We start from the raw sequence: 72,089 nt of genomic DNA, 5'->3' as shown, positions 1-72,089 counted from the left end.
TAATATTTGGATGACTTATCTGATGAGTTTTTATTTTCATTTTTAGAATTTTTCAAATTTTTATCTTTTTGTTTCTGTTCTGCATTCTCCTTAACAGGTTTTTGCTTTGAGCATTCACCCATCTCAGTAGAATGTAAAACAGTATTTTTAAACATTTCATTTAATTTCAAAAATGTTTTTCTTTTTTCTTTTCATCATCAGATTTGTCATCACAATCTTCAATTTTGACTTTGTCAAAATTTGTGACATTGTCACTCATTGGAACAATGTTGATTGGTTTTGGACACACATATGATGCAGAAGTCACAAAACTTTTCAACTTATTTTCAAACTCAGAAATTTTAATTCTATAACATTCGGCTTCTTTTTCAAGTCGAATGATATTCTCAAGATGAGAATTTATTGAATTTTGCTTTTCCAAATTATATTTTTCAAAGATTGATTTTTCTTTTTCTAAAATTTTTATCTGATTTTTCAAATCATTTTCTGATTTTTTAAAATTTTCTTTTTGTAATGACAAACTCTCAACATTCTTCAAAAGTTTGTCATTTTCAGATTTTAGTTTTTCACAGTTTAAGCGCAACTCCAGAATCTGTTCACCATCAATTTTCTTTTCATCTTTCAAAGTTTGAATCTCTTCAGCCTGTTTCTTCTCCTTCTGAACAATCTCACAGACTGATGTGCCTTCTTCAATCTCTTTCTTAATCACTGTTTCAGATTTCACAGATACAGGCTTTACAGATTCTTCTTTCTCAGTTTTTGCTACTTCCAATCTGACTTCCTCTAAAACTTTCTTTTTCAAATCTTCAAACATCTTTTTCACATTTTCTTCTGTTCTCTTCTTCATTTCTACTACCTTTGGTAGACTTGCTATACAGACTTCTCTTATCTTTTTCTCCAAATCCGGCAAATATTCTTTTTCAGATAACCTTCTTGTGTTGAAAGTACCCTCACTTGGAAGCAAATTTATTACAGCTTCAAAATCCACCTTTGATGGGTCAACAACTGGATTATCCCATGGATCCATGTAACATTCCAAATCGTCATTCCATCTTTCGGCTCTCTGGGCTTCTTTGAATGGTTCACTTAATTTTCCAATTTCCCATCTTGCATAATCTGCTTTCCACCATCTATCAGGATCAACATTAGCCATGTTTTGAAATTCTTGAAATACCTGAGAACTCAAAATCAAACAAACTCAATCAGTTTAAACAATATCAAATATTCTGAAATAAACCGACACTCGATTGTCGTGAAATGATCTTGACACGAAAAAGTTCACTTTCGAGCGAAATATAACTCTTGAGCCAAATCAGATTTTAACCAAGTATTCCCTTTCGAGCGAAATCAAAGAATAACACTATGAGCGAAATCAGACTTTAAGTCTTTAGAGCGAAATCAGATTGAACTTTTGAGCGGAATCACAACTTTCTAGTCAACTGGAGCGAAATCAACTGATATCTTGGAGCGAAATCATGCTTCTTGAGCGAAATCAAACTTGTTCATACGAGCGAAATAGCAATCTGGAGCGAAATCAACACAGAGCTTGGAGCGAAATCACAATCTTTGTGTCTCAGGAGCGAAATCAGACTGACATTGGAGCGAAATTACACATTGTCCGTTCGAGCGAAATCAACTCGAAGTCCATTTTTGTCCATTTTTAGTCCGAATTTAAATGTGAAACTTTCAAGGGTTTATCTATGTCCAATTTTAAACAATATATGAAAATTTGTTCCGGTTTTGTCCGATAAAACTTCCTGAACAGATGAAAGAAGGTGTAGAAGTCAGAATATAATTGCAATTGAGCTAAACTCTTCCTCCTGTGCTCTGATACCACTTGTAGGATCGTTGTTGGACCCGAACGAGTCAATCAGAAGAGTCGTTTATCCCATTCAAAGGCGGAATCAATGAAACGGACGCTCAAACTAATTATAATGTCTCTTGTATTCATTTAACACTGACTACAACCTGAGAACAATTTGGCAGCACTTCGTTACACAATCCAGATTCCGTGCCAAATGAACAAACAAGTGCACCTTATATAGTGTGGCTAATTTCGCTTTTATGACCAAATGTCTTATGAGCGAAATCAGAAGTTTCTGATTTCGCTCCAAGTGACCTTGGTCCATATGAGCGAAATCACCACCTTAACTTCTAATCTTTGATTCTCGAACCTCGTGCACTGGTTATTCTAACCTATCCTATTACATGATACAAGACGAAGTCAATAGACGTAATGCACTAACAGTGAATCGCCGAAGTAGCATCGAAAATCGAATTTACTCTCTCCTCCATACATCTAACATCGTTAAAATCTCCCAGCGCAATCCACGCCCCTTTCAACTGGCTGCAAATATCGACCAAAGAATCCCACAGCTGCCTCCTTCTGATAGCATCATTCGGGGCATGGACATTAAGGACATTAATCCTCTTCTCCTCCCCCTTGATGAAGCCAGAAACCACAACAAAGCAATGCCCCTTTAAAACAGAAACCACTGAGAAAAAAGACGGATCCCAGAGTGAGACCAGTCCCCCTAAGCGACCAACAACATTGACCGAAGTAAACGCCATCGGGGACCTATCCCAGAATCTGCTCAGAAAAGCTTCCGTCAGATCAGACTGGTGTATTTCTTGAAGACATATAAAAGACGCCTTCTTCTCCTTCTTTAATCTTCTAACCCACGCCGGTTTTTCAAGCCCGACAAACCCCTGATATTTAAAGTGATAAAATTCATGATAACCGGCTAGTCTCCATCTCCCCCAAGACTAGCTTTCTAATTTTCCTGTCAAAACCTTCCAAATCAACCCCCAAACACGAACCATACTCCGTCATCGCCTTCACCTCAGCATCAATAATTTTGTTCACCTCGTCCTGTCGATCGGCTGAGTCAACCGACTCCCGTTTACACTCGGAAGGCGGCCTGCGGTTCCTCTGGCCCCGAATCGCTTTCTCTCTCTTGTGCTCAACAGTGTCTAACTCTATTACCTCATCGAGAAGAAAAGGTTCATCCTCTTTTGGGAGGTCAATTTCCGCCGCATCATTGAGGTCAGGGGTTTTAAACAGATGGGCCTTTACGGCCGATTTTTTACGTTTATCCTTGGCCCTCAACGTGATATACCTGAGCCCAGTCCCATCTTCTTTAATATGGGCTTTTGGGGTGGGGCCAAAATTATTATCCAAAAAATTGTTCTTGCAGTCAGTAACCGGCGAAGGTGGGTCCCCTCCATTTGTAGCCCCACAATTTTTCGAGACATGAGTCCCCTTACTGACAGGCGTGACAATAATCTCATGCATATTACCCATGCATGACCTTTCTGCTTCCACCTTCTCATCTTCCTGATCACCTTTTTCAATGACGACTTCCGACTTAATGACCGGCGGCTCCGGCGGCACCACTTACCAATAATTGGAAAAGATGGCGACCAATCACCTTCCACCTCCTGGACCCAAACGGTGATCAACTGAGTTTTCCAAAGGATATCCACCTCCATGTTCACTTGTTTCACCGAATTGACCAGGATCACCATCATGTTCGAAGACAAACCATCGTCGTTTAGGGAGGCCTCCGACCCAACTAAGAGTCTCCCGCTTCTCTCGCCGATTCTGTTGAAAACACGTCTATCCCAAAGGCTGATAGGCACCCCATAGACCTTAAGCCATGCGATCCTATCGAACACCGGAGGGTTTCCATCCCAGAAATACAACCTTGAAAACCAAACAGACCAATCTTCCGCTTGGTTTCTAAGGAAATCATCTGCCTCATTCCTTGATTGAAACGTGATTAACACTTTTAAGCCTCCGACATATCTGACCACTGTTCCGGTAATCACAGCTTCCACCATGAAATCCTCCAGTTGCTTCAAAGTCTCCAGGTCTTTCACTTCTCATATCAAAGAATTTCCTTCCCATCTTTTTAGCCTCAACATTCAAAGGGGGAAGCTCAACTCTGATATTATTGACCCGATCCACCTCCTTCTTTGCAACAACATCACTGTAGGATCTCCCTTGAGGGAATCTCGCTGGGAAACCTGTCTCCTCTCTGCCTTTGTTTTTGTCTGCAGGAAAGACCAGTCGTGAGAACACTGAATTATTACCCCTGACACCCTATCGATGAGATTTGGACCCATCCCTGCTGAACTTAGCAATATTGACTCCTGCTATAGCACCATTGATCACCACTCCTTTGAGATTATCAAGCCACTCCTCCGCATTCTCCACTTTGGAGAATCTAATAAAGCCAAACCTGTTTCCAGCACTATCCGTCTTTCTCGGGACAAAAACATCCTCCAAATTGTCGAAGTGATCAAAAGCTTGCCAAAGCATTGCTCTAGTGAAACCAGCTGGCGGGTTGGACACGAAAAAGGAGGTGGTGTTACGCAATCTTTCTTCCCTGGTCATGAACTTCTTTTCCTTTCTTGCTTCCTTCTTGCTGAGAACCTGGTGCCACTCTTTCCCACTCATAGCTTAATGAAACTAAGGAAACCCAACAGGCGAATGGAATAGACTAGAACTAATTAGATCGAAAGGTTAGATCTAGACTTGCTACTTATAAGCCAGTCGATTAAACCTCGCAATCTAATCGGATTTAGTGTTCTTCGTCGAGCACTCTTGGCGTCAACCTCAGCCTACGAGAGAGAGAACATCTTCTTAGATCGAAAAATTGACCATCCTTGTGTCAGATCCTAGATCTGGATTCCAGATCCGTTACTTCCAGTTTGAACCACTAACTTTCTTCAATTCTAAATGGGTCTCAATTTGACCAATTGTATTATAAAGGGTTGTCGTGATCTTCTCTTGTTATACAAAATATTAGTATTATTTTTCTTAACTTTAAGTATAGCTGTCCAAATAGCTCCTGGTTCGAAGCTTATTCGATATGGATCCGTTTGAAACTGAGCTGGACGGCGCGACTCGTTTAGAAAGCGAGCCTAGCTCGGCTCAGTTTATAATGAGCCGGATTGACTCGCTCGTTAGCTCGGCTCAGAATATTTTGCTTTTTCTATGGTGTGCAAATAGATATCTATGGCATCATATTTGGGGGTTGATTAGGATGCAAATGTACTTATTTTGTATTCCGTTGAAACTTATTTTGTATTTGGTTTAACTCGACTTTGTCTTGTAATAAATGTACTAAGTTGAACTTATTTTAGATATGTTCATTTGAACTATTGAAGAATATTTTAGACTGTTGAATGTTGAAAGCTATTTGTTAAATTTCATTTTAAATTCGAACGTAACCAAGCCGAGCTCGAGCTAAGACTTTCAGTTCGGTTTATAATCGAGCTCGGCTCATGAATAACCCTATCATTAAACATGAGAGACCATGATGAAACACAAAATAACACTGAGGTTAATATATGGGGGTGTTTCTTCTGTGGGTTCAATCTCCTTTCTTACTCGTGAAAATGACCTAGATCCTGCAAAACAGCAACACTGTTAGTCTCGTTAAGAGGGGAATATGGGGGTTTCCCTCTAAACCAGGCTCCAGCGTGAGAATAAGTACTGTTCTGAGTGAGAATAAACAGTCTGTGTTGAGTGTGTGAGTGTGGAGAGTAAGATGATTCAACCTAAATGATGAAGTGTCCTATTTATAGCCGGAGGGTGAAGGAGGGAGGAGCAGCTGTGCCAGCTGTGGTTGCGCGCCAACTGTCTGACCAAGGGGAATATCCTCTTGGTCTCCTCTGCCATGGCCAGTGTAGTGGTACACGTGGCACGCTTACATTTGCTCATTTTGGAGACGTCGTACTAGAGTTGTCGGTCTGCTCCTTGATTTGTTGCAGGCCTACATGGCGCTCGATAACTGGTGACACGTGTTGTCTTTCTTGTCGGACGGAGCATCTTTGGTGCCACGTTGATGTCTTCCATAAGCTTCTAGAAGCTTCTAGATTACCTTGCTGATGTAGGCGCCATGTAGGATGAAAAAGTGGTGTGGTCCTTGCCATGTGGGCAAGGAATTGGGACCATACCTCTTCAAGTCCCCCCAGTCCAGTGTGCCTTCTAGTTGAGTTGATCGTCTAGGAGGGATTCTGGACTTATAAGGGTAGTGGTTTTTATGGCGTATGTTTGCTATTCGAGTTTTTGTGATAATGGTTTGTACGGCGCGCGGCTTGTTGGTAGTATGCGAAGTTGAGCCAACAGGACGCGTGGCGCATGGTTTATGGGTGATTTGAAAAGGTTGTGTCAAATGGACGCATGGCGCATGGGTTTTGGTTACTTGTAAAAGTTGAGCCAACTGGACGCATGGCGCATGGCGTATTGGTAACTTGTAAAGTTGAGCCAAATGGACGCATGACACATGGGTTTTGGTAACTTCTAAAAGTTGAGCCAAATGGACGCATGGCGCATGGGTTTTGGTAACTTGTAAAGTTGAGCCAACTGGACGCATGGCGCACGGCGTATTGGTAACTTGGAAAAGTTGAGCCAACTGGACGCGTGGCGCATGGCGCATGGAATTTTTGTTTTCTTCTGAAGGAAGTTTTGTTGTCTTGGGGGGAAACAACTGATGTGACTGTCTGGTGTCCCTGTCTTATCGGAGGTGAACAGGCGCCTTTTCAGTTATGTTCTGTCACGGTGTCAAGCGCTTGTTACCCACGCTCCCGAAAAAAGAGGTGACGGTTTCTCTCTCTTCTGACGTGTCTCCTCCCCGTTGGATGCCTTTCTGGCTTCCTGACGGCCCACTACCCATCACATTAAATGCGATGGGTATAAATACATGGCGGTTTCTTCCTCTTTCTTCACTTTTCAAAATTTGAAGTTTGGTTTTCTCTCCCACTCCTTCATCTTTTCCTCTTCTTTTTCTCGAGTATTTTCGTCTTATACTTCTGATTTTCTTTCGATCATGTCTGGAACGAATCCTTCACAGAAGAGGAGAAGGAATAAAGGGAAGACTCCTCCCGGTCCTGACTAGGCGGTAATAGGGTGGAAGGAGGAAGAGTTCCACAATTTGGTGAGGGAGATGGGTTTTCTACTCAAATGGGGAGCCCAGTTTCCGACTCCTGGCTCTACTGCCATGGATGCACCTCCCGGTTACATGACTTTATACGCTGCTTTTTTCCGGGAGGGCAACTTTAGGCTTCCGATAACTAGGTTTACTGCTAGTGTGTTGAGGAATTATGGCCTCTATATTTCTCAGATTAATGCTATTGGGCTTCCCCGTATTACTCACTTTGAGTTCATCTGTAGGGCTAACCGTGTTGAGCCGACGTTCGAAATGTTCAACGTTTTCTACTCTGTTTCTTACACCAGTGGTTTCTATTCTTTTAACTCCTGGACGGGTGTTACTCCTATTTGTTCTGTTCCTTTGAAGAGTTTGCATGACTGGAAGCAAAGGTTCTTCTATATTCGTCGAGGTGTTATCCCTGTGGATATGCATTACCGGTCGATGGATGAAGGGATCTCAAAGATAAACGTTTTGGTGGGTTTTGCTGAACAGGAGTGGTACAAGAAGATAACACATAAAGCTACTGCCATATCTCAGTTGGAGGAAATGGCTTTGGTTGGCGCTGGAATGAGTCTGCGGTGGTTTCCGAAGAACCCTCTTGGTGTTCCTGTTTATGGTTACCAAGGAAAACGTATGTAGTGCTTTGATAATACTTTATTGTTTTGTTTTGTGTGTGTTCTTCCTTATTCGCTTGTTTTTTCACAGTTGGGTACAACCTGTTGAATGTTTTGGATCCGAAGGCGGCGGGTGCCATGGTTGAAGCGATCCAAGAAGATGGAAAACCGACTGGTTGGATCAGATTCGTCCCCGTTTTTTGCATCCTACAAACAATAGTTTTGCTGCCTATGCCAATGTTGTGTTAGGTGAAGCTGATGAGGATGACTCTATTGATCCCGCTCGGGAGGAAGTTGTTCTCTCGAGTGGAAGTTCTGGCGGATCCCTTGAAGATCTAACTTCTCGTTCCGCGCGTGCAGGTCCTGCGTAGGGGGTTGTTAATGAACCTGCCAATGAACCTGTTGATGATGACGTGGAAGTTCCTACTGAGACTGCTGATCAGTTAGAGACAAGAAGGAAAACGAAGGCTGATAAGCCTGAGAAAAAGGAGAAGAGTGTTGAGGGAAAAGCTGTTGGTACTCCTCGTAAGCGACCCTCTACTCTTCCTGTCCCAGATTACGTAGTCGTTTCTGATACATTGTCTGGTTTAGGGACTGGAGAGAAACCTCGTGGGTCTGATCCGGATGACCGTGCTACCCTGACGGAAATGATGAGGAAGAAGGCCCTTGAAGACAAAAAACGAAAACTTGATGAGCAAGCTGCTGCTCTTCTTGCTTCAAAAAAGGCTAAACTCCAGAAGGAAGCTCCCCCTGCGCCCTCAGAATCCGACATTGATATGGGCGTATTTAGTGGGGATCGTGGCAATCTCTTGGAGGAAATATATGCTGCTTCTGCGCCTACAGGTAAAGACTTTACAGTTGTATGCTTTGTTATATGTTTTTCGGGTTGTTTTTTATTGTTATGGTTGTTTTATGGCAGGAGTCAAGTCAGGCAGAGTGCCGCGCATGGTTGATATTTCAAAGATCACTCCTCCTGCCTCTCCTTCGTCTAGGACGATTGATCTATCTCCTCCTCGTGATGATCCTGGTAAAAAGAAGAAAGAAGATGATGTGACTGCTGAGGATGTAGGTGAAGGTGGTGGTAATGTTGCAGGTGGTGATGGTGCGGGTGATGATGGTGCGGGTGGTGATGTTAAAGGTAAGGGTGCTGATACCGCGGTGGAGTCTATTGAAACCGCTCCGCGCCAAACCATTTATACCAAGCGCCCTCTGGGTGATGGCGGAGGTGCTTCTTCAGGTGTTTCCCGTAGCCCCCAGTTTGAGAACATTCGTGCTGATTCTTGGGATACGCATAACCCGGCTTGTGATGATCTGTCACATGCCCCTCACTGGAATCTAACTCAGGGTTCCAGGATGAATGATCTGGATAACTGTCATGATTTCTTCTCTTTGTCTCTCCCCCCAGCTGAGAGGATGTTCCAGAAAAAACGCAATCGGTTTGAGTTGTTGGATGATCATGTTTGTGCTGGAGTTAATTATTTCACCACTTCTCAAGAGATTGTCCACGAGTGGAGATTAATGGGGGAGGAGACAGTTGAGTTTGAAGATGAAAAGAGGGCTTTTGCTGAAGAGAAAGAAAAATTCAATGCGGGGAAGAAGGGTTTGCAATGGAGGGTTTCAGATGCTGAGCGGAAGTTGGAGCAAGAGAAACAGGTCAACGTTCAGAAGCAAAAGGACTGGGAGTTTGCTTGTGAACGTACTAATGCTGAAATGCAATCCCAGCGTGAAGCTATTTTCCGGTTATCCGGTGACAAGAAAGAACTTGCTGAGGAAGCCCATCAAACGCGCGTTGCGTTTGAAAAGAAGGAGAAGGAGTACGTTGATCGTATTGCCAAGTTGGAAAACCTTGCTAAGCAGAAGGTTTCTGAATGTGAGGCTGCTGAACGCCTTCTTGAAGAGAAGGCGTCTGAATGCAAAGCTTCTGAGCTCCTGGTTGAGGAGGTTTCTGCTGACTGCAAGTGGCTGCTATCGCACGCAGTGCCCTTAGTAACTTCCTTTTTCTTGTATGTGCTTTCTTTTTGTTTTAACCTCTTTTCTTGTGTTGTTATGTGTGTCTTTTCAGATCGCTGATCGTATAGTTAAATCCCGTGAGCTTGCTAGCTATATGTTTGAGTTGGGTCAATCGGGATATAATAGTGGTCGAAAAGATGGTTACAGAGAAGGTAAGGCTGCCGTTGTCAACAATGAGAAAGAATATCACTTCGAATTGTTCAAAGAAGATTGTGGCGGTAAATATGCTGCAAAGCGCAAGGAGTTCGCGTCTCTGGAGTTTGCTGTTGTTAAAGCTGCTCAGAAGTTATCCAGGAAGCCCGATGGTGTCGCCTTATTGAAGAAAGCGCTTGGTGATGAAGATTACGCAGCTGGAGGTGCTGGGACCAGTCATCCAGAATGAGGGATTCCGGCCTGCGTGCCACATATGGCCTTAGATGGCCCTGTAATCATCTGACAACCTTATGAACAATTTCAACTTTCTTTTATGTACTCGTTACTTTCACTTGCTCGTGAACATTTAACTATGCATGGCGTGTGTTATGTTAATATTCATTTTTGGCTTTTTGCATGCGAATTTTGTTATCATCATAATATGTGCATGTATAATTACTTTGATTAGGTGTCACGAATGAATGATGGCGCTGACAGGTTGTGTTGTGTTAGCTACAACGTTTATTCTGTCGTCTATGTGCGCAGGTTGGTTCGTGAATACGAAGTGAACGAGTTGCAGGTTATTGTGAGAACCCAGCTGTGTTCAGCTTGGGGGCCTTACAATGTTTATTTACCATGCTATCGATATTTTCGTGTTTATGTGGGCACGAAGTTTTGTTTTGGCGTTTTGTAAGCTTTGGTTGTGTTTCTGACCCGGCTGTGCACTTGGTTGTGACGAGCCTTGGAGGTCTACAAACGTTTCCTACAGTCAAGCCATTGATGTTTTCGTGTATGCCCAAAGTAATATATGCAGTTGTGAGAAGAAATTTGCATGAGATAGAGATAGCCAAACACTTCTTGTATTACTATAAATGTGTTGGCAATTCAGCCGTTGCAGTTACATAACCTTGTGATTGTTTACATATAGCATTTTCTCAAATGTTGAGCGTTCCAAGTTCGTGGAACCTCCTTGTTGTAGGCTCCCTTTGAGCGTTCCAAGTTCGTGGAACCTCCTTATAGGCTCCCTTTCCGAGTACTGCATCCACAACATACGGACCTTCCCACTTGGGCGCTAGTTTTCCAGGTTTTTCGGCATTGGAAGCCTCGTTGTCTCTCAGGACGTAATCTCCTGGGTTGAAGGTGCAGATTCGGACTTTGGAGTTGTAGTACTTCTCTAGCTTTATTTTGTATTTTGCTTCATTGATTGCCGCCATCTCTCTCCTTTCTTCTAGGAGGTCCAGGTCGATTCTCCTTTCTTCTTCGTTATTGATCAGATTCATGGAGAGCATTCGTGGTGACGGCAACCCTATCTCCGCCGGTATTACTGCTTTGGACCCATAAACTAAGCTAAATGGTGTCTCTCCGTTGCTTGTTTTCGGCATTGTCCTGTGGGCCCATAATATGCTGGGCAGTTCGTCGACCCAGCCTCTTCTTTTTTCTCCCAACCTTGCCTTGATTCCGTCAACGATGCTCTTATTAACGGCTTCCACTTGACCGTTCCCCTGCGGGTGCGCAACCGAGGAGAAGGTATGCTCAATGTGTAATTCTTTGAACCACCGTTGAAGATCGTCTGCGGCAAAGTTCGTCCCGTTGTCGGTGATGATTCTGAGGGGTAGTCTGAAACGGCATATGATCTGTTCCCATATGAATCTTTTAACGACAGTGGATGTGGTTGATGCAAGTGCCTTTGCATCTACCCATTTTGTAAAATAGTTGACTGCGACTATTATAAATTTGACAGCGCCTGGGGCTTCTGGGAATGGGCCATCCATATCTATTCCCCACTGCTGAAAAGGCCACGCCGTTGTAACTGGTACCAATTCATTCTTGGGGCGCATCGTCTTGGGAGCATGTCTTTGGCACCCACTTTACTTCCTCAAAGCTTTTACTGCGTCTAAGTGCATTCCGGGCCAGTAGTACCCGACATTCATCACCTTTGCTACCACCATTCTCGGTCTGGCATGTATGCCACAGATTCCTTCATGTATTTCTCTGATCAAATAGTTTGCGTCTTCTGGGTCCACGCATCTTAACAATGGCCCAAGGTATGACTTTCGGTATAAGATTCCATCAACCATCTGATAATGTTCGGCCTTGTATTGGATTTTTCTTGCTTCAGCTTTGTTCTCCGGGAGTATCCCAGATTGAAGGTACGCGACTATTGGAGTCATCCATGACGTTGTTCCTACTTGGATGACGCTTACTTCCCTAAGTGGCACTGATGGGTTGCTCAAAACTTCTATGCGTACATCCTTTGCCAGGTGTTGAAAACTTGTAGATGCGAGCTTGCTTAGCGCGTCTGCTGGCTTATTCCCGCTCCTGTTGATGTGGTGCACCTTGTAGGAATAGAAAGTTTGCAGCAATGTCTTTGCTTGATTCAGGTAGAGCGCCATTACGTTTCCTTTGGCCTCATATTGCCCATTGATTTGTCCAGCCACTAACATGGAGTCTTCAATGTGTCTAACTCCCATCTTGATTTCCAATCTTAAACCATCAAGGAAAGCTTCATATTCGGCCTCGTTATTCGTGCTTTTGAAATCCAACCATATGGCGTACGTAAATTCATGTTTGTCCGGGCTCACCAACCGAAGCCCTGCGCCTGCGTCGTCTTCGTTAGACGCGCCGTCTGTGTATAATAACCACGGTTCTTCTACTTGCTGTTTTTCGGCTTTCTCCACTGCTTTAGATTCCCGATCCTTGTCATCAGGTACTTATGTCATGAAGTCTGCTAGCACTTGGCCCTTGATTGCGGGTCTTGGCCTGAAAACCACATTATGGCCCCCGAGTTCTATTGCCCACTTTGCTAGTCTTCCCGAAATCTCTGGCCTTGCGAGGATGTTGCCAATATTGTAGTTTGTTAATACGTGAATGACGTGGTTGGCAAAGTACCTGCGTAGTCGTCTTGAAGCATGGATTAGCGCGAGCACTAGTTTCTCCATTATGGCGTATCGGGTTTCTAGATCGGTCAAGGTTCGCGACACATAGTAAACTGGTGTTTGGACACCTTGTCGATCAACGAGTAAAACTGCTCCGACTGCTCTGTCGGAGGCTGACAAATACAATACCAAAGGTTCTCCCTTGACTGGTGCAGTTAATGTTGGCAATCTGATAAGGCAATCTTTCATCTCGCGGAATGCGCTCTCGGCTTCTGGAGTCCACTGGAATTGGCTTTTTTTTCATGCAGTTGCGGAGTGTCTTGATGAACGGGAAAGATTTGGCTGCGTGATTGGCTAGGAATCGGTTGAGTGCTGCCAATCGTCCTGCCAATTTTTGCATCTATTTGATGGTTGATGGAGAGGGCATTCTTTCGATTGCTTAAACTTTCTGAGGATTCACTTTGAAACCATCTTTCGTAACAATGAAACCCAGGAACTTTCCTTCTTCCATGCTAAAAGAACACTTCGCTGGGTTTAGCTTGATACTTACACCGCGCAGGGTGTCAAATGTCTTTTGAATTTTCACCAGCATCATACTTTCCTCTTTACTCATAATCACCAAGTCGTCCATATACACTTCGATGTACTTGCCGATGGCATCTTTGAACATTTCATTCATCAATCTCTGGTAGGTCGCCCCTGCATTCTTTAGGCCGAAAGGCATTTTGGTGTAGCAGTATAGCCCTGTGGGGGTGCGGAATGCTGTTTTGTCTTCATCTTGGACGGCCATTTGGACTTGGTGGTACCCCTTGTAGCAGTCACGGAAGCACTTCCATCTGAATGTTGCTAGCGAGTCAATCTTTTCATCGATATCTGGTAAGGCGTAACAGTCGCGCGGACATGCCTTGTTTAGATCCTTGTAGTCTACACACATTCTCCAACTACCGTTTGGTTTCTGTACCAATACTGGGCTCGCCACCCACTTTTGGTATCTGACTTCCCTGATGATTCCCGCATTCAACAGCTCCATCACCTGCTCTTTCATAGCATCGTGTTTTGTGTCTCCTAAGTGGCGCTTGGCATGTACCACCGGTTTTGCTTCATCTGAGACGTTTAGTCGATGTTCTGCTATGTGCCGTGGAACACCCACCATGTCAGCTGGTGTCCAGGCGAACACATCCATGTTTTCGAACAACAGCTTTTTTAGCGCCGCGCGCGTTAGATCGGACATTGCAGGTCCTAAGGTAACTGTCTGTTCTGGGTACGCGCTGTTCAATACCCATTTTTCTGCTTCCACGCGTGGTGCTGGTTTGCTTGCCTTTGCAGGTCTGAATTCATCTGTTGCTAAGACCTCCTTGCTAGCGTATATTATTGCTATTCCCGTTTCTGTTGGGAATCCCACAGCTGAATGCGGACCGGAGCAAATCATACTGAAATCTCCTTGAGACTCTCTTCCCAGGAGGATATCGTGTCTTGAATGCGCGGGCAATACCATAAACATGACTTCTTCTTTTCTTGAATTTCTTCCATCCGAGAGTAACACCGGGAACGATATCTGCACGAGAGGAAAGACGGCTTCATTGCAGAAACTAGTGAGTGGGTAATCAACTGGCTCTAAGCGCGCCTTGTCCTCTTGATCGAATTGATTAAAACATTGTTCATATATGATGTCCGCGGTGCTCCCTGGATCAATGAAAATGTAGTCGGTTTGGTAGTGACCGATTACGCCCGAGATGACTATGGGTCTTCTTTCTCTTGGGCCTCCTCTTACAATAGGGAAAACAACTTGCCTTTCGCGCCACGAGTCGTCTTGTGTGCGCTTGTTATAATTTTTCCTTGGCCTTCGCGGACCCCCTTGAACTATGTGGGTTTCTAATTTCCGGAGTTTTTTGTTATCTGGCCCTTCTTCTCTTCTTTGAATTTGGCGGTAGTCGCGCTTTCCACCCTTTACCAAATGAGTGAGCTTTCCATCTCTCAAGGCCCTTTCTATTTCTTGCTTTAAGCTGAAGCAGTCGTCAGTTAAGTGGCCTGTGTCTTTGTGAAATTCACAGAAAAGATTGGGATCTTGACCCCTCTTGTTTCGCATTTGTAGGGGTGGTTTGAACTGGTGATTCTCGGTGGCCAAAACCTCGGAAGGGGTCTTTGTTAGTGGTGTCCACTGTTTCTCCCTGTTTTCTCTTTTTACCTCTTTCCAGTGGGCTATCTGATTGATTGTGTGGCGCGCATCCTCCCTTGCTAGGCTTCTTTCTCTATGACCGGACGCTTTCCATGGTTGGCTTCTGCCCTTTTTGTTGTGCCGGTCATTGTGGTTATATCCGCGCTAACTGTGATCATCACCGGTCAACTGTTTGTCTGTTTGCGCAATGGTCTTGGCTGCTTCAATGAAGGTTTCCCAATCTTTGGGTCCTCCGTCTCTTCCTTTTACTCGCTTGATTAGATCGTCACATTTGACTGCCCTCATGAAGTGTGCGCGCATCATCTTCTCGCCTACATCCCCAATTTCCAGACATTCTTTGTTGTATCTGGTGATGAAATCTTCCACGCTTTCGTGGTCTTTGCGCCATATGTTCAAACAATCAGCTGGATCTCTGGTGTGTCGACGTTGCTGGGAGAAGTGCGCCAGGAACTTTTCCCTAAAATCGATCCATGATTTGATCCTTCCTGCTGGTAAGCTGTCGAACCAAACGCGAGCTGCACCGACGAATGTTTGCGCGAAGAGATGACACCAAGTTGGCAGATTCCATCCACCTGTTGCTCCTGCGCCATTAAAAACCTGGAGGTGATCGTCGGGGTCTGTCAAGCCATTGTATTTGCCCACGTTGTGTGGCAATTTTGTTTTGTCTATGGCGGCTGTGGCAATTTCCTTGATAAACTTTGAATTTTCAGCCATGTCGTCTGGACGATAGCTCAAGGTGTTGTCATGTTCTGCTTTTGGGTTGTACCCTGCGCGCTTGGGCGGTTTGTATGCTTCATGATCTGGGTGCAATCTGCTCAATACTGTGCTTTCTCCCTTGTACGTCGGGTCTTCTTCTTCATCGTCCCATTCAGCGTTCATGTTGCGCGCGCCCAAACGGCTTTGAATTGGCCTTCTTTGAGAGTGTTGTACGTAATTGCTTTCTGTTTCGCCGTAAGTGTCGCGCGTGTCGTGCGCACTTGGTTTTCTGATGTTTGGCACAGGTCCCTTCTCTGGGCGCAAGTTCCATGCATTGATCTGCTGAGTTGTGTGCGTACTCAGAGATCTTTGTGGTGGAGTAACAAATGCGGACTGGTTGGCTTGCGCTTGGAGCAAAGCTTGCTGTGCGCTAAGTTGTGTGTAAACGAGATTTATAGACGCCATCTGTTTGGCATACCAGGAAGCCAGAGTTTTTCCTTCGAGTAGCCCTAGTAGTGTAGAGAAGTTCAGTTGTGCTTATTCCGATGGAGCTGAGAGGCCAGGTCCATGGTTAGGTGTTTGGACTGGTGGGGGTGTTTGTTGGAGTACCCCAGATGAAGGTTGGATAGTGGCTCCATTTGTAGTTTGGGTGATGATCCTAGTCGGAGGTTGAAAAGTGGGTCCAGTTGTTGTTTGGCTAACAACCCTGGATGCACTTCCAAAGATACTAGGAAAATCGTTGTTCATCTGCCCTTCTTGGATGATTTATTTCCTTTGGCCCCTTTGGACGTGTGCTGTGTCCGGAATGAGCTCAAAGGAAGAAACTTCTCCGTCTACCTGGTGTGAAGGGTTTGTTTCAGCCATTTTGACGGGGGTTTTTCGAAGAGAAAAGAGATGAGCGTGGTTTTTACAAAAAGCGGATGGCGCCAATGATGAAACACAGAATAACACTGAGGTTAATCTGTGGGGGTGTTTCTTCTGTGGGTTCAATCTCCTTTCTTACTCGTGAAAACGATCTAGATCCTGCAAACCAGCAACACCGTTAGTCTCGTTAAGAGGGGAATATGGGGGGTTTCCCTCTTAACCAGGCTCCGGCGTGAGAATAAGTACTGTTCTGAGGGAGAATAAACAGTGTGTGTTGAGTGTCTGAGTGTGGAGAGTAAGATGATTCAACCTGAATGATGAAGGGTCCTATTTATAGTCAGAGGGTGAAGGAGGGAGGAGCAGCTGTGCCAGCTGTGGTTGCGTCAGCTGTCCGACCAAGGGGAATATCCTCTTGGTCTCCTCTGCCATGGCCAGTGTAGTGATACACATTGCGCGCTTACATTTTCTCATTTTGGAGACGTCGTACTGGCGTTGTCGGTCTGCTCCTTGATTTGTTGTAGGCCTACATGGCGCTCGATGACTGGTGACACATGTTGTCTTTCTTGTCGGACGGAGCATCTTTGGTGCCACCTTAATGTCTTCCAGAAGCTTCTAGAAGCTTCTGGATTACCTTGTTGATGTAGGCGCCATGTAGGATGAAAAAGTGGTGTAATCCTTGCCATGTGGGCAAGGAATTGAGACCATACCTCTTCAGACCACAAGGTATTACGATGATAATGTAGATGATGGTGCCATGGGTATGAGTCATTAGAAAAGTTATTTTAATATCACTACATGTGTAGAATGAATAATGAGTTATCTAACTTATAATAAAAGACTCCAAATAATGACACATGATATTCTCTCCTTCAACCTCATAAATTCTATTTATATTTGTTTAATAAATTTCTTTTAATATTAATTAATAACCAATATATAGATATCACTTATTTTTATCCTTATCTATATCTAAAATTAATAAATAACTTCAATTTTGCAATTTAGACCCTTTGTTTTTTACTTTTAACCCAAAGTTTTTCATCTTTTGCAATTTAATTCAACTCTTTTTTATCTTCAATTTTGGTCCACCATACTTTTCATCTTTTCCAAGTTTTCCGTTTCGTTATAAATTTTGTGAGTCAACGCACCGCAACGTGCGTGTGGGGTTCAACATTGTTTCGTATATTTTTTCCCGTTTGTCTGGCCCATTGCGTCACATCTATTTTTCTGCGTTTAACAAGTTCATCCAACACGCGGGTCCTGGATGGACTTAGTTATTTTTCTCTATGCTTTACGTTTCGGTTAAATTTCTCAGCAACGAGCGTGCGTTATTCAAAGATTTTACGTCTGCTTTTCGCTCGGTGTTATTTTTTCCCGTTTTTATTTATTTTATTTTTACGAGCTTTTCCGGTGTTGATAGTCACTGAGAATGGTATAGCATTGCTACTACTTAACACAGTTTTATGACAACCGCTGCAACGCAAGGGCTTAATACTAGTAGGTATATATAAAAATCGACTTGACATGGATAATCTTTTTTTTTTTTTATTAGGACCGATGCGCATTTCGATAGAGGAGACTCACTCCTATCAATGAGGCTACTATTGTGGATAATTAAGGATGACTATTTTCATATTCTCGTCTTGTATTCCAACTAGTTGATGCACCGTTCGTGTTGCGGGGCGATTGCCGAATAATTGTTAATCAATTAAAAAAATACTTTTATAGTTTTGTTAGGAAAAAAAAAACTAAAACGATGACAAGACCGTAGTTCCGAGCTCAGGGCAAAACTGTAGTTTGTCAGGATTAATGAGCGAGTATTAAGCAGCTTCTTGACATGGAAAAAATTAAATCCAGTCAACCAATTAAAAAACACTTTTATAGTTTTGCTAAAAAAACTAAAACGATAGCAATACTGTAATCTGAAGTGAGGGTAAAGTTGTATTTGTTGACTTGGGTAAAATCGTAATTTGCCAAAAGTTAAAGTGATGGCAATACTATAAATTTGAACAAGAGACAAAATTGTAGTATAACTTTGCACTAAGGACAAAATCGTAATTTTAAGCTGTGGACAAAACTATATTTTTAATTTGAACTGGGGCAAAATCAAAATTTTGAACTGAGTGCAAAATCGTAATTTTGAATTGGGGGCCAAAAGCATACTTTTATTTTGAACCAGGCAAAAACATAATTTTAAACTGAAGGCAAAATCATAATTTTTGAAACGGGGCGCAAATGCAAAATCGTCATTTTTAGTTTGGGGTAAAAGGAAAAATTTATTTTGAACTCGGGTAAAAATTGTAATTGTAATCTGGGGATAAAATCATAATTTTGAACCGAGGGCAAAATCGTAATTTTGAGCGAGGGATAAAAACATAATTTCATTTTGAAGTGGGGGTAAAAACGTGATTTTATTTTAAATTAAGGACGAACCGTAATTTTAAAACGAATATAAAATAATAAAAGGGTTGGTCTAATAGGGAAGTGCCACGCAGCTGCGTGACACTATTCCCCTAGCTTGGTTTTGTATATGTAGGAAACTAGTTGATGCCCCGCCCGCGTTGCGGTGCGATAGACGAATAATTCTCAATCAATTAAAAAAAGACTATTTTAATTTTGCTAGAAAAAAAATAAAAAACGATGATAAGACCGTAATTTTGGGCTTAGGGCAAAACTGTAATTTTTCAGGACTAATGAGCCAGTGTTAGGCAGCTCATTGACACGAAAAAAAATTAAATCGAGTAAACCAATTAAAACAAAAAACCTTTATAGTTTTGCTAAAAAACTAAAACGATGGGAAAAACGTAATTTTTAATTGAGGGCGAAATCATAATTTTAATTCAGGGTTAAATCGTAAATTAAATGGACCAATGGGGGAGTGCCAAGAAGCAGCCGGCATGACTGTAATTTTACACTGGGGGTAAAATTGTAATTTCACCAGGAAAACAAACAAAAATGATGGCCAAAATGTAAATTTAAGTTGAGCGTAAAATCGTAACTTGGCTGTGAGAAAAAAAAACTAATGGCAAAATTATAAATTTATACGGGGCAAAATCGTAATTTTGAACTGAGGGCAACATTGGAATTTTAGCTGGGAGCAAAAGCGTAAATTTATTTTTAAGTGGGGGTAAAAACATAATTTTGAACTGATGACAAAATTGTAATTTTAAGGGAAAAAAACTAATGGCAAAATTGTAAATTGAAACGAGGCAAAATAGTAATTTTTTAACGGGGGCAAAATTGAAATATTTAGATGGGAGTAAAAGCGTAAATTTATTTTTTAACTGGGGGCAAAAACATAATTTTGAACTGATAGGAAAATTGTAATTTTAAACCGGGATAAAATCGTAAATTTATTGGGCCAATAGGGGAGTGTTCCCTCTACCGCCCATTTAGCCCAATAGACGGCAAGCACTATTGCCCCTCAGCTTTGTAGATATTGAATATTATTAAAAAAAGGTTGGCCGCTAATTTTGACCAACCAAATAGATGAACTATTCCCGCCTTTCTTTTGGTTTTGTATCTATGGAAATTCCGTACCACGATGGTAAGAATGTGAAACTTTGCAGAGGATGAAAAATGCATAAAACAAAAAGATGATAGATACGAAAGTGTTTATGCTAGATACGCAAAGCTTCATAGTCATGAGTACGAATCGTGTTGTGTTGTCTAGTACGATAAAACATAATCACGACACGAGTATAAATTTTCTATAACACGGCAACATTTCAAGTAATATATGTTTTTTATATCATTAAATATCATATAGGACTAATTGACTAAATTTTGATACGTCTTAAAGGTGTCACTTATTTTACAAACTAACCGAAATGTAGTTATTTGTTTCGAGGCAAAAGAATAAGTATTTAGATATTATAAGATGATATAATAAAATATTAGGTTAGAACCTCGTGTATTATACGGGTTGAATAAATATGATTTTATATACTAAGTAATAAAATAGTTATATCTTTTAAAAACTCGTGTATTGCACATCTTTTACTTTATTTTTTTATTTATTATTAGGTAAGAAACTTACGTGTTACCTAATGTTGGATAATCAACAGGAAAAAAAGAAAAGAAATATTTTAGTAAAAAATATTAAATATACAAGAGATAAGCTGGATATTATGATTTAATATTATTATTTCATTGGAGTGTAAAACAGGATAATGGGATGTCACACCCCAACTGAGCGAAATAGATTGTCCAGAAGTTTCCATAACAATTATCATTATTATTCAATTTAAATAATACGTCCCATACCGTATCTCAAACAGTAAACAAATTATTACAGACAAAATCCAGGCAAATGTTTCTGTTCCGACAACTCAGGTTTTAAATACAGCAATTGTTTATCTGCTTCTAGAGATCCATAATTTGACCACTACAGACAACTATATGTTGGGCTCTAGAGCTTTATTCTAGCCTCGCTTTCCTAGCAGATAAGCATCTTAAACACCTGTCACATACGTTAAAATAAAGTCAATACATAAAATGTAAAGGTGAGCATACAAGTTTGATAATAGCATATAGAGTTCGAAATAGTTTACGCATAACCAGCACGTACACAGAGGAAAACGATGCATGTTAATTATCGACACGGATCTATCGATACCAATGACTGCGGGTTGACTGCCCGAGGCAGTTCGTGATACATGATCACCACTGTAATCCAGGCAAATAATTGTCCTTAACAACCCCCGCATGAGCGGGTGCTGAGTCCAAACTATAGTACTATCGTCGTTAAGGCAGGTAGATAGCACTCCATGTGTAAACATAACAAACAAGCATTCATTAAGTCACGTAATACATGTGGTAACGGTTAGCGTTTTAAAATATTGCGTAGTGTGTTCGATGTGATTTCGTATATGTAACATACGTAACACCCAAAAGTGCATAAAGCAAAAAGGGATCGAGTATACTCACAGCGGTTGATGGATTGAAGGGAGCGCTTGAGAGTAAGATTACCCTGAATAGTTCGATAGCATAATGATAAGCAACGCGTAACACGGAAACAAGTGTTGGAGGATCGGACAACTGTTCGATCGGACGGTAGTCCGATCGGACGGCTGACCGTTCGGTTGACAGTCCGTGCGGACAGTTGTCCGGTCGGACGGGAGTCCGATCGGATGGCTGTTCGAGTGGATTGTTTCTTCCTTTGAGTAGGATGTGTTTGTGTATGATGGTTGACTTTTGAAGTTTTCGTTGTAGCATTTGAAAACCTTGAAGTATCTTTACCTTTCAGGTCGGTCGATCGGACGGTTATTCGATCGGCCGGCAACCCGATCGACTAGGTACTTCATCAAAACAAGTTCTCAGCAGGGTGTCACCTGGTCGGACAGCTGTTCGATCGTGTGGCACTCCTAGTGCGTCGAACATGTGAACAATCGATTAAGTGTTGAAGTCAAGTATCTCATGATCCGAAGAGTAATCCAATCGGACGGTAGTCCGATCGGTTAGCCGTTCGTTCAATACCCAACTTCAAACAAGCTGATTAAGTGTGGGACCATGTGCTAGCCGATCGGCTGGCTGTCCGTTCGGACAACAGTCCGATCAGTCAGCACCCTGACCTGGCCGGCATGTTCGTCTAACACTTGGTTGTTTTGATTGTTTGTCGTTTTATCGAGGTATTTTGACAACGAGTCAAATAACAGAAGTCGCGTCGTTACTTACTTCCCCTAATCGGACAGGAATCACCCAAATCTGATTAGTGAACGGTTCGGGACGGTGTTTCATGTTTAACCCGAAATCGGTGAACCTCGTGGATAAATTCCGGATCTTGAGTCACACAACCACCGAAATGGTTAGTAAGTCGGCACAAGCTCCGTTTTTATCGGTTTTGGAGGTATTGAGTGTAAAAGAGTTGAAAGAAAGTTGGAAAACCATCTTTCAATCCCTTTTTACCGTGAAATGTTTAGATCCGTGAAGGATCTTTGTTTGTTTATGTGGAAATCGGTAAGATCCAAGTTATTCTTGGTGGATTGAGGCCAAAACATGAAGTTCTTCAAGAACCGATGATGACATCATCCTAGAACACTTGAATCTTGATGATCTCACGGTTAAAAGTTAAGATTTGAAAGATAGAAATGTGTAGGAGTGTGTGTAGATCAAGAAAGTACAAGATTTAGGATGAAATCTTACCGAAATCGAGAGAAATCTGAGAAAAAGTGAGCTGAGCGTGCTGGTCGGTCAGAGGTTTCCAAAAGTAGAAAGTTTGACAATGACAGGGGTATTTATAGGATGCCAAAAGGGGTAAAGGCTGGCCGATCGGTTGGTCAGCATGATCGGACAGCCTCTCCGATCGGCTGGCTGTTCGATCGGCTGGTAGCCTGATCGATCAGCGGCCTGAATCGAGTGTTCGGTGCGATGATTTTTGACATTTCGATTTCGATTGCGACTGATGAGAATACGATAGAATTTCCTAACTAAATTACTTTTAATCCCAACTACTATATTACCATACAATCATCCTTCGTTTGTATTCGGTTTGCGATTGTGATTTGATTGCGATTCGATTGATTACCACACATAGCATAAATAAACACGCACAAGTAACACATAAGGCACACACACACGTATAACAGTAACCCAAAATGCGTATATTCGAGTTTGCGAGCGCGATGATGATTAGATTAGTTCGATTTGCGTTTAATTAACTTTATCGCATTGTTACTTCCTATTATTCACAGTCGTAAAGCGGTTCGCATCGAGAAATATACTTCGATTACTTCGATTGTAATTAATTACTCCACATAATACAACTAACGTAAAAACATAAAATAGACTGATTACAGTCAAAGAAGTCAACCAGGGATTGAGCAAGGAGAGACAGATTGCTATCAGCGATCTTTTACTCATTTGACTTTAATCTTGACTTTGACTTTGACTTTCGAGACACTGGGGTGTTACATGGGATCCTTTATTAGAAATAGGATTCTAAATATACCATGTATAAAAAAATATATATGTTCTACATGTATTGAATAAATCCTTTTAACAAAACAGTTGATTAAAATAAATATTTTTATTTTAATAGTTGATCATGGATTCAAGTCAACTGTTTTTTCTGTCTTTGTGAAATTTATTAATTAAGTCAATTTTCAAACATACCCGTCATAAATATACTGTTAATGTATATGAAATGATAATACAATTAGAATTATACTATACATATTAATATAAACTTGCCATGAATAGTGTTTTAAAATTATTTTAATATTGTTTGTTTTTAATAATTAATTATTTATTAATATATTATATATTATATTTTATATATTATTATTATTTTATTATATTAATAGAAAGTCACCATTTTAAAATTATTTTAGTATTGTTTGTTTTTAATATTTAATTATTTTATTAATATATTTTTAGTTTTATCGATTTTGCATGTTTTTTCCTTTTATAACTATTAAGATACGATATTTTATATAATTTTGAGTATATTGTTTCAACGTGTCTAAAATTTTCTCTGTATTGATACATTTTTTTCCCCGAAACTGAGTTGTGAGTGTTAAAACTTAAGTAATCGAAGCACAAATGTACATGTTATCAAATCTAACTCACATTTAGTTTTTTTATATAAATTAACATTACTTTTTTCGTTATTCTAATAATAAAGTGTAATACTTTATAAAGTTATGAACATATGCGACATGTTTATTTTTGTCTTCGTTCCACTAAAAGTTTTGTTCAAAATCAAACGGATCAATCTAATTGATCTTTATTTGTTCTTTACCATGATTAATCGAACAGATGCCATGCGAAACTTGGATAGCGGTATACAATATCTTTTAATATTATAAACTATAGGGAGTATGAATACCATACTGGTATCTTGACGAACCAAACTTATACCATCTGTTCTTTACCATGACGAATTGAACTGATACCGTGCGAAGAACTTCGATAGTAGTATAGAGTTTTTTTAATTATCATAAACTATAGCGAGTATTGGTACCACGTCAATTCCAACCCAACAATATCAGTACTGGTATCAGTACCATCGGAATGGAATGAATACTGATATTCATTTCGGAAGACATTAATGATATTCATTTTTATGCTTTTCGATTTATGTAAATTATGTGTCGATATCCTTTTGGGCATATAATGACTTTATTTTTGGGTGTTGCCTTTCGATTGATATAATGAGTGCCAGTATCGTACCTATATGTTGTTCAGTCGGTTTCAATTCAGTTTAGTACGATAGTAGCACCCGCCGCGAAGCGCGGGGGAACCTCCCTAGTTAGAATTAGAATAAAGAGTAAATTACAAGTTTTGTCCTTTATGTTTGTCCCAAATTTCAGGCGTTGTCCTTTACCTTTAAAATTGATGAGTTTTGTCCTTAATGTTTCCAAATCCTGCACGTTATGTCCTTTAGGCCAAACCCAGTTAGATTTTTTGGATAAATTTGGTCATGTGCAAGGCACATGAGGGTAGTATTGTCATTTCAACTTCCCAAGGACTATCCTGTAAAACAACTTATATTAAGGGACCATTAGGTAAATAATAAAACACTAACTTTATCATCATCACCAGATCTCTGCAACACACTCATTCTCTCTAACAACATCACCAGAAGAAACCCCAACTATATCATCATCAGATCGATTTTCAAGAATTTCATCACCACTAGGGTTTCTTTCTTCCACCTCTCCCCATTTCAACCACTGTAATTAGGGTTTCAGTCACAAACCTCCAATGGCACCATCAATGGCAGCAGCACAACCACTACCCTCTTCCAAAACCGAAAGCTACGTCGACAATAAACGCAAAGACGACATCCGAACCGCCAACATCAAAGCCGCCCGCTCCGTCGCAGACGCCGTCCGCACATCTGTGGTAAACTGTGGTTGGAGTCAAAAGAGGGGAAGAATGCGGTGGCGCTGGGGTTGGGGTTAGGGTTCCGGTGGTTGGAGTCAAACCGCACATCTGATTTTGGTTGTTGCAGGTTGGGGTTGGGGTTAGGGTTCCGGTGGGGTGTGTTGATGGAGGAGGTGGGTGAAGGAAAGAGACAAAGAATCGATGGTGGCATATTGGAGGGGGAATTTAGGGAGAGAGAAGGCAGAGGATTGGAGGGGGTTTTGTGACAATGGCGATGGAGGGTGGTGGTGACGGTGAAGGTTTAGAGTGGTGGAGATGGCGGTGACGGGTTGATTCACCTAACCAGATTCACACCAATTTGAGCACTGGGGTTTATAAATCGATTTGAGGTTAGTTAGTTCGTCTGGATGTGTTTGTTTTTGTTGGGATTTTTGGATAGTGTGGTTGATGGTGGTAGAGATCGAGAGAGAAACAGAGAGCTAGAGAGAGAAGCAATTGTAGAGAGAGAGAGGAGAATCAGATGATGATATATATAAATAAATAATAGTAATAATAATAATAGTATTTTTTTTAATAATAATAATATTAAATATATAGGTAAAAAGACAAAAATACCCTTAGGTGTTCAGATTTAACCAAAAAATTTAACTGAGTTTTCCATAAAGGACGTAACGTACAACATTTGCAAACATTAAGGATAAAACTTATCAATTTTAAAGGTAAATGACAACGCCTGAAATTTTGGACAAACATAAAGGACAAAACTTGTAATTTACTCTAGAATAAAAGAGCTAAATAAAACGTATGGTGTTATAATATACATACACACACAAAATCTAGTAAATAATTTAAAAATATAATAGTTAAGTAAATAATAATCTGAGAAAAATGCTCGGATAGTCCCTGTGGTTTCGCCTATTTTTACCTTTAGTCCCTAACTTTCTAAAATTACTTGAATAGTCCCCAACTTTTCGCTTTTTTGTTCCCGGGTAGTCCCTGGGTCTAAGTTCAGTTTGTTTTTTCTGTTAAAAGGGTGTGAAATGACAAAAATACCCTTTCCTTAAAAAGGCCAAACCACAGGGACTATCCGGGCATCTTCTTTATTTTTATTTATAAAACCCCACCACCACACTTCATTTTCAACCTCCTCCACCCTCGACCATCACCACCCTCAGTTAAGAGAGATGATGCAGAATCCAGAAGTACTTCGTCAGTTAACTTCACCTCAGATGATGCACGTATATATATAACCTTTTGTGTGAGCGGGTGACATTTTACATGGTATAGTTCGATTGATGAAAACTCCGAGTTGACCATGACCTTTACCTAACTATTTGCAATTCATTTCTACAGCAAATGATGTCTTTACAGCAGCTTCTACCTCAGCTTAACCAACAGCAATCTGCTTTGTAAGTGGAAATCATTTTATTGCGTATTTAACTACCTTGTGAAAATGCAGTTTAGAGATACGAATGATTTAAATATTCGACCTTTAATTGTTTCTGTCTTTTCTGTTTCAGGGACCCTACCCAGACAGGGCTTCTACACCTTGTAATCAGAGATTGCCCATCTCGAATCGGGCCGACTATCCCTTTGTTCGTGTTTTAATCTAATTGAAGTTTTTAGTTCCTAAGAATCATATATTTTATTAATATATGATTTGCAGACAACATTAAATAGATGAACTATGCAGTTAAAATAGTTGTCAAGAAGTTTAAGAGACTTTAAGGGGAAATAAGATAGCTTTAAAATATATGATTTGCATAAACAGGCTCTGTTCTGATTTTTGATTATTAAGGAATTAGATAATCAATATCAGATAATCAGTTGATATCTGATCGGTTCCATACCCTCTTATAACCTAATTTGGTATTCTCTTGCTCTCATTTAATAAAAAAGTTTTTTATTTTTCCCCATGAAAAATGTATCTTTTTGGTTATCTTGTCTATTAAATTCTTCTTGAATAATCAAAATTTGCCACATCTGATTATAAATTTAAATAGTGGATAAAAAAGCCAATTAAAATTTGATTAGTCGATTCATATGAATGAATATAAAAGCCCTATTGGTCTCCACCAATTGAATCATGTACATATGATTTGAAGCAGGTCTGCAAAATGAACAGAAACAAGGGTTTATAATGGTTGGATGGGTTTTTTACTTTTTTCAGAGAACAGAGTGACTGTGGCTGTGATGGTGGAGGGTGGAGGAGGGTGATGGTGGGTGGAGGTTGAAGATGAAGTGTGGTGGTGGGGTTTTATAAATAAAAATGAAGAAGATGCCTAGATAGTCCCCGTGGTTTGGCCTTTTTAAGTGATGACGGGGGTAGCCCAAGACAATATAAAAGGACTAAAATACCTGAGTGCTCAAAGGGTTAAAGGGTTCGAAGGTCAAACAGTCGTAGAGGTGAAGTAAAGTAGTGTGAAAACAGTAGCCAGTCACATCCAGGGATTGCTTCACCAACCACAGCCGCAAAAGCAACGCAGGTCTGCAGAGCACATGCTATTATCCAGGGGTCAAAAGGCTTCAACCCCCGAAAGGGCAAGCCCCTCGCTGCAAGCTAGGTCACTAGTCAAATGAATGCCTCTTTGGGAGATGTCTTCTCCTATATAATTGACACTTCATTTACTGAGTTGGGACATTCCGGACCAGACCTGTTTCCTTAAAACTCTGGTCATTCACATCGTGTACTTGCTTCATGCAAGTTACTCCCTTTCACATCCAACTCACACATATTCTATTTGCTTCTTCATCCGAATCTGAACACACTTCAGAGAAGGATCCTCAGCAAACAACAAAATAAACTAGTGAACCTCCTTCCACGTCTTGCAAACGTGGGGGGAACCCACGACCTGTGTTAGGCAAGGTTAAACCCTTTAACCCTTTTGCCTAACCATCCTCGCCACTACGTTTGGTCTATTATTTGTTGCTTCAACAAGTTGGCGCCCACCGTGGGGCTACGCCGCTATTTCTCCTCAAAAAGACCTGGTAGTGTAGCTCTTTTCTCTTGAAATCACCATGTCTGAACGTGGATCCCCGGGTGAAGTAAGTCAGGTTCCAAACACTTCAACCCCGGGTAGCCAAGATCATGTGGCTATACCAACCTCTTTCTCAACTCCTGGGAGCACACCCGAGTTTCTTACCTTTAACACTCCAACTCCTTCCAGATCCGGAGTTCCTTCCCCTAATATTGGCGTCACTGACACTCCAACGCGTATTGAACTTACCCCCGAGGGAGTTGCCAACAATTTCCTTGAGTTGAGGTCTCTCCTCAACCAGTATGTGAACAAAGAGAAGGATAAGGGAATAAGGATTCGTCTAGACTACGATGAGCCTGAACCAACGCTGTCTCCCGGACCTCCCATTCCACCTTTTACAACCAGGAATGAGGCTGCCCCAGTAATCCTCCAAATCCTATTCCATATTTGTCTACAATGGCAAACCCCTCAACACATCCTCTCTTTTCATCTCAGCCAGTTATGAGTGGTGCTCCTCTGGGCCACGAGCTAACCCTAGATCAGCTCCTGCAGTCCCCAGTAACAAGCTTTCCAGCTTCTACAACAACTTCATGGGAACAAGCCCTGTCCGTGCTTCCATTGGCACGAAGTGCAGTTATGAGCACCCCCTTGGAGTTAGCTGCCCAGTTGCACCTGGAAGCCTCCAAGGCTTCAACCCTATGTCCCAGATGATGACCCAGATGATGGCCAGCTTCCCGTGGCAACACTTCATCAATCAAGTGCTAGCCACTCAGGGGAACAACAATGGTAATAACAACGTGGGTACAAGGGTTGAAGAAGATTTGGCCAAGCCTTATAAACCAAGCAACCTTTCATGCTTTTCACAACAGATAGCCGATTATGACTTCCAAACGAAAATCAAGATGCCGGCCCACATTAGAACATATGATGGGACAGAAGACCCTGAAGACCATCTTCAGATCTTTATCGGTGCAGCGAGAATCGAGAAATGGTCGAACGCTGAATGTTGCTTAATGTTCATGCAAACCCTTGCGGGGTCAGCAAGAATCTGGTTCAATGACTTACCTGCTCGAAGCGTTCGAAGCTTCGATGATCTTAGCAAGGGGTTCTTAGCCAATTTCTCCCAACAAAGGCGATATATCAAAGATACTATAGTGATCTTCCAGATCAAGCAAATAGATGACGAAAGCCTTCGAGAATTCATAGAGAGATACAAGAAGGAAGGTCTAACTTACGTGGGGGCAGATGAGAAAATGAGGGTGGCCGGTTTTATGAACGCTATCACCTCGAAATATCTCACAAGAGATTTCAACAAATCCCTGCCCAAAACCTTGGAAGAAGCTCTCGAAAGGGCAGAAGCCCATATTCGGGGAGAGGAGGCAGTTGATATTAAAGAACAAAGGAAAAGAGGGTCTAGTTGGCGAAGTAATAGCCCAGCCAGAAAAAGAGGGAACTATAACTCCTATGACAGACGACAGAAGGGTTCAGACCATCGAAGGTCTGAAGGTCGGAACCCTCCAACCAGGGAGAAAGGCATGAGCTTCACACCCCTCACAAAGACTCCTCAAGAAATCCTTGCAACAGAAGAAGTCAAGCAGAACTTTAGGCCTCTCCCCAAAAGCAGGAAAAATGAGAACTCCACACAGTATTGTGAGTTCCATGAAGAATAGGGTCACCACACCAATGATTGCTTCCAGCTCAAGAAAAGAATTGAAGAGGCTGTTAAGTCCGGGGAACTCGCTCATTTGGTAAAAGGGGTTCGGGACAAAATGGCTGAAGGAAAGGGCAAGGAAGTCAATATGGTGGACTCTGATGAAAGGGTTCCTCATAAAAGACAACGGTTGGAAGCTTGGGAGCTTCAGTGTGTTTGCTTTCCCCCGACAGAAAAAGACCCTCTTTCAAGCCCACTTGTTGTAGAAGCTACTGTGGGAACATTGAAAACATATAGGGCATATATAGACACTGGAGCGGCCACTGAAATCATGTTCGAGAAGTTCTTCAACCGTTTGAGTAATGAAGAACGTTCCAGGCTTCAACCCTCTGGAACCTCCATAAAAGGTATTACTGATATCCCCCTCAAGCCTTTAGGGCAACTGACACTAAATGTTCGTTTTAACGAAGGTCAGAAGGAAAGAATCCAACCACTCACCTTTGTGGTTATCAACATACCTTCAAACTATGATGTGATCATAGGAAGACTAGGACAGTGTGCCTTCTACATGGCCGTGTCTGTTGGACATGGCACAGTAAAATTTCCAACTGAGAGGGGGATAGCAACCCTTCAACCCTCTCAAGAGGCCTAGCTGGTTGAAGGTGAAAGTCCCAGAAGTGAAGAAGACAAGCAAAGGCTAATCATAAATCATAAGTACCCTGAACAAAGAATAAGGGTCAATCCAAGCCTTTCACAGGAAACTCTCTCTTATCTGGAAAAGTTGTTAACACATTACAGCGATGTCTTCGCTTGGTATCCCGAAAATATGACAGGGATCCCTTGAAACATTGCTGAACATGAGTTAAGAATACCACCCGATGTTAAGCCCGTGGTCCAAAAGAAAAGAAGCTTAGCACCTGAGAGAAGCCTAGCTGCTTGTCAAGAGGTTGAAAAGCTCGTATCGACCAACATTCTACGAGAAGTCAAGTACCAATCATGGGTTGCAAACCCGGTTATGGTCAAGAAACCAGACAACTCTTGTAGGATGTGCATAGACTTCAAGGATCTCAACAAGGCTTGTCCTAAGGACTGCTATCCACTACCGGAAATCGATCTCAAGGTTGACTCGCTCACTGGTTACCCTTTCAAATGCTTTCTTGATGCTTACAAAGGGTATCACCAAATACTCATGAAAGAAGAAGACGAAGAGAAAATGGTGTTCCACACCAATAAAGGGATCTTCTGCTACAAGAAGATGCCCTTTGGACTCAAGAACGCAAGAGCAACCTACCAACGTCTAGTAGACAAAGCCTTTGCAAGCCAAATTGGTAAAAACATGGAGGCATACGTTGATGACTTGGTGATCAAAAGCAAGACGGAGTATCAAATGCTTGATGACATCCAAGAAACTTTCAAGAATCTCAGAAAGGTTAACATGAAACTTAACCCAGAAAAATGCTCATTTGGATTTGAAGAAGGAAAATTCCTGGGTCACATTGTCGGGAAGCAAAGCATCAAGGCTAACCCAAACAAAGTAAAAGCTGTCCTCGAAGCCAAACCACCAAAAACCAAAAAGGAGGTGGAAAGATTAAACGGGAAGCTTGCAGCCTTGAAGCGTTTCACCTCAAAGTTGGCTGAAAGGTCTCTACCCGTCTACAAAACACTCAAAAATTGTTCTGATAAGAAGGATTTCAAGTGGACTGATGAGGCTGAAGAAGCCTTCAACCAGATGAAACAACATCTCGCTTCCTTGCCAGACATTGCAGCTCCTAAAACGGGGGAATTAATTTCAGTCTATCTATCAATTGCTGAAGAGGCCATAAGTGCAGTTCTCACCATTGAACGAGACACGGCTCAGGTACCCGTTTATTTCTTCAGCAAAACTTTAAAATTGGCTGAGACCAAATATACTCCCCTTGAAAAGCTTGCCCTAGCCCTAGTTCAAACAGCTAGAAGGCTTCAGAGGTATTTCCAGGCACATCCTATACAAGTGGTCACTGACCAACCTATTAAGAATGTGCTTGAAAAACTAGAGAATTCGGGAAGGTTGGCAAAATGGGCAGTGGAACTAGGTGAACACAACATCACTTACATCCCACGAAAAGCTATCAAAGCCCAAGTCTTAGCTGATTTCATCGTGGAAGTCCCGAACCAAATAATTTATGAAGTAAACACTACCACCACTGAACCCTCCAACCCTGAAGCCTGGAAGCTTTTTATCGACGGAGCTTCAAGCATTGAAGGGTCAGGGGCTGGGCTAATTTTGATCAACCCAGAAGAGTTGGAATTCACATATGCTCTTCGTTTTGACTTTCAGACCACCAATAACGAGGCACTGATCGCCGGTTTAAGGCTGGCCAAAGAGATGAAAGTCCAAAAGCTTGAAGTGTTCACAGATTCATTACTAGTCTCAAGCCAGGTAAACGATAGCTATGTTGCCAAAGAACCCAACATGAGAAGATATAAGGAAAAATCCAAGGAGTTGATGAATACCTTCCAAGCATGCTGCATCAAAAAAATCCCCAGATCCCAAAACAAAAAGGCTGATGCCTTAAGTAAGCTAGCATCTCTCACCTTTGCCCACCTCACTAAGAAGGTGTTGGTAGAAGTGCTGAAGGCTCCATCGATTGATGAATTGGAAGTCCAAGACGTAGTCACCGAAGAAGATCTAAACTGGATGACTCCTATCAAAAAGTTCCTTAAAAATGGTGAACTACCCGATGATCAAGTAGAAGCTGAAAGGGTTAAAATCAAAGCAAGGCAATACGTGCTGCAAGGAGAAAACCTTTACAAAAAGGGTTACCTTGCCAGATTGCTAAGATGTGTCGGTCCTGAGCAAAGTAAGTATTTGATTAAAGAGGTTCACGAAGGCATATGTGGAGCTCATTTTGGAGCTAGGTCGGTGGTTGCAAAACTCATGAACCTTGGATATTTCTGGCCCTCAATGCACCGTGACACCACTGAGCAATTGAAAAAAATGTGATGCTTGCCAGATTCATGCACCAATCCCAAAAAATCCCAAGCATGATCTTGTCCCAATAACCTCGGCATGGCCATTCCATAAATGGGGAATGGACATTGTTGGACCATTCCCTCCAAGCAAAGGAGGAGTAAAATTCTTGCTAGTGGCAATAGATTATTTCACCAAGTGGCCCGAGGTTAAACCACTCGCAAAGATCACAGGCAAACAGGTCATTGACTTCGTTTGGGAAAACATCATCTGCCGTTACGGATTGCCGGGAGTAATTGTCACCGACAACGGGAAGCAATTTGTTAAGAAGCCTTTCATCGTTTGGTGTAAAGAGTACAGGATCAATCAGATCTTCAGCTCAGTGGCTTACCCGCAATCAAATGGCCAGGTTGAAAGGGCAAATCGAAGCATAGTGGAAGGTATCAAGACAAGATTGGGAAGATACGAAAGCAACTGGCTTGAAGAATTGCCTAGTGTTCTATGGGCAATTAGGACAACCGAAAAAACAAGCCATAAGAAAACACCTTATAGCTTGGTATTTGGATCCGAGGCTGTAATCCCCGCTGAAATAGGAGTTGTAACCCAACGAATTGTCAACATGGATCCTGAAACAAACCAAAAAGAGACCATGTTGAATTTACAACTCCTAGAGGAAGCCCGAGATTAAGCCGCAATTCAAGAAGCCAAATATAAGCAACAAATGGAAGCCTACTACAACAAGAAAGTCAAGAATGAACGATTCAAGCCAGGGGACCTAGTCCTTAGAAACAATGAAGCTAGCAAAAAAGAAAATCAAGGAAAGCTTGGCCCAAAATGGGAAGGTCCATATACCATCCTTGAAGCACACAAGGGTGGATCCTACAAGCTAGCAGATTCAGAAGGCAAAAGGCTTCCAAGGCATTGGAATGGCAAAACCCTGAAAATGTTCCATGTTTAGACAGGAAAGTTTGGTTTGTATCACAATGTATTTCGAACAACACTATGAATACCTTTTGTAAAAAGCAAGTATTGCTTGAACGAATGAAGTTGTTTTATCAAACTTGTCTTTCTATCCTAAAATCAGGTTGAGAACCTAGCAAAAAACTCCATGGTAAGGGCCATGAAAAGGGATGAGCTCCCAGGCCACATCGCTCAATAGGTTCAAGGGTTGAATGAACCTATATAAGGGGTGAGTTCCTAAATCAATACAACTCCATGAGACTTATTAAGCCAAAGCAAAATTGTCTCATAGACAGGTCTGAACAACCTACACCAAATGTTCCTTAAGCCTTAGAAATATAACCAACAAACAGGCTTACGAAGTTAAATAAATCACAAAGAAATAATAAAAAGGATAGGTGCTATGTCTTCTTGTTAAAAAAACACCAAGGCTAAGTGTCTGCAGCACTGAACCCTTTAAGGTGTAAAAAACATAAAGGCAACACAAACTCGACAAAGACAAAGTTATAAGAAAGCAAAAGTAATCCAAAGGATGACAACTTGAACAAAAAAGTTAAAGATACAAGCCAAATCAAATAACAAAACTAAGAAGCCTTCAAGGCTTCAAGCCACCTTCATGACAACTCGAAACCCCAAAGGCTCCAACCTACCTACGAATAGCCAAAAAGCTTGAAAGGTTAAAGCCAACCAAGCTGCCTAAAACAAAACAAGCACAAGTATAAAAACACAAAAATAGTTAAACATAATATTATAGCAAAAGAAAGCCCCAAAAGACTTTCAGCAAATCACAAAGCAAGTCCTACTAACTTGCAAGGTCAAATATTGTTCAAAAGGCCATACAGGCCTAAAAGCACAAACACATATCAGGAACCTTAAGGGTTCCTGCAAAACCTAATATTGTTCAAAGTTAATATTACAAACCACAAATTGTTTTGCTAAGAAAGCTACGAATAACCATTAAACAATGGCAGATGGCTTTGAGACCCCAGAACCTTCAGCTTTGGCCTTCTTTGTGTAGGATCGTGTCGCGACCTGAATGAGTCGTTCGGAAGAGCTCTCGTACGTTTCAGAGGCGGAAACTAAGAAACGCACTACAAAAACAGCCTGAACTACACTTTAATCCTCTTGTATATTGATTTTACAGCGTTTACAGTTACAAGGAACACCGGCAATACCTCGGTATCAAATCTGGAATCATTACAAATCATGACAGTTTGAAAACTATATATAGTACAAGCCTTCCTATCGTTTGAAATGATTCAAACGGACAACTATCTTCAAACGATATGGGCTTCAAGCGGACTGGGCCTTCAAACGGGCTTCATTTCAAACGGTCTCCAAATATCCAAACGGTCACCTTTCATGTGATAGGCTCTTCAAACGGTAGCCAACTATTGGGCCATCATTTGGTGACATTCTATTGGACCAATGACATTTTTGTCTTCATGTGACCATACATCTTGTACGTGAATGAGCTTTTTAAGATCATGACTAACTTGTTTAACTTGTGACATCATATATATGATGTCACTCGTGATGTCATGTATATGATGTCACGCTTGTTCAGAACCGCACCAAAACCGAGACTTGACATTTAGACGAAGACGACAGATGGCTGCACCAACAGACTCCCCCTCAGATGTTGACGAGTCTTAAGTGTCGAGTCTTCATCATCTTCATTCTTGATCCGTCTCTGGGCTTCACTCTTAGTCTTTTCTTGCAGATCTTCAGACTCCCCCTTGCGATATGCTGGCATTTCTTCAGATCATCAGCATCATCAGCTTTAGGATCGTTGTCTGTCTTTCCATCTCACAGCTTTTCATCTTATCCTGCAAAAACTCTACCTCAAAGTAAAATTTCTCTCACATACATATTTTAATCATAAACACATGTACTAACTCCAACTCACTTCTCAAAAACACAATGATTTTCCAATCTGATGAACCACTTTAGGGTTAGATTATGAAAACATTTAATTTCAAACATACACTCCCTCTCAAACATTGCTCATCATGTTTAGCACTTGGAATTTTTGAAAATCAGCTCTTCAATACCAGTTGTCGAAAATCTTTTTGAGTTTTTCAAAAGTTTATGCTAAAACACACTAAAAATCTTTTTGGATTTTTGAATGAAAGAAAACTGAAATGCATATAAAAAAATATTTACAAACATATTTTTGTGAGCTCGTGTAAGAGGATCATATCAGTTTATGAGACATGTCACCAACACCGTTAAGCTTCAATTCATTTTAAGTTCTAAACAATTCACCTAGATTGTCAGTATACTGGTCCACTTAAATTTTCACACAAATTTCAACTGTTTCGAGATACGATATTAGTGTCTTAGAAACTGAATTATTCGTGTGTCCCACTACTTGAATATACTCCCGTATCCAGATCCCAATATTCAGTCTTACAGGTGAATATACCACAGATGATATCTGTAAGGGGTTAGGTGCGAAACCGTGAGAGCTCAGGTCAGAACTTCCGTTCAGCAGAGAGATGACGGCTCGACTTTTGGTGGGTCCCCTTTAGAGGATCTTTTTTACAACAACAATGACTATCAATTTTATTGTTTCATCAATTTGCTGAGGGCGGCGCTTTTTCAAGCATTTGCAGAAAGTATTATCCGGGGACTAGGTCAGTACTTCCATACAGCAGAAGTCCCGGGATAATACCCCAGATATCACTGAGCATAAAGACCTAGTATCTCAGAATAAGGGACCTTTCAAACAAGATTTCAGGGGTTACCTATATATCCAAGCAGTTTTGTTAACCCACAGAATAAGCAAGTTTGAAATTTAGGTTTATATCTCATCACAATCTACTAAATGTGTAAAAATCTACTGACACATCCGCAGTAAGATTGTTTATCACTTTTAAACTTTCCAATTCTTTAGCATGTTGTGATAGTCCACTGATGTACTATCATTTCCTCTTTTTCACAACAAAACTCATTTTAGAATTTATCATATTTTTGTATTTTTCATATTTTCTAATGTTTTTGGATTTTCTGAAATTTCTACTCCCCCTAAAATGCAAACACATTAAAGAAAATTGAAAACAAACTGTATAGAAATATGACAACCGATATCAAATCGCATCAATTCGCCATTCACTAGGCATAAACAATCTGAACTCCCCCTTTCACAAACCATTTTCTCATTAAGATTTCAAAACACTTAAGTTTGTTTTAATCAAAATGATTTTTCCGGAAAATGTGTTTGTTTTTACCACTTGTAAGTTTACCACTTGTTTAAGTACGGGGATATGGTTCATCATCTTGTCAGTTTTATCAAATTGTAGTAATTAAGCAACCTGTACCACTTGTAAAAATCACCAAACAAACCACTTGTAGGAATGTCACCTCTACACAAACCGTTTTACCAATCAGAATGCCGATTCCTGCTTCGCACTTACCAACCTGGAAGCTCCGGCGTATTCCTTTAACCTGTAAATTTTGAACAATTTTAAGAATTTTTCATACAAACTCATAATACATGAATGATGCCGATTCCTGATCCACGATTACAAACTTGGGATCTCCGGCAAGTCAGGTTTTTCAATCGAAGAAAATGTCCACCCAAGCCTGACTAGCCTTGGGTGATTTCAATTCGGATTTAGTTGGGGTGTAAGTTGCTTTCTTTGTAGCGTAGAAGTCTTTTACCCCTTTCACCTTCCCATCAACCATTTTTCCGAAAATCTTCTTAACTTTCCCGTTAAATGCTTTCTCAACATCAAAATTATCCTTTTCAGAATAATCCTGATTTGAGACTTCAGTCTTTTCAACTTTTCTTTTAAAATTCTCAGTCCTCAATGGTGGAAAATTCTCATCATCCATTGAAGGAACTGAGTTTTGATCACTCTCATCAAACTGTGGCTCCTCTGATTTTGTGGAATCAGACTCATCGCCAGATTTTACCTCAGATTTCTTAACAACCCATTTTTGGTTGTCAAGTTTCACACTACGCCTATAAAATCTCTTCGAACACTCACCAACTTCAAATGTTGAATTTTTGAAAACTTTAAATTGTTCAGTTGGTGGTTCGGTTTTATCAACAACAACTTGTTTCAGTTTTCCAGAAACTTCCTGTTTTGTGTTTGTCGCTTTCGGACAGTTCCATGCAATGTGACCGGCTTCATTGCATCGGAAACAGGTTCTGGTTTCTTTCTTTACATAAGCTCCATTCTTTCTCTTCTCGGCAAGAAATTCTTGGTTAGATTGTTTCCAGAATGTGCTTTTTGCTTCCTCTTCCGAGCTTGTACCTGAAACAAATTTTGTATTTGTTTTAGAAAATTTTTCATTTTTATAGTTTTCTTGTGGAGTGAAACCAAGTCCTTTCTTTTTGTAGCTACGATTTTGGTTTGGTTTCTCTTGAAAACCCGAACCAGAATTGTAACCTTTTTTCTTGTTTAGTCGTTGTTGAACTCTTGAGGTGTAAAATTTAGGTTTACCATTAAGATTTAAATCTTTTATTTCAGAAATATTGATTTCTGTTAGTTTGAAAACCTTTTTAATCATTTCTGGTTTAACACCTCTTATTGGAAACTCTTTATCAAAATATAATTTGTCAGAACCATTCAAAGTATATGCAACTTCAAACGTTTCATCATTCAAATTAGATTTTGATAGCAAAAATTCTTTACTATAAACCCGTTTTCCCGATGATTTCGAACTCTTTTCAGACGAACTCGAACTCCTGACTGACTGACACGAACTTTCGGACTCGGACTTTGACTCTGACTCCTCATCCTTATCCAACACCTGATCGACCACTCGTTTTATCAGTTCAGACTCATGATCTGTGTCGAACGCTGTGAACGTGACGTCAATATTGTCTGGTAAAACATCGGTTATCTCGGATTCTAACTTAATATTGACCGCCTGTTTTAGTTCTTCCTCGTTAGGTTTTCTAGGCGAGTACCCTTCCCAAATCGGAGGCGGACACTTATTATAACAGACACCCTGTTTCTTACCAGTATCCGTTTTCTTCTTTGGCTGTTCATCTTTAAACGCCTCGAAACCTTCAACTGTTGGATAAATTCTATCCATTACGTAGTCACAACCTTTGTAACTTTGCAGCAATCTTCTGATTCTTTCATTCTCAGCTGCTTCATTCTCCAACTCTTTCTTCAACTTTGCACATTCTTCTATGTAAATGTTGATCTCTTTTTGCTTTGTCATCATGGTAGCGTTCAACATCTTCAAAGCTTTCTCTCTTTCTGAGTTAGTCTTTTCCAGACCATTCACATGCCTGTTCAATACATCATATGACTTTTTCAAATTTTTTACATCAAACAACAACTGTTCTTTCAACTTTTCTAACTCACTAAACCTCTCGTCTTTCTCTATACATTGTTTACAAGACTCTAAACATGTAAGACAAGGTTTTGTGACTTCAACGATTTTCTAGACTTCAACTATCTTTTCAACTTCCACAATCTTCTCAGCTTCAGTCACCTTTTCTGCTTCAATAATCTTCTCATTAACACTACTATTATCAGTTGGTGATTGGTCAAACTCTACTGATTTGTCAGAACTATCATCCGAAGAACCAGAGTTAGAGTTAGATGATGTTTGATCAAAAACGAATGCTCTTTCGGAACTTTCATCTGAAGAACCAGAATCAGTTGATGTTTGATCAACAACAATTGATTCTTCTGAACTTTCATTGGATGAAACGGATTTTTCTTCTTGATTCTTCTTATTCACATCATTGTTCTCCATTTGTTCTTCAAGCTTCTTAATGAATTGACAAATTGACAATCTAGAGTATTCTCCATTTCTTTTTAACTCCAACAGATATGTACCCCATTCTTGTTGAGGTATGGAATTGGCTAATCTCTTAACCCATTCATTTGGTTTTTTCTGAATACCCTTCTCAGACATTAAGCGAACAAGATGAATATACCTCTCAATGATACTCTTTGTACTTTCTCCTGGATAACCTGAAAACAAATCAAATTCTTTCTTTAATACATTTATTCTATTAACTGTTTCACTAGTCATATTAAAGAATTTTAAGTCCATGATTCGGAAACACGTTTATCGAGACAGTCACTTAAAATGAAATATCAAATTCAAACTAGATCCCCTTTCAAATGAAATGATTCACCTCGTGAAACACCTGAAACAAACAAACAAAACACAATCAGTTTAAAACACTTATCAAAGCAACTGAATCAAACTGATACTCTGTGCGAATTGATATGACTTGAACTGATGAATATTCCGTGCGGACTGAAGATTGACACACTGTGCAGACTGAATTTTATGTGAATTGAGTTTGTTGTCAAAACATGCGAACTACTGAGACCTGGATTAAATATTCGAACAATCCTGACAAAAACCACACTATCCGACAAACATCAAAAAAATCACATGCACATCAAATGATTATGATCACCTTTAGCAAATGGAACAAGATAAGATGCACTTTGTCAGAAGCACCCTAGTTACATTTAAACAAATCACATGGGCTGCTAATGCTGATTGGGCCGATTGGTCTTATAAAATGATTGGCCTGTTGACTTTATAGTGGGCGTCAACTATTAATTGGGCCTTTCAACCTATCTTTTCTTGTGAATTGAGTTGAAAAGTCAGTGAGTTGCAAAATATAATTGTGCCGACAATTTAGATGAATCTGATAGGACCGATTTTATCACTAAACTCAATTATTAGTGGGCCGCTACTTATGATGGTGGGCTTGTCATTTTTCAATATTCACTATGACAACCTATTTACCAACAATTTATTAGTGAACCATTTGATTACATGCAACAACTGATCAACCATTTAATGATTCACTTCTCAATGCACTTCCGAATTTTCACATGATCTTTTTTAATGTTTCACACAAAACAATGAACTTTCAAACGGTTCACACTTTCCAAATGTTCAATTCAAACGGTCGACATCTTCAAACGGACAATCATTAGTTCAAACGAGGAAACCAATTTCAAACGATGCTTCAAACGACAGAACAGTTTCAAACGACAGATCCTATTTTTCAAACGGACATGTGTAATTCAAACGACAAATCAAACGGTCGAACAATTTCAAACGATAGAACATAATTTTCAAACGGAACAGACAATTTTCAAACGATGAAACCTGTTTCAAACGATAGGACATAGGTTTCAAACGATCACTTTTTGTTTCAAACGATAGAACACGATGACGTCATCATTTCGCGAAAATTTCAAACGGTCATGTATTTTTCTAACAGTTTTAGATCGAATTTCAGTCCGAAATTTCTAAGGCTTTGTTAATTGACAAATCCGAACACAATGTGAAACTTTGAGCCGATTTCAACCATAAAAAGTATCAGTTTTAAGAAAGAAGGTATAGAAAATCAGATTTCAAGCTGATTATGGCAAGAACTCCTCGTCCTGAGCTCTGATACCAATTGTAGGATCGTGTCGCGACCTGAATGAGTCGTTCGGAAGAGCTCTCGTACGTTTCAGAGGCGGAAACTAAGAAACGCACTACAAAAACAGCCTGAACTACACTTTAATCCTCTTGTATATTGATTTTACAGCGTTTACAGTTACAAGGAACACCGGCAATACCTCGGTATCAAATCTGGAATCGTTACAAATCATGACAGTTTGAAAACTATATATAGTACAAGCCTTCCTATCGTTTGAAATGATTCAAACGGACAACTATCTTCAAACGATATGGGCTTCAAGCGGACTGGGCCTTCAAACGGGCTTCATTTCAAACGGTCTCCAAATATCCAAACGGTCACCTTTCATGTGATAGGCTCTTCAAACGGTAGCCAACTATTGGGCCATCATTTGGTGACATTCTATTGGACCAATGACATTTTTGTCTTCATGTGACCATACATCTTGTACGTGAATGAGCTTTTTAAGATCATGGCTAACTTGTTTAACTTGTGACATCATATATATGATGTCACTCGTGATGTCATGTATATGATGTCACGCTTGTTCAGAACCGCACCAAAACCGAGACTCGACATTTAGATGAAGACGACAGATGACTGCACCAACACTTTGCCTTCTTGGACTTCTTAGCCTTTGCACCACCATCACCACCTACTGTTGAAGCCTCCAAGCTTGCATCCTTCAAAGCATCCAGTACACTTGAAACTATCTCCTGAATAGGATCTTTTCTTCGAAAGTGAACCCAAGACTTCCGCACAAACTTTTTCATTAAGGCCTTCCGGTTTCAAGTCCTGTAAAACAGAAAGAGGCTTACCAAAACAAGAAGAAACCTGATGAACATAAGGATAGGTCAGCCTCTCCATCTGTTCAACCGAGCCTTTAAAAACATCAGAAGCTTCAGGACGAAACAAAGGAGACTTTTCCAGAGGATGCCCAGCTTCATGCAACTTATAACCAGCAATGAGGCCTTGGTGTTTTCCCAAATTGAGCAACTTCGTGTAAACCTCACCAAGAGCAGAGTTAAATTCAGCGGAATGAAGCAGATAAGTAACAACTTGTTGAAAGCCCTGCTCAATCAACCACTGATTATCACTAGTAGCCCGGGAAACCAAAGCCTTCAAGCTTTCCTTCTCCTCATCAAAGGCTTTCTGAGCAACAGACAAAGCCTCCTTGCCTGCCTTTAGCTTCAACCGATCGACCTCAAAACTCTTCTTAAAATCACTCATCTCAATCTCATGCTGCTTCGACAAATCTTCAACCTTTTTTGACCAAGCTTCCTCCTTCTCAGCAAAACCACTTATCTCCTTCTTCATTGCGGCCATCGAAGATTTCATTTTGTCTTTCTTCTTAGAAAACTCTTCATATTCTTGCATCCTCTAGCGAAAACGGGCAATGCCCTGAGGAAGCATGGCAGCAAGATTACAAGTGCTTAGAATAATACGAGATAACATTACATTATCATCCATTTCGGAGATAGTATTATGAACCGAAGGAGGAGCATTATGACTCAAGGCATCTTCATAAACAGCAGCATCCTTAAAACTGTCATCAATCTTCATCGACCAACCTGACACATAAACCGCATCCGGATCCAACCCTTCAACATCCATGCTCGAAGAACCCTGAACAGGAGTAGCAACAACCGTTTTGGCTGAAGCCTTTTTGCCATGAACAACTAGCTTCTTCTCTTTTTCAGAACCCACTTCAACACCTCGATCCCCAGAAACTTCGATATCATCACTCAACTCCACCGGTTCAGTAGAGGTGGATTGGGGAACACCTTTTAAACGACGAGTAGATCACCGGGTCGAAGTCTTGGGGGCAAGAGGCTTAGAAAAACCTTTCACGTTGGAACACCGACATATCCAGTACCCTCAAACCTTTGTTCAGTACCTTTAACCACAGCATTCTCATCAGGGATAACGGGAACATCTTCAAATACCACATCAGAAGTGTTGTCACTCTTAATGAAATCCAAGGCAGACATAACTGCAAACAACAAACAGACAGAACATAAGACATAAATTAAGAAAAACACAAGAAAAGTGGAGAAGAAAATGCATACCCATGCCATTCCTCATCAGAACCGGATCCCGATTAGCCTTTTCCCATGACTTACTAACCCCTAACAAGACTAGCAAATGCTCAGGAAAGGGACGAACCCTTGAAGGGCATTCCCGGATGGCTTTCAGAAAAGCATTATTCAAATCAGATTCAAGGGGTTCCGGTTCATTGAGAACAGTATCCGGGTGCCTCCACACCATCTTGAAAGGGACAATAGAGTCAGAAACCCAGAAAAAACGATCCTTCCAGGTACCAAGGGTGGTAACCATGGAAGAAATAAGGCAAGCATCGACCTTAGACGTTTCAAAGGTGAACCAGTTATCGTTCTTGGCTAATCGAAAAAATCGGCGAAAAAGCAAAAGCAAAGGATCATAACCAAGAGCACGACACAAAACCTCGAAATGTAAAACCCTAGCCATACCCTTTGGATGAATCTGACCAAAGGAGACTCGATAATACTCCAATAAGTTCAATACAAACAGGGAAAACGGATGGCGGAGGTCCGAAAACTCGAAGGGACGGCAATAAAGAGCAATAAAACCAACCGGACATTTGTCAATTGAAACATCGCACGCAGGAGCAGTAGGTTTAAATTTAGTCCCAATACCATATTCCATACAAAACAACTCTACTTCTTCCTGGGTTAATCGAGAAAAGGATCTCGACAAATCCTTACGAGCATCCATTTTTTGAAAAAATACGAAATAAGTAAGAAGAAAAGGAAGAAGCAGGAACTAACCTTGAAGTAAAGAAACGAAATTGCAGACAGAAACTTGAAGGGATAATGTGAAGAATGAATGACTAATCTCTATAATAAAAACTAAAATAGGGTCATAATGGTAAACAGTTAAAGACTGCAAAACCGCTGCCCTATGAACTGCTACACATTAATCAAATCAGTTGTTAGTTTTTAAAATTCAAAAAATAACTGACTCCAACCTTTCAAGCCTTTAAGCTTTGAACACCTTGAAACCTTTTGTCAATAAAAACACATGTATAAAAGTCAGAAGTCTTTGAGCTCACCTCCCAAACACCCCTGACTTGGGGGGCTGATGACGGGGGTAGCCCAAGACAATATAAAAGGACTAAAATACCTGAGTGCTCAAAAGGTTAAAGGGTTCGAAGGTCAAACAGTCGTAGAGGTGAAGTAAAGTAGTGTGAAAACAGTAGCCAGTCACATCCAGGGACTGCTTCACCAACCACAGCCGCAAAAGCAACGCAGGTCTGCAGAGCACATGCTATTATCCAGGGGTCAAAAGGCTTCAACCCCCGAAAGGGCAAGCCCCTCGCTGCAAGCTAGGTCACTAGTCAAATGAATACCTCTTTGGGAGATGTCTTCTCCTATATAATTGACACTTCATTTACTGAGTTGGGACATTCCGGACCAGACCTGTTTCCTTAAAACTCTGGTCATTCACATCGTGTACTTGCTTCATGCAAGTTACTCCCTTTCACATCCAACTCACACATATTCTATTTGCTTCTTCATCCGAATCTGAACACACTTCAGAGAAGGATCTTCAGCAAACAACAAAATAAACTAGTGAACCTCCTTCCACGTCTTGCAAACGTGGAGGGACCCCACGACCTGCGTTAGGCAAGGTTAAACCCTTTAACCCTTTTGCCTGACCATCCTCGCCACTACGTTTGGTCTATTATTTGTTGCTTCAACATTAAGGAAAGGGTATTTTTGTCATTTTACACCCTCTTAACAGAGAAAACAAACTGAAGTTAGACCCAGGGACTATCCGGGAACAAAAAATGAAAAGTTGGGGACTATTCAGGTAATTTTAGAAAGTTGGGGACTATAGGTGAAAAAAGGCAAAACCACAAGGACTATCCGGGCATTTTTCTCTAATAATCTAGGTAAGCGAGAGTTGACCTCAAACTTGTAAAACTATTCATGAGCGAATCTTTTAAGTATAAGGACTAAAACAAGACGAGTTTGAGCTCAAACTTAGCTGCTTAGGTGCTTTTAAGTTAAGTTGGTTTCATTTATATATCAGATTCATCTGATATTGTCATCATTGTTAAATAGAGAAAAACAAAGGCAATTGAACCAAAAATCATATTCATAAATGATGTTGTTTTGTCACAGTATGATAACAAGGCCACACAGATGAAGAGAAATAGGAGCTAGGGCCACATGCATGTTCAATAATTCATACAAAACTCCAGAATCTGCCAATTGACTTGAATCCATGATCAACTACAAATTCGATTCCAAAAAATTTTTTATTGATTCTTGATACAAGTATATCAAGCTTTCATTTTCGTTGCTATTTTATATTAATTTTTTTTATCCACCATTGTTTAAAGATTAAATTGTGACGATACATATCAATTAATCACTTTAATTTTTTATTTGACTTTTGCTCTATATCAATCAACCACCTTTTGATTTTCCATGTGAAGTGACTTTTTATATAGAATATTGGTGTTTCATAGAATGTGTAAAGTTATATGTGAATTAATATTCACTAAAATTGAAAATAAATTTTAGTTTATATGTAAATTTATGACTTTATTTAGGAGTAATTATAAAAGAAACTAGACTTATGAACCAACACTAGTATATAAAGTTCATGCGTGAAACAACAATGGTTTGGGTAAACCAACATCGTTCTAAGAAATAAAGAATCTGTCTTATTGTGTAATTTGTTTGTTTAGTTATTAATCATGCTTATGATATTTTAGTTTCAAAATAAAAAAAATTAATCCTGAATTTGCTTGATTTTGGTCATAATTCTTTACCTAGGGAGCAATGGTGAATTTATTAGTTATCAAATTACCCCTTTTTTATAAGACATCAATTTTGTTAACAATGACTGATGTGTTAAAACTTGACAGAACGGCCGTGAGTATTAGTCCTTTATGGTTTTCAGATAAATAATTACTTTGTATATGTTACCTTTTAATAGGTGAATTTTGGCAGGGTCGGCCCTCAGATTTCGTGTACACTTTTCGAGCTTAAAAAAACGTGCTCTTAGGCCTTAACGAAATTGGGTATTGGTCTCACTAAAGGTCTAAATCTAATGCGAATGAGCTAAAACTAATCTAAACCATAAGATCATAGTTTTGTAAGTGGGCCTATGTTGGTGTTTGTACCAGTACATCGTATTAAAAATATTGTACATATATATATCAGGATTTTTTTAATACAATAACGTGCCCCTCGAAATATCGGTCTCTGGCCGGTGGTCCTCCCCGCACACACCAGGGCCGTCCATGAATTTTGGAAGCTCATTAGGTCATAATATAATAAATTAATAATCGTATTAGTTGAATAAAAATTGGTCAAATTTGAATATTCATGACCACTATACACGATTCTCCCGGAATTATTACGAGTACATTATTGAAACTTTATAATTCTCCCTGAATTATTAAGAGTACATTATTGAAACTTTATAAAACTCTTATTTTAGCCTACGCGTGCTGTCCATCTATGTATATATAATTGAAGTGATTACGTGGTTACAATGACATGTGGGGTTTGTTTAAGAGTGGGACTTTTAAACTAGAAAAGAAAATTTTAAAGTTGTGTTTTCTTCATACACGCAAATAATCCATGTGATGGGATTTTTGTAACTAAGCAAAATATGAGGTGTGCGTTATTTGTTTTAAAATATATATATATAGGGGATAAATAACGAGAAAACTAGTTTAAATAAGAAAAAAAATTAACTAAAAAAGTCTAAAAAAATATACCAAATTTTTATAAAAAAAATCGATATTTTTTATGTATGGAAAAAAATTAAAAAAAAAAAAATTTGTACTGCACATGTGCACTGATACGGAAAGACTAAACCCCTTAATTCACCCCCCACCGACACCCCCCAAAAACCTAAACCCCCCACCCCACCCCCCAAAAACATAAAGTCACCCTCCCAACAAAAGCCTAACCCCCTACCCCTCAAAAACCTAAACACCCCCCCCCCCGAAAACCTAAAACTAAACCCTAAACATAAATCCGAAAAAAACCTAACCCCCCCCCCCACCCACACACACACCCCCCCCCCCAAAAAAAAACCTAAACCACCCCCTCCCCCACACCCAAAAACCTAATCTTAATTCTAAACCTCCAAAAAACCTAACCCTAAAAGCTAAACTAAACTTAAAAGCTAATGTTAAACATGTAATGCGCATGTAATGCACATGTGTAGTACACATTAATGCAAGTTTTTTTTTTAAAATTTTTTTATATATAAAATAGCGATTTTTTATAAAAAATTGTAAAAAAAAATTGGTATGTTTTTTAGGTTTTTTAGGCTTGTTTTAGTTAGTTTTCTCATTTATATGTAGTTTTCTCATGATCCTCTTCCTATATATATATATATATATATATATATATATATATATATATATATAGATAGATAAAGGATCATGTACAAAGTCATACTTTTGTAAGAAGTGTGAGAAATAATTTGGTGATGACAAGTGTCCTCTATCTTAATTAATTCAAAAGGGTATATTAGTAATTTACCTTTCTTATCAATTAATTGAGTTTCAAGATAACTGAAAAAAAAACTGTCGTCCTCTTTTTTTTTGCAAGATCCAATTCCATTTTCTCCTACGTATCATTTCTTCATCATCTTAATCGCAACATCTTTTAATCGTATATTGTTCATATCTTCTTTTCATCATCTTTAAATTGCAATACAATGTTTTTTGGATTCCAGATAAAACACCTTGACTTGAATCATAGCCAATGTCTCCAGAATGTATCCAGATGTTTTAAAACACCACGCCATGAACAATGTCTACAGAGAAAACACCATGACTTGAATCATACTCATGGTGTTTTAAATTCTGGGAATGTTTTGTATTGATTCTCCAGATGTTAATACACCATGGATGTAATCACAATACAATGTTTTTTGGATTCCAGATAAAACACCATGACTTGAATCATAGTCATGGTGTTTTAAAATCTGGGAATGTTTTGTGTTGATAAAACACCATGACTTGAATCATAGATGTTTAAAACACCACGCAATGAACAATGTCTCCAAATAAAACACCATGACTTGAATCATAGTCATGGTGTTTTAAAATCTGGGAATGTTTTGTATTGATAAAACACCATACCTTGAATCATAGATGTTTAAAACACCACGCCATGAACAATGTCTCCAGATAAAACACCATGACTTGAATCATAGTCATGGTGTTTACGATTTTTATACAATATCTCCAGATAAAACACCATGACTTGAATCATAGATGTTTAAAACACCACGCCATGAACAATGTCTCCAGATAAAACACCATGACTTGAATCATAGTCAATTTATCCAGTTGTTTTAAAACACAATGCCATGAATCTGATTACAGTTCTCGTTATGATAATGTATGACGAATATGCAAACAAAGACCTCCTACAATTAAGGTGAATCATTAATTCTGATATTTAAGGAAAAAGGAGTAAATGTAGGAGTTTTTTGGTCGTGTATGATATGGTTACCATATTTCAAACATTGAAAAAGACACTATTGCCCTTTTACATAAGGTCCCTCTAATTAAAACACAATTTACATTTTTATACCCTATTGATCTCAACCATTAGATCAAATATCCAATGCTTTAAAACACTTCTTACCCTTCTTACATTTTAGACACTTTTTACCATATCCCTACCCTATATATATATATATATATATATATATATATATATATATATATATATATATATATATATATATATAGGGGAAAGATAAATCCAAAACCCATGTGAGTTGAGAAAACCCAAATAAACCCTATGTAACATTTTTATTTTTATTTTTGTAAAAAAACAGGAAATGTAATATAAATGTACACGAACATTTAAAAAAAATGAAAAAAACGCCTACTAGTTTTTTTTTAAAAAAAAATGTTGAAAATTTGTATGTTACATTTTTTAGACATATATACTATGTAACCTGAAATTTGTAACATTTTTTTAAAAAAAACTACTCGGTGTTTTTTTGTGTTTTTTTTTTAAAAATGTTCAATTATATGTATATTACATTTCCTATTTTTTCTTAGAAAGGTTTCTTGAGTTACATGGGTTTTTACAAAGGTTTCTTGAGTTTGTACAACTCAAGTGGGTTTTCTCTATAGCCTTCCCCTATATATATATATAGGGTGGGGTTCGGCTACAAAGTCCATTTTTCATAAAACACCACAATTTTAGCCATAAAACACACTCAAAACCCACAAATAACATAGTGAAGATCATTAAAACACAATATCCAAACCCTAACAGTCCTTAAAAACTTCAAACACATCATCGTATAACTATGAATATAAAACACAACATGATAATCAACATAAAACACACTAATATTAGTCATTCGATAATTAAAGTCTTATCATCTAAAGCACAACACAAAACCCACAAATACGGTGTTTTAATAATCTCCACTATGTTATTTGTGGGTTTTGAGTGTGTTTTATGATTAACATTATGGTTTTTTATGACTTTTTACACTTTGTAGGAAAAATGGACTTTCTAGCCAACTCCCACCCTATATATATATATTGTAGGGTCCTAGAGTGAACACTAGTTTGAGAGTGAACTATGTGAACTAATCTGGGCCATTGGATTACATCATCTAAAGATTTTTAAACAATGGCAAGATTATAACTATAATGTTGTAACTCCCCTTTAAAATAAAGGACGGAAGGGTATTTGTGTCTTTTGTAAATTGCATTTATTAAACAATATAATCAAAATCCTTAAAATCTTGCTAGTTTCCGTATATACAAGATACATAGTTATTAGTGTATACACATGTGTATAGTCTCGCTAGTATCAGTTTATATAATATACACAGCTGTTAGTTTATACACATGTGTACAGTCTTGCTAACTATCAGTTTATACAAGATACACAACTGTTAGTTTATACACATGTGTATAGTCTTTTATAAATCTGTGTATTATATTCAGAAATGGTTACATATGTGTCCATTAACAACATATAGTATATTAGGCATGCACACGAGTAGATTCATATAAAATTATGAAATTAATGAAAATGAAACATATCACATATATGCAAAAATAAATAACTTCATCACATATTCAAGGAAAAAAATAATACCTAAAAATAATTACAATTTCAATCTCAGAGAAATTTTTTTAAAGTTTATTAAAAATTATAAAAAGTTAAAAACAATGTATTATGATATCTATATATACGGATAATAAAAGAAAAACAATATTCAAGTTAAAATTAAAAAAAAAATCTATGGATAAAAAAATAATGGAGAAATAATTAAAAATGAGAGAGAGAGAGAGAGAGAGAGAGAGTTAAGAGATGAGAAAATTAAGGGATTTTAATTAAACATACTTGAGTAATGTCAATCTTACCATTTTAATCTAAAAATGATCAAGGGCCAAGATTAGTTCACTCAGTTCACTCTCAAGAAGTTATTCACTCTTGATCCTAATCATATATATATATGGTAGGGTTCATGCGAGAACCACCTTTTGTCACACCCCAACCGATGGCGGAAACATCGAGATGAGACAAAAACGAGATTGCAAGAGACTTCATAACACTATTTGTGACAATAATTAAATAATGGATTTCATTTCATTTCTAAAAGTCGATTACAAAAGTTAAAAATCAAATACAACAAACAAGTACATTAACTTAAGACGTCGAAGTTTGTATCTAAGCACTATCACTACTTCAGTTTCAAAGCGTCGTCATCCTCAACCTGTAATATGTTTAAAATAAAGTTCAATGCAAAAGCAAAGGCGAGTATAAAAGTTTGATACGTACATAGCATAAAAAGATGATTAAACAATTCCTCATAACAAGCATGTGATACAAGATAAACCTTAAATTCGGCATGTGTCTAACATATCAAACCAATGATGAAACGCAATATGCTCATGACATAACCTCAAGTCTACGGGCGGTGAGTTAATCTTCTAGTGCTATATATGTCAAGGATAGGCTCGTACGAAGATAATGATAAGTCTAACACAAGATGTAATTAACCCAAGTTTAAAGTATCAAGCACTCACGTATACAAGCATGTTATAGGAATGTTTGTGCATTCAAGTAAAATGTTCATGTGTAAGTTTTGGTAAGTAAACATGTTACACCCCAAAATGTGGTAAACGTAAAGAGGGGAATTCGAGTATACTCACAGAATTGCCAAGTCTTCCGATTATCCATGTGTTGACGAGTGTAAAAGATTAGGAGGATGGAACACCGAGGTCACCCTATATGGGCAAACGATGGTGCATGAGTAAACGGAATTCCAAGAGAACGAACGAGAGTGTTTATCCTAGATATTTAAAATATCACGAATTCGTTATTAATTATTGGCTTAAAAGAAAGAATAATCCTAATATTTATGTTTTGCATAATTTGGAATTCGTATATTATATTTTATCTCAATAAAAATTTATTGTTGTAAAAAGGATTATTCGTCTATGTTATAAATTTAGCGATTTGGTTATAAAAGAAAACGAATCAAAATAAAAATCGTTTTGAAATTAAACACGTATGTTTCATGGATTTTTACGAAAAACGGGCAGAGTTTCCTCTATTTTTGGACGATCCCGAAAACCAAGGTGTCGATTATTATTTTCCAAAACGCAACAATAAACAATATATATGTGACACCCGGCTTTTCAGGCCGTACCGTACAATTGTAACACGTGTTGTGAATAGGTAACAGGGATATATTTGACTGGTTAGGATATTTATAAGTGAAATTTAATGTGTTGGTAAAATTAAACTTTGATAAAAAAATTATGTTGGCAACGGTAAGATAAACGCTTATCGCGTAACGATTAAAATGCGAAACGAACGTCGGTGACCACCCGATCGGTGTTAAAATCCTTAAAATAATCTGTTATGATTAGAATAATAATTTTAATCATATCCGTGTGGAAAAATAATTTAAAACACTAAGAAACTCTATTTTTCGAGTTTGAGCGCGTACTGCGCGAAATAAATAAAATATTGTCAACACAGCCAGTCAAGGCAACTGGTAATTATTTCAATAATAATTTTGAGTGATTATTTTAATAGAATGATAAAAATAATTTAAAACGCACTAAAACGAGATTAAAACGCTAGATAAAATACCCGGTGTCCAGTAAAATACCTGTTTTATTCATTAATTTACATATGTATGCATATATATATATATATATATGAATTATGTGTGTATATAAGAGAGAGAGAGGAAGTTGGTGGCCAAAGGTGGTGCCACAACCTCTTGGAAATGTGAAAACTTGACAAGTGTAGCATGTGTCATAAACTTAATCATTAAATCTTCTACACACACACTTCCTTCACACAACACAAGATCAAATTCATCTCTCTCTTCCCTCTTGATACCTCATGGCCGAACACCCCTTCACACATACACATTCAAAATTTCCAACCTTTCCATGAAGAATCAAGAGTTTTCCAAGATGATTCCAAGCTAAAAAGGGTGTTTGGAAGTGATTTCAAGCAAGAACAACCTCCATATCATCATCTATTCTCAAAAACCCATCTAAAAATCTTGAAGGTATAACCTTGTTTTTAAATCATGTTCTTGATTCATAGTGATGATGGAGATGTTAGATGGTTTCTCTTGAACTTGGAATAAATCACAAAACTTGTATTTTACAAAGAATGAGATTTAAATCAATGTAAAAGTGAGTGTATATATGTGTGTATATATGGCCGAAAATTTATGGTCATGTGTGTGTTAAGTTGTGTTTTGATTTCTTGATTCATGATTTATTTGAGTTGATCTTTGAAAAATGGGTTCATGCATGTGTTAAAAAGGTTTCATAGAAGAAAGTTCTAAAAAGATTGTTGTGATTTGAGATGAAAGTGATATAAAGTGAACTTTTGGAAGTTCATGTGTGTGTATGTGTGTGTCGTACATATATGTATGAATATATATACAAAATTTTGTCACATGTAAATTAAAGAAGGAATGTTGCATTTATGTGAAAATGATTTGATGATAATGAAATGAATATGCTTTGATATAGATGAACATGAAATAAATATGATCTTTGATGCATTTAAGGTTATTTTGGATGATGATGTTATGATATGGATATAATATATGCATATACTTAGACATGCATGATGATATATGTTTATAAAAGGGTGATTTGAGTATGATTTAATAAAAATCAGTTTTGGGCTAAACACTAAAATAAAGTTATTTTAAAGTGTTTAGTGACATATAACTTTGTCATAATGTTTGCTAGCTTTGCATGTTGTACTTGGTGCATTAAAGGTTGTAAAATACGTGAAATCGCATGATTTATGTGACTTAAATAAAAACTGCACTAATCTGATTATAACCACTATTTAAATCAGTAAATAACATGTATTATGTTAAAATATCAAATCGTTTCGAGTTGGGATGGTTATAGTAATGTTTAACGCAAAACTATGCGTTAAAACGGTCAAAAATGGGCTTTTCGAGAGATTTTTGTAAAACTGATTTAGATCAGTAAATAAACTGATGTTTTTAGTTTAAAAACAAGTATTTTAACTAATTTTAAGTTTACTTGGTGTTTGGTTGGTCATACGAGACTTCCGACGCCCGAAAACGTTATCGAATCGCTAAAATACGCATTTTTCAACACGCACAAGTATGAGTAAAATTTTGAGTAAATCTCATGAGTTAAAATGTGTTATGTGATTTAAACATAAATATGTGAAAGGATGTTAAGTTTTAACTTGTTGATGGAAGTTTAGACTTTGCATGTACATTTATACGGTAGAAACGGTGAAAATCGCGTTAAATGTGTAACTTGTTGTCGAGCAAGAAATTTGATACGTATATAATATTTTATGTACATTTGCTTTAAAAATGACAAAATAGATAAGTTAGCAATATTTCGCATGTTTCGTTGTTAAATCATATGAACGTTTATGTATATATATTACGACGCGCAAATCGTAGATATATTGCGTATAAACGGGAAAGTTAACAGATTTACACAATAATGGTCACCAATAAAATCGTTCAAGTCGCAAAATCATAAATATATACATATGTGTATATATATATATATATACTCATATATATATTAACGTGCCAACATAATAAAAAATAATAAATTTTCGAGAAAATCCCAAAGTTATGTGATAATTCTAAGAAACGGAGAAACTTAGGATTTTGTGTTACGTATATTGATTTAGAATCGTTCCTATATTAGGACGTGTAGAAAATCAATCTATGGGATTGCGCTATTAAAATACGCACCCAAAGGTGAGTGTCACTAAACCCCTCTTTTTACTGCTTTGTATATATTTTGGGGGTAGAACACGTCAACAAAAGGGTTTAATAATGTTTTTGAAATTAAACATACCTTTTAATATAAAATATATATTTTCGTTGAAAATATATAAAATTTGATAAGGCATACGTTTCGAAGTAAAAACGTTTTTGATGAATAAATGTTGGACATTGGGATGATACGGTATTTCCTAGGCGAAACATGACCGTATAGTTGGGACGGATGCCGGTCTGGGTCTCGAATGATGTAGATTTAGGGGATTCGTACAACATCGTGTATTAAATTGTCATATTAGTAGGATATATATATTGTACGTGAGGCAGACATCATATTATCCTTTAAGAGGACCCTGTGCCCATCATGTCGTTTAATTATTTAAGTATTGCACGCGAGGAATTGTTGGTAGATCTATCGGGTTGACAACCCCGTCGTGACCGGTCGCCCCGTGTCGACGAATTGATATTCTGTTTATTGTCTACCTTTGATTTTCCCTGCATGGTTAATATATAGTTCGTATTGTCTAGCTAACATATGAGTCTGAAAATTGACGCAATAATTTAATATACAAAACCTGGGCAATATATTACAGTTGTCGGATTGATGAACCGACGGAAGGCCCATGGATTTTATTAAGAAAGTAAAATGGACTTTCTAAAATTTATATGGATGTTTTCAGATAAACACCTAATCAGAAAGTTTTCCTTGGAATAAAATTGTTTGTAAGTGAATATGTGAACTCACCTTCCTTTGTGTTGACACTTGATTTTAACGTGTTCTACAGATACTTGAGTTCGGCTTCGGGAAATCATGGCGTATCTTGTTGATGTGCGTATTAGTGTATATATGTTTTAGGTATATATTTTAAACCCTTTTTACACTTTTTAGCCAAGTTTTAAATTTATAAAACACAATATTTAATAACACTAAACACACATATGGGCAAGTGCACCCATCGTGGACGTAGTATAGTGTTGGTAAGATACCGAGGTCCTCCAAGGACACAAGAGCTTTTAGTACCGGTTTATCCTCAACGTCTAATCAAATCAAAATGTTAGAAAAAGATTTTTAAACTAAGAAAATAAAACTAACTAAAATGTTGAAAATAAAAATAAAAATAAAAACAGATCGACAAGATGAATCACTTGGATCCGACTCGTGTGTTAGCGTAACCTTTGATTATTTTCGCACTTTTGCACTTGTTTAAGAGATTATCTTAGTTATTGTAGTAGGCCCCTCTTTTGAAGGCGACTTTACCCTTAACCCAGTAGTTTGAGTCAGCAAGGATACAATCCTAAAGGGTCGGATTATTGAAAGATAATTAATTAAGTTATTAATGCATAATGTGGTAGGCCCCTCTTTTGAAGGCGACATTACCCTCAGCTAAGTAATCTGAGTCAGCAGGGATACAGTCCTAAGTAGCTGGGTTAAAGTTTTAATAGTAGTTTAACTTATGAGGGGATCAAAGAGTTTGGACCCCCGCCATCCAATACCTTTGGGTATTGAAGGAGGTCCTACTAAATTTGACCCAGGTCCTTTGAAGGATCTATACACTGAACAATGGCAAGACTCTTACCAAACCGTTCCCTTAACCCCCGACCAGGTAGCTAACATACCTCCATATAGACCGTGGAGATATAAATGGTGAAAATCTTTTATTTTATATAGACAGTAAAATAATGCCAAGACACCATGGACAAACGATAAGGAAGAATCACCTTCAACATAAGAAACTAGTAATTAAAGTCATTAATACAAAACCAATTAAAAAGTGCAAAAGATTAAAAATAAAAAGTATTACACTAAACGCTTGTCTTCACCAAGTGATGTAAGAGACTTAGGCAAACATGGCCTTTGATTGTCAAGAACTCTTACGATCAATCTTGGATCCCGAGAAGACTCACACACTCTATGATGGACAATGGATGATGGTGGTGGATGATGGTGTTATGGTGGTGGTGGGTGGTGGGTGAAGTGTGAGAGAGGTGGTGTGCCAAGGGATGAGTTGAAATGGCTCCAAACACTCCTATTTATAGGCTGAACAGAAGCTCGGGCACGGCCCCATGCCCGCTGGGCACGGCCCCGTGTCCATCCTCGTTTCTCTCTTCATTAATTGTAATTCGCAATTATAATAAATGCGCCTGCAGGAAGTTGACCACGCCCCCGTGTCCGCTGGGCACGGCCCCGTGATGGGCAGTAGAAGCTTCTAAAGGTTTGTCTTTTCTACTGCTACTTGGGCACGGCCCCGTGCTCGCTGAGCACGGGGCGTGTTCCGTCTTCTGTTTTCTTAGTTTTGCTTGGGAAGATGCTGTTGAGGGGTCGGGCATTCCACTTTTATTCCTTTTCTTGTATTAATGTTAGATTTAGCTGTCTTTTTGCTTCTTTTGTTAATTTGAGCTCATTTAATCCTGAAAATACAAATGGAAGACAAAAGCACACTTTTTCCAACATTAGTACTAAAAAAGGGTTAGTTTTATGCCACAATTGATATAATTTATATGTTGCATTTTGCGCATATCAAATACCCCCACACTTGAATCTTTGCTTGTCCTCAAGCAAAACTCTTTATAATGTGGCTTTATTCACTCCCAAATGGAATGGGTAGAAGTGAAGGTTTTTGGGCTTGTCATAGAGTGTCGGGATTTCCAAGATTCTTTATTGAGGTTTTATTTTTATTTATTTACAATCCTATTTGGCATGATTTATTAAGAATGTTTCTTAATATAAATTACTTATTAGGGCATAACATACCTTTTTAAAATCTCATTTATATACAAGTTCACATACCTCACGGGGGATCACTCAACACTCGGCCGAAGGTGTATTTTTAGTGAATCACGCGAGAGCGGCATGGAACTTACTCCTACCATAAGCTTGCCAAGGAATCAATCCTCCTCCTTTTTAACTATATACCTTTGTAAATATCAAGAGGACTTTATGGGTGAAGGGTTAGGCTTGGGCTAAAGGCGGGTGATTGGGTTAGTGGTTAGTAAAAAGGGCGAAAGACGTAACAAACGTCGGTTTGAAAGACTTTTATTTTTTTCATATTTTTATTTTATTTTGATGAATTGTTCAAACAAAGTTATTTTTGATAAACCTTGTTTGTTTGTTTGGTTTCATCAAGATAAAATAATAATTTTTTTTTGGAAGTCATAAGAGAACCGAACGTTGTTACTAAAAAAAGGGTTAAAAATAATGTTAGGATCCGAGGCTGACATGACTGTGCTTGTTTGTATTAACTTGACAGATAAATGAATATGTAACAATGTAAAGTGCAGCGGAAATGGATACAAACTGTATAAACACAATCAAGGAAGAAAATAGTTTGATAAACAAGTGCTTTTCATTGAGTCGAATGATTGAAAATACAAAGCAAATGATTACAGCATGTTTACAGAAACTAAGCTCCCCCTCAGCCAGATACCCCAAGGTTGGTTGCACAAGATGAAAGGATTGGACTGGAGAAGAAGAATCTACTCAGTTAATCAAATGTAACAGTACAGGGTACTGTTACATTTATAGGCAGTCCAAACCACTGAAGCATCTTGGCTGACGTCACCATGATAGTGACATCTAACGACCTAACAATCAATAAACACTGTTCTATAAAAACTACTGATATGCAACATCTGATAATCAATATAATACAAACTTGAGATAACTACTGCTTCACGTTCCACTGTTGTAGCCTGAGCACTGATGTTGAACTTCAGTGCTTTCTTCAAAGGTGATCAGTCTTTGAGTGGGCAGTGCTTGAGTCTTCAGCAGTACTTAGAAAACGGCAGTAGATAGAGCAACAGTGTTTGTCTTCAGCAGTCTTTTAGAGTATCATCAGTGTTTAGTTCATCAGTTGTTGTAGTGAGCAGTACTTAAGATTCATCAGCTGTCAGAATACCACTGTCAAGGGGAAAGCAAAGAGTAAATTGCTGCTTATTGATAGTCCATTGATGTGATCCGGTTTTGGCTTTACATTATCTGTTCCTCTGTTAGGGTTCAATCCCAACAATCTCCCCCTGGAACAGATAATGCCAAAACCCTTCATTATTCAGGACCTTTATTACTCATCAAGAGTGCCTTAGCTTGATCCTTGAATTCAGCTTCAAATTCCTTGGCACTCTGGTCATCTTCATCCCTACACAGTGAAAGTTCAAGGAGATCCTGCAAATTTTCAACACCTAGGCCTAGTGCTTCTTTCCTTGATATGTACTTCACTTCGCCATTGGCTCTTACTAGGGTCAATACGTGGGTCTTTTGATCAGACATCCACTTTAGTATTTTTAAGCCAAGTGGGTATCTTGGGAGAGACTTATTTGCATGATGAGTTTGGAAATTGTCGCCTGGTAATGATAACTTTGAGCAGTGTCTTGAGATTTTGCTGTTTCTTGTTGTTCTGCTCTAAGTGTCTGAAGAACCATCTTTACGATTTATTTCACTGAAGCTTGGTCTTCTTTTGGTATTTTTGCGTCCATCTGCTTTGTTTCCTTCTTTGATAAAGGATGGCAGTGGCTGATTTAGTGGGGATGACAATGGTTATGATGTGTGTTGATGTGGTATTGGTGGCAGTTGTTTGGGTGATAGATGTTGTTAATGGTGGAGGTGTAAGTGATTTTGTGGGAACAGAAGTTGTGGTTGAAGTAGTAACTGGCTTAGTTTTAGAAACTGTGGTGGTTGATTGCCTTGTTTTTCTACCAGGACTCTTCTTTAATGAAGTACCAACCTCTTCTTTTTCTTTTTGCAGAACTATCTTTTTCTCGACCAAAGCTCTGCTCTCATCCCTTACCCTTTTAATATCAGCAGTGGTTTTGAGACCAGCTGAATTGACTTTGAACGATCCTCATTTGTGTATCTTCATCATCTGCTTGAATTTTCAGGGTTTCATCACCTCCCTTTTCCTTTTCTTTGACAGATGTTTCAGCAGAAGTTACTGAAAGATTTTCCTCAGAGTCATCTTCTCCCCCTTTTTGGCATCATCAACTCTTTCGAAGATAGTGCAGGGGTTGAAATAAATTCCATAACTCATTTGCAGCAGGTGCTTGTGGTGGAGCAGGTGCTTGAGTTGGAACAGCAGTGGGTTGCACCTTTTGAACTTTCAACAACTGATGCAGCATTTCTTTGATTTCTGCAACAGAGGTATCCGGTTTCTTAATTCTATCCGTCAATTCTAGGTACCTTAAACCATCACCCAGTTTAATGGGATCATCTGATTTCCCACTAGCAGTGGTTGTAACAGTGGTTGATTAAGGAAGTGTATCCCTAAAATCATCCACTGTTGCCCCTTTGTCTTGGTACTGGGGACTTCTTTCTTCATAATGAGAAACGCTTTTTAGTGAACCAGTGAAGATTGGATACACACGAGTTCCCAGTGAAGAAATTGCCTTCAAGGAAGTCTTATTGATGAAACTACTGTCCAAGTGCAAACCAGTAGGTTCAGCACTTGTAGTAGCTGCTTCACTTGAACAACCACCAAGAGTTACTTGTAACTCTAGGGGTGTAACCTCCTCAGTTGTTGCTGGGATAGCAGAGGTATAAGCATCAGACTCAGTCACTTGTTGGAGTGTACTCTCAGTGATAGGTGGTTGAGAGGAACTGATTTATGTCTGAGTTATATCCAAAGCATGCAACAAGGTCATTATTGATGGTGGTATTTGTGAAATGATGATGGGAGTTAAAAGTGAATTTGCCCCGGGCAGTGGTTCGTGGATGATGAAATCAAGTGATTCCAGAGCATCATAATTTGGTGTCCCTGTTCTTGCAACCTGTTCTTTTTGAGAAGAAGCAAGAGGAGTTTGAGGCATGGGTTGAGACCTTTCTACCATCTGCTGTGAGGAAGTAGCAGCAGTGGTTTATAGTGACTTTTGTGCTGTCACCGGCAGTTGCTCTGGGATCTCATCTTCCAAAGTTGTCTTTATTGTAGGTTTGGGGGGTTTTTGAATTTTCTTTTGTTTTGGTGGATTTAGGTGTGGGTTTCACAACAGTTGTTTTGCTGCTGTGATCACCTTGAGCAGTGGGCTCAGCAGCAGATACCTGAGGAGCAGTGTTTGCTGCTAAATTATGCTTAGGAACCTCTGCTTGTGTTTTGGAAATAATGGTTTCATCAGACTTTAGAGATTTATTGGAAAAAAAAAATTCAATTTTAACTATTTTTTTAAGGTTTTATTTTGATTTTCTGAAAACATTTTGATGCTATTTACACATGAAATACAAGAAAGCTTGCTTTAATCCATGTTTAGCACTCCAAACATAGAGATCAAGTTTGTACATCTACCAACTGATCTTTAGGATGGACTTGTTAAAATGAAATTAAACCTTTTTCCATAGCAATCCCCCACAAAGTGGTGTCTGATGTCAAGTGATGATGGATGAATGAGATACTGGATTTATGATGATATATTTCAGCTACTTGACATCCCTGCATAAAAGAAGTCTTTTGAGAAATTTATATCAAAATCCAATAACATATTTTGGCGTTACAATCAGTTGGACTTTTCAGCAACAACAGCAGCATCATAATATTCTTCAATCAATGTTGTGGAAACATCTGCTACATGTGTACAGTCAAAACACTAAGCTTATTGCCTATGAATTGATATCCCCCTGATGTAATCTTTTCACACTCTTGGTGTCTGTACTTGTTTAAGTATGATAAATCTTGACAATCATGCTCCTAGCATATGCAATGTTCTTTGAGGACCCACTTTTTGCCAAAAGGATTCTCATCCTTTGGCTGTGGCACAAGTTTTTCAAGCTTGTTATCACTGAACTGCTGAAGCTCTTCTTAGAAGACAACTACCCAACTTTCTGTCTTTCAGTGCTTTATGGCATTTTGACTTGTTGATGGAGTGGTAGAGAGTCAGCAAGAAGACACATGTTTTAGGATAGCCTTTTTGAAAGAATCCTTTTCATTGATGTTGCCAAGAAAATGGTGAAATGGTTGAGTTTTAAAGAGGATTGATGTTTTTAACAGGTGAGCTGCAGATGTGAATCATCTGAGCTAACCTCTACTGGTGACTTTGATGATCCAGCAGTGGCTTGAAATGGATGTGAAAGGATTTGAAGGAGGGGTTTGGCACACTGATAATTTTTTATCCATTTTTGATGAATATTTATCAACAGTGGTTTGGTGAAGTAGTGGTAGGGTTTTAGAAGGCAATTTTGATCAAACATTGTTTGTACATCAGTGGATGAGCTTTAACAGCTGTTTTGTACATCTGCTGCTCTGATGATGGAAATGATTTTAGTATCATATCCAACATCTGTTGAAGGTGATTGTGAGTTACCTGCAGAATCAAATTCTTGACAAACACATTTTAGATGCTAATTTATCAGAATTAATCATATCAACAGGGTTTACAGGGATTTTTAATGTAGAAATTTTTCTGGCTCTTGCATTCAGGTTTTACCACTTATCTATTTCAAGTTTTGAACACTTCTATAGATTTTGACAGTGGTTGAGTATCCCAGATGATTATCACATTTAGCTTTGATCACTCATTTTGTGTTTTAATATTCCTTTTGAGAACTTAGAGTAAAACATGAGCAACCAGATGTTTGAAATCTGTTAACAATCAACTTTGATATGAGATGGAAACTTGAGTTTGAAATGTCCCTAACTATTTCACCATCTCCTTTTGATTCATTATCAAGGAATATATCACCCTATGCAAAAATAAAAGGATTCTATATCCCAACAGGTGATTGAACTTTTATTACCAAAAACAAGTAAAAGTGCAAAGTACATTCTTAAGGAAAAATAAAGAATAATATATCCTGTTTTATTTGAAGAGTAAAAGTTTTCTGATAATAAAATCAATTAGATCTGGTGTGTCTCAAGAGTTAAAGTAACTTCGAGTAAGGTCAAGATCATTTCATTCTCAAGCTTAGGACAATGGTCAGTGGTTTGAACCAAAGTCCCGTAACCACTGTTTGGTACCATTTCCTTGTCAGTTGATTGTTACCATGAGGAGCCTGTTCACAAAGGTTTTGAAAGTTCTTTGTGAACCTTATTACCGTGTGAATAATTTTTGAGAAATTTGGCCTATTCCTCTTTATTGAAAATTATCTGGAGATACTTTTGTTACCTGAATTTCCCTGAAACAGTGATTAAGCATGGATGATTGATGGCATATGTTTGACCAAAAATGCAGATCTATTTTTGGTTTTCCTTTTGTAGGATTAACCTGTAGACTCTTAAGTGTTTTAGATTTATACTTTTTTCTTTTGACATCAAAAGTTTTGAGATAAACACACTTTTTGAGTTTTTGTGATTTTTCTTCTTTTCCTTTTTACACTTTCCATATATAAGTTTTGAAATACTTACTGGAAGGTTCCAAGGAAAGAATATTCAAATCCAAAATTATTTTTCAGCAATGTTTTGAGAGATTCGGTCATTTCTGCACATGCTTATACCAAATTCCACATTACTCATGATCTGGATATTTTGACTGCTAATTTTCTTAATGTGTTTTGACAGAGTTGATTTGGTCCTTTTGAGGATTCTCAACCTGCCTTTTAACACATAAGATTTCATCACAAATTTCATAACAACAGTTGAAATCGATTTTGACTGAAAATTATCATACCATAGTTACCAGATATGTCTCCAGATCTGAAAACTATGAAGGATTTGTGCATGATATCACCAGCTGTATGAGATTTGTGAATCTTATGACATCTTGGTTGTTTTACAGAGCATTTGAGTCATCACTTTGAACGTGATTTCTTGTTACTCTGTTTTTCAACTAAAATACGACCAACCTTAGTATCAATGAATTGTGAGCTGGACTGTTATGTCAAATTGATTGTTAGATCGAATTTGACTGTCCAAGCTCTGATACCAATTGTTAGGATCCGAGGCTGACATGACTGTGCTTGTTTGTATGAACTTGACAGATCAATGAATATGTAACAATGTAAAGTGCAGCGGAAATGGATACAAACTGTATAAACACAATCAAGGAAGAAAATAGTTTGATAAACAAGTGCTTTTCATTGAGTCGAATGATTGAAAATACAAAGCAAATGATTACAGCATGTTTACAGAAACTAAGTGTCACACCCCCAAAATCCACCCGCGGATGACACCCGCTTCGAGGGCGTGACTGACCAGGATCCAGCCACCAATTATACTGAATAATTAAATTGATTGCAAAAGTAATACTTACTAACCATAAGATTAGCAAATATCAAGTTCAGAGCTTAAGGTTTCAAGTTCAACAGTAATAAGTAGCGGAAGCATAAGTAAGGTAGTTTAAACAAAGTTCATAAGGTAATCATGATAAATGCCCAACACACGGGCAGACGACCACTACACATCCCAAGCAGCTGCTCCAGTCACTGGCCACCTGCAAAGCATGCAGTAAGGGGGTCAACAATAATGCTGAGTGAGTTCACTAGTTGTCCAGTTTTAATTACCAAAAACTTGTTTCACCAGTTAATTTATCCGTTTATACATGCCATGGGGAGCTACCCCAAAAGTTAGCGACTAAACTGTTTTTCCAATACCGAACACTAGGTAACCGTTTGCGTTTCCGCAGGATGCCCCGATGTCAATGTTCTATCATCATTGACGGATGCCTGAGTACATTAGTTCACGACCGATCCCATACCATGGCACGGTGTGAGGTTGGTAAAACCTAAATAGCGCTATCAACTAATAACCCGTTCGCCTTGCCCCGGCGACTAATCGGTATTATGTAGTAGGGACTTGAGTGATAGAGTTGCGTTTAGTGCCGTTTGGTTGCATTCCGTATAAACAGTAATTAACTAAAAGGTTTCCCAATACAAGGGAAGGTAAAGTAAGTTTGTTCCCAGTAACTAGGGAAGGAATGTAAATGGTATCCCCTTTTACAAGGGAATAGGGTTGTTTTAGTCTCGTGTCCCAAACCACCGGGACGCATGCTTTTAAGTTGTGAACTCACCTTGGGTTGCTCGGTAGATATTTTACCCGGTCAAGTAAGTTGGTCACCACGTCCTAGCATGGTTACCAAGTATGGGTCAAGTTGGGTACAAATAAACACATAGCGAACACGTATGGCAACACATATAGCAAACACGTATAACATGCGAATACACAAACAGTTGGGTTATTGGGTCAGCCCTAAACATACAATCAGCAGCAACAACACGTAGTCCAGTCAACAGAAAGCCTAACAGTTAAAGCCCAATAACACCAAAATAGTCCAGTCGAGACAGGGTGGTTGCGACTCGCAACCGAGGTTACGACTCGCAACCGAGGTTACGACTCGCAACCGAGGTCTCGGTTCATCACGTTTTGGTTACGAGTCGCAACCAGAGGTTACGACTCGCAACTGGCGGTTCCGACTTAGCAGCAGTGGTTACGACTCGCAACCGGATTCGATACGCGTTGATTGCGACTCGCAACCGGGAGATCTCGACAAGACTTGATGTGGTCTCGAGTCGCAACCGAGGGTTCCGACTCGCAACCGCCGTTGCGTGCACGTGAATCCTTCTAGAACCTGTGCAGTGTACTATCCAATGGTATTGCATTTTCATGTAATTTGTGTACTATTCCCACTAACATGTTTTGTTGTCTGAATATACACCAAAACAGATCAAACAAGCAGAATTTCAAATATTCATCATGTTCATAACATATTCAAATTGTTCATCAAAATCACCAAATGTTCATCATGTCTAGACTATCCTTAAACCGACCCAAAACAAGTATTTTCCACCTTTCATTTGCAATAATATCGGCATTTCTAGCAGCCCTACGTTACACACATCCAAAACATTCGAAGCATGCCAAGTTACCCAACTAGATTTCATACTTGATCCTATTTCTAGCATGTAAGACACAAGAACATATAAACACATAATATTCACCCTAGCTTATATCTATATCATTTAGTTATTTCAAGTCATGCATTTAGCTCACACAACACATTGTTTGATTTATCATAACAATCTATCACCTTTCAAACAAAATAAACCAACATCCAACTACTCAAAATAGTTTAAGCATCAAGAACCATCATTTTGAGGCAAACAACTATAGTATACTAACCGGTTAGATGTAAGGGTGTGAAGATCCGATGAATCGACTTTCGGGTGGTGATCTTGAGCTCGATCCGGGGGTCTTGGTGTCTCCGGTTGGTTCCGAGTAGGAAGAGGAGATGAGAGGAGGTTGATGATCTTAGGGTTTTAGGGTTTAGTGAGAGGAGATGATGGTGAAAAATGGTAAAAGGGTGTGAGGGTTGGGTTATATAATGTTCCGAGTTGGGCTAGGGGTTTCCGGGTTGGGTTCTCGGTCACAAGGCCCTAACCGGCCCAAGTTACTGTTCACTCGAGACCATCCCGGGTCTCGAGTCGGGTTGAGGTTTCGGCTCATATAAAACGCACACACACATATATATATATATATCTATACGTACACATATGCACCCAACACATAATAACAAGCAATTCATAATTTTTCACTTAATAGTTTACGTACACACATGTTACATCGAAAGGTTGTCCGGGAAAATCCGAGGTGTCACATTATCCCCAAGTTTTAAGAACTTTCGTCCCGAAAGTTAAGGCAGCCACTGTCAAGCTAGAGTAAGTGAAAGCGTTTCAATGGGGTGTCACATCATCCCCCCGTTAGTTTGGAATTTCGTCCCGAAATTCGGCTGTAGCTTCAGTGCTGGGGTTTTCGTTAGGGAACAACTGGGGATACTTGTGCTTCATCTGGTCTTCCCGCTCCCAGGTATACTCTGGGCCACGTCGCGAGTTCCAACGGACTCGTACAAGAGGTATCTGGCTACGTTTGAGGATTTTGATCTCTCGATCCGTGATCTCAATTGGTTCCTCAGTAAAGTGTAGCTGTTCGTCGATAGTCAGTTCCTTGAAAGGAATTACGAGCGTTTCATCTGACAGACACTTCTTCAGATTGGATACGTGAAATACGTTGTGTACCGCACTCAGTTCCTCAGGCAGGTTCAGTCTATAAGCAACCTTACCGATCTTCTCGGTAACTTCGAATGGTCCGATATATCGTGGATTAAGCTTGCCCCGTTTACCAAAGCGAACCACACCCTTCCAGGGTGAGACTTTAAGTAGAACCCGGTCACCGACCTGGAATTCCAATGGTTTCCTACGCTTATCAGCGTAACTCTTCTGACGGTCACGAGCTGCCGCCATGCGTTGTCTGATCTGGGCAATCTTTTCCGTTGTGTCTACCACCATCTCTGGGCCCGTGATTTGACTATCACCGATTTCCGCCCAGCAGAGAGGTGACCGGCATTTACGACCGTACAATGCCTCAAAAGGTGCTGCCTGAATACTAGTGTGGTAACTGTTGTTGTAGGAGAACTCTACTAGCGGTAGATGTTTCTCCCAGTTCTTTCCGAAATCGATCACACACGCTCTAAGCATGTCTTCTAGGGTTTGGATGGTGCGTTCAGACTGTCCATCCGTTTGCGGGTGATAAGCAGTGCTCATGTCCAAACGTGAGCCAAAGGATTTGTGCATAGCTTGCCACAACTCCGAAGTAAAACGGGCGTCTCGGTCGGAAATAATTGAGGTTGGCACCCCGTGCCTCGAAACTACTTCCTTTAAGTAAATCTCCGCCAAGGTAGAAAACTTGTCCGTTTCCTTAATAGCCAGAAAGTGCGCGGACTTGGTCAATCGATCTACTATTACCCAAATAGTGTCATTTCCGCGTTGGGACCTAGGTAGCCCTGTAACAAAATCCATGGAAATTTGCTCCCATTTCCATTTCGGGATTTCTGGTTGTTGGAGTAGGCCTGCCGGCTTCTGGTATTCTATCTTGACTCTGGCGCAAGTCAAACATTTGCTGACGTATGTTGCTATGTGGGCCTTCATACCAGGCCACCAATATGTAGTCTTCAAGTCGTGGTACATCTTGTCCGAACCAGGATGTACGGAGTAGCGGGATTTGTGGGCTTCGTCCATCACGAGTTCACGTAAATCTCCAAAGAGTGGAACCCAAATGCGTCCTGTAACATAGTAAGCACCATCTTCTTTCTGTTCTAGTTGCTGTCTCGATCCTCGCAGAGACTCAGCCCTGATGTTTTCCGGTTTCAATGCTTCGACCTGAGCATGTCGGATCTGGGTAGGGAGGTTAGACTGGATGGTAAGTTGCAATGCTCGCACGCGCTTTGGTATAGCGTCCTTTCGGCTGAGGGCGTCTGCCACGACATTGGCCTTGCCCGGATGGTATTTGATGGCGCATTCGTAGTCATTCAAGAGTTCGACCCATCGACGCTGTCGCATGTTCAATTCCTTTTGCCTAAAGATATGCTCGAGACTCCTGTGATCGGTGTAAATAGTGCACTTGGTACCGTACAGGTAATGTCTCCATATCTTAAGAGCAAAAACCACTGCTCCGAGTTCCAAGTCATGCGTTGTGTAGTTTCTTTCGTGTGTCTTGAGTTGTCGTGAGGCGTAGGCAATAACTTTCTCGCGTTGCATTAACACGCAACCGAGCCCATGGATAGACGCATCGCAGTAAACCACAAAGTCGTCAGTGCCTTCAGGCAACGAGAGAATAGGAGCGCTACAGAGGTTATCCTTAAGCCTCTGAAAAGCAGATTCCTGTGCTTCATTCCACTTGTAGGCGACGCCTTTCTGAGTGAGTATAGTGAGGGGTTGTGCAATCTTTGAGAATCCCTGAATGAATCTGCGGTAGTAGCCTGCCAAACCCAAGAATTGGCGAACTTCAGTGGGAGTCTTAGGCGTAGGCCAGTTCTTTATTGATTCGATCTTAGCGGGGTCGACGTGAATTCCATCCTTGTTAACCACGTGCCCAAGGAAATGGACTTCTCGAAGCCAGAAGTCGCATTTCGAGAACTTGGCATACAGTTGCTCATTGCGAAGGAGTTCCAGAATAAGGCGTAGGTGTTGTTCATGCTCCTCTTGACTTTTCGAATAAATCAGGATGTCATCGATAAACACAATCACGAATTTGTCGAGGTAAGGCTTGCACACTCGGTTCATGAGATCCATGAAAACCGCAGGTGCATTAGTCATTCCGAAAGGCATAACGAGGAACTCGTAATGACCATAACGAGTCCTGAATGCAGTCCTGGAGATGTCTTCATCACGAACTCTTAGCTGATGATAGCCTGATCGCAGGTCAATCTTAGAGTAGTAGCTCGATCCTTGCAACTGATCGAATAGGTCGTCGATACGCGGGAGAGGGTAACGATTCTTGATGGTAACCTTGTTCAACTCACGATAGTCAATGCACATTCAGAATGTGCCATCCTTCTTCTTGACAAAGAGTACTGGTGCTCCCCAGGGTGATGAACTAGGACGGATAAATCCTTTATCCAAAAGTTCCTGTAGTTGCGTAGAGAGTTCTTTCAGTTCTGCAGGGGCTAGACGGTACGGTGCACGAGCTATGGGTGCTGCTCCGGGAGCTAGCTCGATTTGGAATTCGACCTGAAGGTGGGGAGGGAGTCCAGGTAGTTCCTCAGGGAATACCACGGGATAATCACGTACTACAGGGAAATCTTCAATCCCCTTTTTCTTTTCGTGGGTGTCGGTGACTAGTGCTAGGATAGCGGTGTGTCCTTTTTGCAAACACTTCTGGGCTTTTAAAAGCGAGATAATGCCTGTGACTTCTCCACCTTTGTTGCCTTGGACGATGAGGGGTTGACCAGAACGACGAGGTATACGAACTGCTTTCTCTTGACAGAGGATCTCAGCGTGATGTTTGGATAACCAATCCATACCAATGACGACGTCGAAGCTTCCAAGCTTGACAGGGAAAAGATCGATACTGAAAGTGTGACCAGACAATTTTAGTGTGCAGTCGTGGATCATGTGCGTGGCCTCGATGTTCTTACCATTAGCTATCTCGACGACGTGCTTAGAACTTAATAATGCGGGCGGGTGCTTAAGTTTCTTACTAATGCGAAGGGATACATAACTGGCATCGGCACCGGAATCAAATAACACAGAAACATAACGATCATCAAGTAGGAACTTACCCGCCACGACATTGGGATCGTTCCTTGCTTCTCCAGCTCCAATCACGAAAGCTCTTCCCCTGGCGCCATTCCCAGCATTGTTATTTTGCTCATTGTTCCCAGCTCCCTGATTGTTGTTGCGATTCTGATTCAGTTCAGGGCAATCCTTTCGCATGTGCCCTGTTGCCCCACATTTAAAACATGCCCGGTTGTTTCCCTGCTGCTGTTGCTGTTGGGGTTGTTGCTGATTCTGCCTTGCTGGGAACTGACTCCTACAATCCTTGGCTTCATGCCCCATCTTGTGGCATCGCTGACACTGACCCTTGTTACATGCCCCATTGTGATGCCTGTTACACTTGTTGCACTTAGGGTAGCTTCCCCGGTAGCCACCCTGTTGCTGAGTGCCTTTGTTGTTGTCAGTTTTCCTTTGCTGAGCTGGGGCCTGAGTAGAGTTAGCATCCTTGCCCTGATTTCCATCCCACTTTCGTTTACCATCACTAGAAGTTCCTTCCGCAGCACTGATCCTTTTGGGCAATCTGCCCTCCTCCACAGCCTGGTTAGTGAGTTTGTGGGCAAGACGAACCACGGGCTGTATGGCAGTGAGGTTGGCCGAGGTTACATGGCTCCTGATTTCCGGGACTAAACCCTTGATGTACAATTCGATCCTTCGGTACATGGGTCGGGACATGTTTGGACAAAGAGCAGCATAGTCGTTGGACAGCTTGGTGTAGGTCTCAATCTCTGACCCAACCATCTTGAGTTCATAGTACTCGTCCTCGAGTTTGTGGATGTCATCCCTGTGACAGTACTCTTCCTTGATCATATCCTTGAAATCTTCCCATGCAGTAGCGTTTGCAGTCTCCAAACCAAGCATTTGAATTTGCGCCTTCCACCATGAAAGCGCACTACCCTCAAGGGTACCAGTAGCAAACTTCACCCAATTAGCAGGGGGACACTCGCAGACAGCGAAGACAGCTTCGACCTTCTCGATCCAGTGCAGGAGACCTATGGCACCCTCAGTGCCACTGAATGGAAGAGGCTTGCAATCCATGAAGGTCTTGAAGGTACAAACACGTGGTTGCACAGGCGCAGGCTGACCTATAGGGTGAGCTGCGAAAGCTGCAGCCACTGTGTTGAGCAGGTTAGTGAACTGAGCCTGGGTCATGTTGACGTTTCCTCGTCCGCGTCCACTCATTGTCTTCATAACCAGAAAACATAGTATGAGTGTGGTGTTGTAATATAGCGAGAATGAGATAGAAGAAGGGAAGCGTATCTATCTAATCAGGCAAACTAGTACGTATAGTAAAGCAGAATGCATAAGACAAGTAAGCAAGTATATGGGTCCGAGCTATGAGGTCAGATAAGTCGAGCCTTGCTCTTGGAGTGTAGTGTCGTCACGAGTCACGCGTTATAGTCTGGTTTTTCTCAAAAAGATTTTCCCCTTTTTAAAACCAAGTTCACTATAACCAATGGCTCTGATACCAATCTGTCACACCCCCAAAATCCACCCGCGGATGACACCCGCTTCGAGGGCGTGACTGACCAGGATCCAGCCACCAATTATACTGAATAATTAAATTGATTGCAAAAGTAATACTTACTAACCATAAGATTAGCAAATATCAAGTTCAGAGCTTAAGGTTTCAAGTTCAACAGTAATAAGTAGCGGAAGCATAAGTAAGGTAGTTTAAACAAAGTTCATAAGGTAATCATGATAAATGCCCAACACACGGGCAGACGACCACTACACATCCCAAGCAGCTGCTCCAGTCACTGGCCACCTGCAAAGCATGCAGTAAGGGGGTCAACAATAATGCTGAGTGAGTTCACTAGTTGTCCAGTTTTAATTACCAAAAACTTGTTTCACCAGTTAATTTATCCGTTTATACATGCCATGGGGAGCTACCCCAAAAGTTAGCGACTAAACTGTTTTTCCAATACCGAACACTAGGTAACCGTTTGCGTTTCCGCAGGATGCCCCGATGTCAATGTTCTATCATCATTGACGGATGCCTGAGTACATTAGTTCACGACCGATCCCTTACCATGGCACGGTGTGAGGTTGGTAAAACCTAAATAGCGCTATCAACTAATAACCCGTTCGCCTTGCCCCGGCGACTAATCGGTATTATGTAGTAGGGACTTGAGTGATAGAGTTGCGTTTAGTGCCGTTTGGTTGCATTCCGTATAAACAGTAATTAACTAAAAGGTTTCCCAATACAAGGGAAGGTAAAGTAAGTTTGTTCCCAGTAACTAGGGAAGGAATGTAAATGGTATCCCCTTTTACAAGGGAATAGGGTTGTTTTAGTCTCGTGTCCCAAACCACCGGGACGCATGCTTTTAAGTTGTGAACTCACCTTGGGTTGCTCGGTAGATATTTTACCCGGTCAAGTAAGTTGGTCACCACGTCCTAGCATGGTTACCAAGTATGGGTCAAGTTGGGTACAAATAAACACATAGCGAACACGTATGGCAACACATATAGCAAACACGTATAACATGCGAATACACAAACAGTTGGGTTATTGGGTCAGCCCTAAACATACAATCAGCAGCAACAACACGTAGTCCAGTCAACAGAAAGCCCAACAGTTAAAGCCCAATAACACCAAAATAGTCCAGTCGAGACAGGGTGGTTGCGACTCGCAACCGAGGTTACGACTCGCAACCGAGGTCTCGGTTCATCACGTTTTGGTTACGAGTCGCAACCAGAGGTTACGACTCGCAAC

The 72,089-nt window shown here is 39.6% G+C and overlaps 2 protein-coding genes and 1 long non-coding RNA gene across 3 annotated transcripts; 1 reads left to right on the top strand and 2 right to left on the bottom strand.

The window, feature by feature from the left end:
- Nucleotides 1–11,565: 11,565 nt before the first annotated feature.
- LOC110890901 lies at nt 11,566–12,822 on the bottom strand. The gene is made up of 2 exons (XM_022138548.1): nt 12,466–12,822; nt 11,566–12,393 (listed from the first exon to the last, which is right to left on the bottom strand). The coding sequence occupies exons 1-2, from the start codon at nt 12,820–12,822 to the stop codon at nt 11,566–11,568; spliced, it is 1,185 nt and encodes a 394-aa protein (XP_021994240.1).
- A 13,475-nt stretch (nt 12,823–26,297) lies between these two features.
- On the top strand, nt 26,298–26,685 carry LOC110903928. Its single transcript, XR_002572241.2, has 3 exons — nt 26,298–26,376; nt 26,492–26,547; nt 26,659–26,685. It is a non-coding gene; the product is annotated as an uncharacterized LOC110903928 (long non-coding RNA).
- Nucleotides 26,686–41,224: 14,539 nt separating this feature from the next.
- On the bottom strand, nt 41,225–45,112 carry LOC118491337. Its single transcript, XM_035989007.1, has 2 exons — nt 43,158–45,112; nt 41,225–43,081 (listed from the first exon to the last, which is right to left on the bottom strand). Exons 1-2 carry the CDS (start codon nt 43,840–43,842, stop codon nt 42,936–42,938), a joined length of 831 nt encoding a protein of 276 aa, XP_035844900.1. The 5' UTR covers nt 43,843–45,112; the 3' UTR covers nt 41,225–42,935.
- Between the last annotated feature and the right edge of the window lie 26,977 nt (nt 45,113–72,089).

The sequence above is a fragment of the Helianthus annuus genome, chromosome 4, assembly GCF_002127325.2.
Source record: "Helianthus annuus cultivar XRQ/B chromosome 4, HanXRQr2.0-SUNRISE, whole genome shotgun sequence".
In the NCBI taxonomy this organism is placed as follows: Eukaryota; Viridiplantae; Streptophyta; class Magnoliopsida; order Asterales; family Asteraceae; genus Helianthus; species Helianthus annuus.
Note: the sequence above shows the minus strand (reverse complement) of the source record. Positions and strands in the feature narration are given on the sequence as shown.

Coding starts and splice junctions, on each gene's coding strand:
- LOC110890901 (XM_022138548.1), bottom strand. CDS start 12,822: ATGAAAGATTGCCTTATCAGATTGCCAACATTAACTGCACCAGTCAAG. Junction 12,394..12,465: donor AACTCGGGGGCCATAATGTG/GTTTTCAGGCCA, acceptor CCTGATGACAAG/GATCGGGAATCTAAAGCAGT.
- LOC118491337 (XM_035989007.1), bottom strand. CDS start 43,842: ATGGATGCTCGTAAGGATTTGTCGAGATCCTTTTCTCGATTAACCCAG. Junction 43,082..43,157: donor TCTGATGAGGAATGGCATGG/GTATGCATTTTC, acceptor TGTTGTTTGCAG/TTATGTCTGCCTTGGATTTC.